Raw genomic sequence first — 72,089 nt, forward strand, 5'->3', positions numbered from 1 at the left:
GTACTCATGGCAGCTAGATACCCTTGTTATCTACACGGCTTCTTGCTTTCTCGGAATGCTCCCCTTGGGGCAGCATGACCCTCAGCATCTTCGAGGGTGTCCCTGAGCCATGATGGCCTCTTTCCTAGAGAAGGGGAAGGATCAATAGGGTCCATTGGCCCTTCAACATCAGGCATAGTCTCATCCTGGGGTTCTTCCAGATTTCTAGGTCTTTCTTCATGGTTTTCTTCAGATCTAGGAAGATCTACTACTTTCTTCAGGGAAGCATCTTCGTCAAAAGTGACATCATGGCTTATCTCTACTTCCCTTTGACCAGGTACATAGACTCTATATGCCTTAGAAGTCTCACTGTAGCCCACAAACATTCCTTTCTTCCCAGTAGCATCCAGCTTACTTCTCTTTTCTTTCCACACATGAAAATAGACAGGACATCCAAAAATTCTAAAATGTGAGACATCAGGTTTCTTACCAGAGAAAACCTCTTCGGGAGTTTTGGAGTCCAAAGCAGAATGAGGGCATCGGTTTTGAATGTACACAGCAGTATTTGCAGCTTCTCCCCACAGAAACTTTGGAAGACCCTGGTCACATAGCATGGCACGGGCAGCTTCCACAATAGTCCTATTCTTGCGTTCAGCAACACCATTCTGCTCAGGAGTATATGCAGTGGTAGTCTCCCTCTTAATGCTAGCTTCCCTGCAAAAGTCTTTGAACTCATTTGACTCATATTCAGTGCCATTGTCAGTCCTCAAAATCTTGATCTTCTTTCCGGTCATATTTTCCACCAAGGCTTTGAAGGTACGGAACCACATGAAAGCCTCATCCTTCTTCTTCAAGAAGTATATCCAGGTTTTGCGAGAGAAGTCATCAGTAAATGTCATATAGTAAGAACATCCCCCCAGGGATGTTAAAGGCAACATACTGGAAAGATCAGAATGGACCAGTTGCAATTTCTCAGATGTCTTTGTGACACTTGAGGGGAAAGGTCCCCTTGTATGTTTTCCTTCAGCACAGCCCTTACATACACCTTTATGATTATTTCCAAAATCAGGCATCCCTATCACCACCTTCCTTGCTTTGGGAAGAGCCTTGTAATGAAGGTGTCCAAATCTTCGGTGCCATAGTTCGGTTTGACGGATAGTATCACAAGTCATAGCTCCCAACGGACTCCCTCCAACCTGGTAGAGTGTACCAACTCTAAAACCAATTGAGATAGCTTCCTTGAAGCTCTTCTTCCACATGAGTACCTTTCCATCAGAGAAAGTTACATTGAATCCTTTGTCTTCCATGGCAGATACAGACACAAGGTTCTTCTTCAATTTGGGTACATAGAGTACATCTTGTAGATGGAGGACTTGTCCTTGAGACAAGTGGAGGGTCACAGTCCCAGTCCCTTTCACAGGATAAGTGGCATTATCCCCAAGGATAATTTCTAGATTAGTATCCCTTACAACCATGTCAGAAAGTGCTTCCTTGAATCCGGTGATGTGTCTTGAGGCACCATTATCGATTAGCCAGACATCCATAGTGTCGGGCAGAGATGCAGCTGAGAGAGCAGATATTAGAATATACTCATTTCTTTTATCAACAACATTAGACTCCTCATACCTGGTATTTCTGGTCCTTTTAGAAGGTGGATGGTTTCCTTCAAGGTGAGCCTTCCTCTTTCCTTTGGATTTGTCATTTCTTTGATTCCCATTCCTTCGGTTGTTGTTGTTGTCGTCACTATCGGGAGAATTCTTCTGGAAGGGGCATTCTCTAGCATAGTGTCCAGTCCTATGGTAGGTGAAACATTTACCCTTCTTCTTTTGAGTCTTAGTCCTTCCTTTGTCCTTGGAACCACCAGAGTTCTTCTTTCGGGAATGAGCAACATAGGCAGCATTTCTTTCATTATCAAATTCCTTCATCCTTGTTTCTTCTTGCATACATCTAGACAGAAGCTCATCAAAGTTAGGGATGGTATTATTGTTGAGAATGGTAGTTGTGAATACTTTCCATTCATATGGAAGTCCTTCAAGTGTGGTGAGAACCATCTCACGATCAACTATTGTCTCCCCAATAGCTAGCAGATTGTTCCTAGTTTCGGTCAACTTCATAAAGAAAGTTTGAATAGACTCGTCTCGGCCCTTCTTCATATTCTTCAACTTGTTCTTGAGGAATAGCACTTGGTTCACATTGTTTACTCGGAACATAAGTATCAGTTTGTCATACATCTCCTTGGATGTGCCTAGTTCAGATATGTAGGCAACCAGACTCTTATTTATGGATTCCCTGATCAGCAGTTTTGCTCTGATTTCTCCCTTCTTATACTTGTGTTTAACAACAGCAGAGGCATTTGATGGAGGTTCTTGAATCTTCCCTGTCACATGATCTAGGAGATCATGATCTTCTAATTTGAGATCTAATAACATCTTCCAGGCATGGAAGTCATCACTTCCAGTAAGCTTGTCATTCTCCCTGAATTCAAGCTTAGAGGAATCCATTTCCTTCGATGATGATTGCTATAGATAGAGTTTGTCTTCACCTCAGCTCTGATCCCATGTAAAGTTTTGTAGATGTTCTATGCTAAGAGCAATTTCACTTTTCTCACAGCAATCATACAAGTAGATAAGCAAAATGCAGATAGAACATATAAGCAGATCTTACAGAAGACAAATCAGAAACAAGAAAAATGTATGTGTTTGTTTCGGCGGTCAACAGGATGCTTCAACCAGCAAAGTCTCCTTTGGTCAGCCAGCCCAGCATGTGTCACAACAACCCTCCAACCAGTAGATGAGTCAACCCAAGTCAGTTCTACAAAAGTCAATACTATCCTGAAAAGTCAACGCAGCAGCAAAACGGTCAACCCTTTGACCTCGATTTTTGTGCCAGGTAATATGGCCTTCAAAAATTGAACCTCCCACAAGTTTTCAGCTTGTTTGGACCAAGCGTTGACCAAAGTCAACGCTGGTCAAACTTCTGCGAAACCCTAACAGCAGAAACCCTAGCAGCAGAAAAATCCTCTTCGTCCTTCCCACGTGTGGCTGAAATTCGTCCTCCAGGTAGCTCGTACTTTTTAGGATGAGAGAGGAAGATGTGAGTTGTGTTGTGATCAAATTCTCTCCAACTTTTCCTGTATATATATATCCATCAATGAGGGTGTGTGACACATCTGTTGGGCATGTGAGCCTACATTACAAAACTGGCTGACCTTTGCACATATAATTTATTAAGAATAATAAATTCAAAATATAAGTTCTGCTCATCGGATTAAGACTATTTTTATATGGATTTTACACCTCCCAAAAAGAGGAATCCAACAAAAATATTAGCCTCTTAATATGAGCATCAGAACATGGAGTTTGGACCTAGTTGTCCAAATTTAACAGTCTTCCATACATATGTGGGTTCTAGTGGAACCTGGTGATAATCACACTTCAAAAAAATATTGTTGAAGTACTTGGCCCCCTTAAGCTGGTCAAGAAGGTCATCAATCCATGGGATTGGATACCTACTCCTGACGGTAATTTTTCTAGTCCCCAATAATTAATGCAGACCCTCCAAGTCCTATCCTTCTTATGTGTGAGTACAATTGGGCTCCCACAAGGTGAGGAACTTTGCTGGATGTGCCCCTTTGGTAGAAACTCCTAGATCTACCTCTTGATTTCTTCACTTTCCAAAAAAGAGAGAAAATATATCAACCCATTAGGTAGAGGTACACTGAGAGCCAGATTGACCGATTTATTTACCTAACAGTGCAAAGGTACCCCTATGGGACAGGAGAAGATGTCATTGTATTCTTCCATGACCTTATCCACCTACTTCTGCTTCATGGATGATCCCTTCCTAGGGGCCATGGGTGTGGCAATGATCTTCCCCTTACCTTGAGAGAAAATCAGAAAAAAAAAAAAAAAAAATCTTGGTCTGGGAGATGATCTTCCTACATTTCTTAGTAGAGATCAAAAAATTGGTGGTAGGAGGAACTACCTCCAATATCCTATATAGCTTACTGCCCAAAGTAATAATGACATTGCGAGGACTGGACTCATAAATACCATGTATCTTCCACAACTATATTTGTCCTAATAACACATCACAAACTTCAAGGGGAGAAACATCACACAGTACCTCATTCGTGAAGAGTTTGATGTTGTAGGGAAGGTGAGATTACTCACTGACGAATATATCTTGCCCTTAGTGGAGCCATCTGATGGTGTAGGGTTGTGGATGCAGTTTCATTGGTAGGCCTGATTGCTTCATGACCCCAATTGAGATGAGATTATTTTAGGTACCCACTATTGACAATAAATTGTAATAGAGAACCCTTCACCCACATCTGTGACTGGAAGAGATGTTCCCCCTCCTATAGATCTTTGGGCCCAATCTTCTAGACCTTGGTGGTGGAAACGGTGGCACTAGGCTCTGCATCTATAATCTACTTACCCTTATCCTTCTCCTTGTTGGGTTTTGAATCAAAGTCAGAACATATATCAGACTCGCAAGCTTTCAGCTTGGCACTTGAGTACTAGATGTTGCTCAGAATTCTTGATACCAAACTTCATGTGAATGGTATGAAAAACATTTGTAAACTCCAACATGTCTTACTCCCTTACCTTTCATAGCATGGTCCATTTTAGGTACTTATCTTCATAGCTTCCGACAAGGTAATATTTTTCCTTGATGGTGTCTCGAAAATAATTCAAGGTGGGTGTAGAAGAAAATAGTGAGGGTTCCTTCTAGTCTCTTTGCTCACAATAGGTTTCCCACCAATTCTTGACATGGAGGGCAACGTTGAGGAGTGAAAAATTAATATTTTCCCTATTGAAAAAGAATTGTACCAAAAAAATACCTTTAGCATATTTAACCATATACCTATGACACTTGCATATGTTTTTCCTTCAAATATAGGAATTTCGAAGTTAACTTGTACCTTAAAGGGGTTGTGCCTCCAAAGTCACTACTAGATATAGATTCTTCATTGGGTGATACCCACAAAAGGATTTGGGAAATGTTATTGTGGTGAAGTAAAACTATAAGCGCGAACACAAACAAATTCCTCTAACCCAATAATGGGTCTAGCCACAACTGATACATTCTATGGAAGATTTCCTTAGGTTAGAACCAATTAAGAGAGCCTACCTCTTAGTACACTTATACCATTTGATGATTTCCTTGCTTGCTCACTCCAGCTATCTCTCACTTCCTTCTTCAAGCACCTGAAACAAGTAAACAACAACAAACAACAACTATGATAATAGACAAATTTTAATTCAAGCTACTTAACAACTCAAGAAACATTAAGCCATGAATATGTAAGATGAAAAAAAGAGTAGGAAAGCAATCGATAGTTGCATACATTTCGAATCAAGAAGAGATTACGACCATTGTCTTGACGTTGTTATTCTCCTCTAACAAGACCAGGTTCCCAAACACTTCTGCTAGTATTCCATGATGGCCTCAATCAAGAATAGTTTAAAGGATCTTCCCTTTAGGCTTCACTCCAAACCAAAATTAGACTTCTCCCTCACACAACTAGATAGCTACAACTATGAATAACTTGTTTACTCAAAACCAAAATAGCACTAGCACACCAACCTTAACACTAGCTTGTGTTTGGGAAGAAGGGAGGTTTATATAGGATGAATGAATGGGAGATGGATCCTCTTCTCATGGGAGAAGGTCTTATCCCTTGAGGTAGTTCCATCATTATAGGGGAAAGGAGCCCAAACTGACTTCCTCGACCCCATCTGGCCAAACCATTTACCAAACTTCTGTTACGAAGCTTCTAGAGATGGAAGCTTTGGCTCTTAATTTAAAAAACTTTCCATAATAAGACCAGCGCGACTTGAACACAACTCAATCGCTCCATTCAACGCTAGGGACATTGCTAATCTCTACATATTGGTGTAGGGAAGACAAGGGCCATTAGCGCCGGTCTTGTAATCTAGGCAAAACAGAAGTTTCATGCGAAATGGTGCCAAAAGGAAATTAATTTTCCCATGAAGAGGGACACAACAAGGGTTTCTTCATTAAGGGAAAGCATGTAGGGTTCGCTATAGAGGTCCTTTAGGATCAAGGAATGAGGAGTACAGGGACAGTGAAAAATATTTGTGTAACAAAGTTCCCCTAAAGCGTGAAGGCCAAACTAGAGTGAGGGATGCAATGCTTTATGAATCAGTGCGGAGAACTGTAGTCTGCCATCGGAAAACCTACAAGCAAGTACAGATACATAAACATAACTGAAAACATTGTCAAATGATAGATGAATCATGGCATGGATGCAGCAATCCAGAGAATGATCATGTAAATGGATCCTGGGATGGGTGCAACCTTCTGTCAGAGAGGATCATAATGAAACCAATGTATGGTCACAACCATCCAATAATAAGAAGGATCACATATGATAACTCATGTATGGTTGTAGCCATCCATATAAAATAGACATGTATATCAACATAACCATGTCATATCACTTCGCAACCTAGACTTTTGTGATATGATCCCAGGGTCTTGTGCTCCAACTTGACCCGATCAAAGTACAAATTCTAACATGTGAATAGATGGATTGATGTTGAACATGCCAGAAAGTCACTTGATTACCAGTAAATGATGTAAACTGTTAACAAGTGTGATAGAAACTACCAATAACGATAATGGATCTCAAGGTACTATCAGCACAATCTGCAGAATGTGAATAGAGGACCTGAAGTTGAACACTAGTGAAATCACTCGATCGAAAGCCAATGATGTGAACTTGTCTTCAAGTGCAGAGAACTTGTCAACTTCTTGGATAATGAGTTGAAGTTGATGGGAAACGACCGTGTCAAAGGAGGGCCATAATGTTTCCCACATCATCGACACGAGACGAAAGGATTCAAAATGATTTTGCGCGATACAAAGTGTTATCACAAAACCAGTACTGAGGGCTGCAACTAAGCATGGTCTCATGTAACTATTTCAACCTATCTTTAGACCAAAGATTAGCCTCTTTGATCAGAGAGGGCTCTCTCAAAACTCTTGATAAAATCCTTCACACACTAGATGGCTAACTCTTTATTTACTTATGAAAACATAACTGGTTGGAAACACACCAAAAGATATCTCATTGGGCTATGGTGTCTATAATATCAAGTAAACAAGAAAAACACAGTGATCTCATAGAAATCAAGGCTCTTAGCATTACAAGTCAAACATATTCCACCACACATAGCTTGCTGTATACACAGGAAGTCAGAGCATATAATTATGAATTCTGAGTGATTGCATACAACAAAACCATAAAATAACATAAGGTATAACACATCATCACTTCATTTGACCATGACAATCCTTCGAGAATCTTGAGAAGAGAATAACTCTGTTTTACTATTACTGTCAAAAAAGGTCTTACAGTGGCCCAAAACAACACACTTTTTCTATTAAGTATCCAACCTTTTTTACATCTAAGTTATTCCTATATATAGCCTATCAAAACACTGCTGTACGAGACTCCTCATCAAGCATGAAGGGAGCTCGGGCTTTTGACATAAATGACCTTAACAATAACATAAACAAACTAATTGATTACAAGAGATATGATGCTACGAAAACAGAGGATTCCATCATATTGGCACTTTAAGTCTTCTTCCTTGCATACCCTGCTGTGTCCTTGGAGCTTGCCACCTGTAGTATTGCAATAATAACCATATCCAAACTTAAAACAGATTCAATGTATATACAGCTCCGGATACTTGATGCATAGATGATTCAACAACCGAAAAGAAAATGAAGCCTATATTCTTGGTTGCTGCCTCCCCTCGGTGTTCATATATTAATGATCCATCTTTAAGCCATTTAAACCTTGGATAGTCCCGTGTGACTGAAGAGAACTCATGACCCAGCCATCCCACAACTGGACAAGTGTATCATTTAACACCTCAGCAGCTCTATCCAAACCCTAAAATTTCGGAGATAAAGTGACTTTTAGGCAAAAGACAAAACTTCGGCTTTTCTTTGAATATTTACACCTGGCCTCCTTTTCAAAATATCTGACTGATCTTCTATAATCTCCATGCTGATATTAAACCATCTCTTTAAATATATGCTGACCTCAGCATTCCAACTCAAGCTTTAAACCTAACCAGTCATCTACAGCAGTTTCGTAGCGCGCTACGAAACTGCTGTAGGTCATCAAAATTAAATATATGAACCTCAAAACAGCAATATTTCAAATCTATGATTCCTTTAGTCATTCCATACAGGTGTGAAGACACAAAAAGGTCTCAAAAACTTTTAAAAAGACAATGGCCCAAAATATATCAAAATTTGAGAAAACACATTCCTCCTTGAATCATTTAGCTAGCTTGTCTAGCTTTTCTTTCAGGCTGATGACTTCCTCCTTCAACTTCTTGTTCTCTGCTCTTAGACTTGCATTCATTTGTTTCATAGTTTTTGCCTGTTTTAGAGCTGGTACTGTCCATACATAGGCGTCAGATACCGAACTAGCTTGACTGATCAAACTTGTTTTACCTTTCATCACAGCTTTCTTATAACTAGTATATCTCACTGCCTTCTCTTTAAAAATATTATGAACCTGAGGTATCTCCTTACTTGCTCCAGCTTGTTTTTTAATGGCGATCACATTTCCACTTTGACTAATAGCCACCTTATTGTCCTTATTCTTGTTTTTAGCTGCTTGGACTATTTCAGAGAAGATTTCAAGTGCCTCTGTCCTAGGCATGTCTGAAGGGACTTTCTCTTTTTTAACCTTTTCTGCTTCCTTCATTTGCCTCCTAGTCATTGGTCTGCGAGGTTTAAAGGCATACTCTTCACCTGGTTCTTCAAACTTTAACCTTTTGGAAGCCTTTGACTTCTTAGAACTCTCAGGTGAAGATTGTGTTAGATCAATATGCATAGGTGATACCAATTGATCTTGTTCTATTTCAAGTGGTTCAACTTGAATTGGATGTTCTTGTTCTAATTCAATGGCTTCCAACAAATCATTTAGACTACCCTTAGAAACAGGACTCTCTTCCACATGAGCTGATTTTCCTTTTTCTTTGTTCAGCTGGCCTCTAGTTCTTACTCTTGAAACTCTTTCAACTTCACTAGACTTAATTTCATCTTTTCTTTTGTGAGTCTTCTGTTTAGATGATTCTGGTGTTTCTTTAAGAGGCAACTTAGAAGCTTCTTTTTCAGATACTTTAGATGATTTTGAAGTTTTGACTACTGATGCTTCAGGTGTTTCTTTGACTGTTACAGACCTCTCTGGCTTCTTTGTTTTAGCTTTGGGCTTCTTATGATCTGTTATTTCTTTCCTAATCTCAGCCAAAGTAGTATCCTCACTCCTATCTTCTCTTTCTCTTACAGGTAATGGAGTGAGGCCCGTTTTACTAGGGAAACTGGCCATGAATACAAACGAATCCCAGTCCTTACCAATTTTATGTAGGCTATCCAACACCAATAATTTAACCAGACCATGATGAAAAAGAGATGTTTCATAAGCTTCCTTCTTCAACTGAATCTTGTCACACATCTTAGTAATACTCCTGAATAAGTAAAAAGGGATGTCTATTGAGCTCTTACCAGTGAAGTGTAGTAGCAGCTTGAAATGATATGAGTAGACTTTGTTGTACCGACCTTCACATGTCAAGTACTTCTGGATGCATGTCAATAATGTAGCATAATTCTCCTTAAGATAGCTCCTTGGGACAGCTTTAGTAAGATCTTCGTCTACATATGGTGCCTTTAAGAACTCCTTACACGGACCCATATCAAACTTGAAATTCTTGAACCATTCTTGGCCACCTCTTGGGATTTCTGTGACTGTAGAAATGACTTCAGGGGAAACCGGAAACTCCAGCATGGCCACTTTTGAATTTAATCCCGTGAAGTTCACTGCAAATGCCTTGGTCACTTCTGCATGTCCACCTTTGAGTTTTTCACAAAACCACCAACAACCAGCACCTCTGAACGCCTTTGCTACTTCCTCATCCCTGAGGGTTACATCTAATCCCTCCGGCTCTGTTCTCACACATCTACCCGAACGGTGCTCCTTTCTTTCCATGTTTCTTTGCACAATTCTACACAAGGAAATGACGGTGGTTTGCAGCACGAAAACACTCTTTGGCTGTAGAAATCAGGCTCGCTTGCAGTAGTCTGTTTAGAATAAAGCTCACGCTTTTCATAGAGCAGAAGACATTCATATGTTATGAAAAACACATTATGGAATGACCACTTCCTATAACGTCCTCCAAACTGACACCTAACTCAATGAAATCAGACCTGATGGCAAAGTAATGGCTAATCATGACACATAAATGGTGTGAGGAAACAATCATAACCGGACTCGTGACTCACTACTTCTCGGATTAGACATTCAAGGAAAAATGCTGCACAATAGCCCGAAACCCCGATTTCGTAGCGCGGGCAGTTCAAATTTAAAGGAATGCGCTACGAAATCGCTGACAAACGGGCCGCTACGAAAACACGCAAACATTATTTAGCAGCAGAACTGACCAATCACACTCGCGCTACGAAACTGCGCAAGTACCTAAGAGATCATACCCGCGCTGCGAAACTGCGCAAGTACCAATGACATGACATGACATAACTAACCATGATGGAAGATGACTAATGCCCTTGCCTTTACACGAATTTCATTCATAACTCTTGAATTTCAAAATTTGAAATTGACATAAGTTAACAAACCTATTTACAAGACTTCAAGACTCTTCAAAAACTTATAGACAATTATCATATACATGGACTATAATTTCTAGTGATAACACAAAGAATCATAGGTAAGTGTAACTACAAAAGGACAACTCTTGAACACATCGATGACATAACTAGAAGTTTGGCAGCTTTTGGATCCATAGGATTGGTGGTCATGATGATGTGGCAGAGATTCAATGGAAGGAAAAAATGAATAGCCCAACCCAGGAAGGTCAATGATACAAAGGAGGATATCCCAATGCAATACGAAGAAGAAAGTGTCATGTTCAAGAGTGAGCTGCCGACACAACTGATTAGACTTCCAAAATTTCCCCCACCATTTTTGGCAGGTATCCCAATTATTTTTTAATCGCAAGCTTGAAGGGGATAGCATATGCTTGCACTATAAGTTCATCCTTCAGATGAATCCGACCTAGTAATTTTCACAAGCCCTAGGAAGGAGAAGCTCATGTTCGTCATGATGATGAATCCCATGTTGTTTAATAGTTTAACGAGTTCGAAAAAGGTGTAACTCGGTATCTTTTTCATGTTTAGAGAGTTTGAAAAAGACATGTAAAAGAAAACTCCACATGGTCCCTTTTCGTACATTTGTGTCTCTTGAGCTAGAAAAGGTAGAAAACAATACCTGAGAGAACCACTTGACCATTTCAGTCAAGGAGTACCTTTTTTGTAAATAGTGCCTCCCAACCCGAAAAGTGGTAAACTTATACTTGGCCCACAATGTTTCACATTCGTTAATGAGTTTGAAACAACAAGGGCTCAACCTTCTTTTTGATTTTAAAGGGTCAGAAAAGAGCTTGAAAGCTGACCCCCCATTTTATTCTCTTTTGTGAGTCAAAAGGGAAAAATACTCGATAATATTTTCATAAGAGCTTAACGAGTCAAGAAAAGTGTTGAAACGTGACTCATCATCATCATCGAACATCCATCACCTGTCACTGCGCAAAAAAAGGTAAAGTGTATTATCTAGTTCTTGAGGCAAAGTAGGTTGAAATATTTGCAAAAACCTGATAGTTTCATGAAAAAATGAATAAAAAGGAGAAAAGTAAATATATTTTTACCATTTACCATTTTAGCTTGCTATGAAAACGTTTTTACTCACTTTTTCCCTAATTGTTTCAGAGCAGATTGCAGGAGATCTGGGAGGTCATTCGCCGAGCCAGTTACAGGTAAGAGCTAAAGCCCTGAGCTCCATTTTCATGTCTTTTATTCTAGTTTTAACCATTTTTTTGGTTTTTTGGAGGGGTTTTTCAATAACTGTTTCACCCTCGGTCGACATGAATTTCGGGCATGGAATCACGCTGGGCGGGGATGATTAACAAAGCCAGTCGCACCATCGGTGCAACTATTTTTAAAATAGGCGCATTGGTGCCGTGAATATGGAAAAACCCTATTTCCCCAAAAAATCACAGTTAAAACTCAAAATTTATAGGCTAAGCATGATTGTTGACTCAAATTAATGGCTTTTGTAGGAAAGAATTGCCGAAAATGGTGGACTGGAAAGAACGAGAACATGAGCATGTGGACACCTAAGCAATGAATGATCCAAATTGCCTGGAAGCTTTGAGGGCTTGCGGGCTCCTCAAATTATTTCTCAAGCCAGGGATGTGGGCTCAAACCTAATTGCTTCGGTACCTGATTAGTCTTTGGGACATTAATCAGGGAATATTTATGTTGGTGACCAAGAGCTGGAGTTGGAAACTTTAGATATATACGTCATCACTGGAGTGTCCCAAAGAGGGGAGCCAGTTAATTTGTATGGGTCAAGATCGATTGGGGCAAGCATATCTTCATTTCTTGCCAAACATTGCACTGAGGCCCTAAAGTCCAAGAGTGGGAAGATTGAGATTTCCAATGTTTTGGAGCAGACACTGAGAGTGCTTCTGTTGACCATCAACAAAGTGGTGGGGTCCCAGATGGAACATGAGACCAACAAGTCGAAGTTCCTATATGTTATTGACTCTACAACACCTATGATCTTCAACTAGGTAGAGGCCATGAAGACCAACATAAAGCGCCAGCTATCCAAAGCTAAGGCGGGGAATATGAAGCAATTTTTCTTCGGATCTGTGCTCGTGACCTTGTTCTTGGAACAGGTGCCACTGTTCTAGTATCAGCTATCGGAGGTAGATCCTCCTATGCCATGTGATCCGTAGATGGCGCATTGGAGTCGTTTGAAGCCCAGGATCACTAGGGGTTAGCACATGTCATATAGACCTGCATTATCTTTATGGCTATGATGAGAGAAGATCGTTATGGAGCACTGCCATATAATGACAATGAATTCTATGTAGATCCGAATATGCCCTTACCAGATGGAGAGGATTTAAATGATGAAGGTAGAAAATCAATATTTTAATTTTGAGAATTTTTTTAAATTTTTGGTATATATGTGCTTATAATATTTCTCTTGTTAATGTAGATGTTGTATTAGAGTGGCCTGCTAGGATGTCCCCAATAGCCAGGCGCGTCCCTTGCCCGATTGATGTTGTCGCTCCTTATCAGGAGGGGAGTGACAACGAGGAGGAGATGGCGAGGAACCTTGAGCAGTTGACTCATGGTATCCCAGAGTATGCTCAGGTAGGAGACATTCCACGTTAGTACCAGAGATACATGGTGGGAGTCTCAGATCAGATCCCCCGATTGCTTACTCGTGTTTCACAAGCTTTATCACACTACCATGATCACCATGCTGATTAGTTCCTAGGTCCAACACTTACATTTTTGAGGCCTCCATGCCATAGATATATGAGTCCTGCGAGCTGCTGATGTTATTTTGGACACACATATTATTTTTTGGGGTTCTGATGTATCAAACATTATCACCATATATATATATATGTGTGTGTGTGTGTGTGTGTGTGTGTGTGTGTGTGTTGTATTTTCTTGCTTACTATGGTACAAATGGTTTTTTTTATCTTTTCACATGTTTCGTAAATGTCTATGCAACACATAATTAGCTAATTCATTTGTCAATGTATTCATGCGTCTAGGAATATGATGATATGTAAGGTAATCAAAATGTCTTTCCAGTAGACGAATACAGATATACATTCTCAATATTTGACGGTTTTTGACGAAATATTTCCCATTGAGTTGAAGGATGACAAGTTGTGAATCCAGGTTGACAACCAACTCTCTAATGTCAAGAGCAATGGCTTCTGATAATAGTTTGATGACCGCACTATATTCAGCAATGTTGTTAGTTGTGCAACCTAGACAGATACCTTGAAGGTCAATCAACTCATTGTTAGGGTCATCAATAGCCCATGCCATGGATGATAGGTTCTGGGTACTACGGCAAGCACCATCAGTGAAACTGTTAAGTTATGGTATGTTCTATGCTTATAACAATTTACTTCTTTTTCTTATTATATTCCACTAATTGGCAATCACATGTACATAAAGTAAAGTGCAGATAGAACATTAAACGATTGACAGAAAACAAGCCAAGACAAGAGACACAAGATGTGGCGGCTAGCCAGGGACAAACCCCACAATGTGTGGGGAAACCCTTTGATCAAATCTTCTTTTATCTTCAATAATTCAGCAGAGAGAAATAGTACAATAAATCTGATTCATATCAGCAATAGCAAACCCTAGATCAGTAGCATCAACATTAGCAGCTTCATTATCAAACTAGGGCAGACCATATCTCACAAACCGACAGTCGGATTGACTTCATTCCACCACCAAAAGTTTCAAATTCCAGAGGAGGTTCTGATGAACCCACAGTGTAGTTCATATGAGGAGATCTTCTAGGCCACGCAAGTCAATCTTTACTTCTGCAGTTGCAGCTTCAGTTTCAGCAGTTTCCGGCTTCAAACTAGGGCAGTCGATATCTTGAAAACCGTTCGTCGGATTGACTTCATTCCACCGCCAAAAGTTGTGGCTTTCAAAGGAGGTTTTGATGAACCTACAGCGTAGTTCCAGAGAGGATATCTTCTAGGCCACGCAAGTCAATCTTTACTTCTGCAGTTGCAGCTTCAGTTTCAGCAGTTTCCGGCTTCAAACTAGGGCAGTCGATATCTTGCAAACCGTTCGTCAGATTGACTTCATTCCACCACCAAAAGTTGCGGCTTTCAAAGGAGGTTTAGATGAACCTACAGCATAGTTCCAAAGAGGAGATCTTCTAGGTCACGCAAGTCAATCTTTACTTCTACAGTTGCAGCTTCAGTTTCATCAGCTTCCGGCTTCACATGTGTGAGAGAGAGAGACCCATTTCAGCGCAGTAGAGAAGAGACTCATATCTACGCAGTAGAGAGAGAGAGATGTGATGAGATGAGTGAGTCCAAATGAGGAAAATTCCTCTTATATTTATACACAATGTTGGTGGGTGAATAGATGCGACTGTTGGGCTTCTGAGCCTACATGAGTTGTAGGTCGGCTTGATAATAATTCCATAATCAAAATAAATTCATATCTCCATGAATACTTATCGAAATCAGATGATCTTTATATCAATCCTACACCTCTCAACGAGAGGAATCTAATAGAAATATTATCAGCCGTGAATAAGATGACCCACATGAAGTTTTGCCCTGGTTGCCAATTTTAACACTCCCTCTCAACCATGGAGAACTTCATGTGCAATATGTCTATCGATCATTACTATTCATCCATCAAATGCACTACCCTGTATAGCCTGACCCTTGCCCTGCTATGCTCTATTCTGCCCGTTCTACTTTGTCTTGTTTTGCCCTGCACTAATCTATACTATTTTGCTTTGTTCTGCTCTGCTCTTGCATTGTTCTATTCTGCTCTGCTTTTGTTCGAATTATGAAGAATAAGAAATGATCGAGGATGTATCATACTGACTCAAAGTCAGTCTCAGAGTATGTACCACTGGTCCCAGACCAGTCTCAACCAACCCAACGTCAGCGTCATAGTGAGTACAACTCCAATGGTCCCAGACCAATATCATCCTCCACTGACTCAAAGTCAGTCTCAGAGTATGTACCACTGATCCTAGACCAGTCTCAACTGACCTTAAGTCAGCGTCATAGTATGGTACAACTCCTACCACTGGTCCCAGACCAGTATCATTGATCCCAGATCAATGGAGGTCATCCTAGCGTAGGGAGTACGGTAGTTACAACGATGCGTCCATCGGTACTACTATGGTCCCTAACTTCATTTCCCTACTCATTGATCAGATGAGAGGTAATTCCCATGAGTCCCAGACTGCATGGGTAGGATGCCTCGACAGGAGAACTAATCAATCCTATCCTCACAGGAGAACACATCAATCCTGCTACAATTGCCATGGAGAACACATCAATCCAGGCCTCACAGGAGAACACATCAATCTTGCTACAATTTCCATGGAGAACACATCAATCCAAGCCTCACAGGAGAACACATTAATCATGCTACAATTTCCATGGATAACACATAAATCCAAGCTGCCATGGAAAACACATCAATCCAGGTCTCACAAGAGAACTAATCATCCTGCTACATAGGAGAGAGAATCATCCTGTTCCACAAGAGAGCGAATCATCTTGTCCCACAAGAGAGCGAATCATCTTGTCCCACAAGAGAGCGAATCATCTTGTCCCACAAGAGAGCGAATCATCTTGTCCCACAAGAGAGCGAATCATCTTGTTCTAGTGTGCACCACTAGGGGAGGGTGAGTCACCCTGTGATCATATGTTGCTCCAGTAGTAACCGCAAGCCCTCAGAGCTCCTAGAGCTCAATGTATGCAACATGCAGGACCCTTGTACAAGGGTTTCTTTCTGACTCCAAGTCGTTTGGGAAAATCACATATTAGATCTTTCCTTGGGGCTTTGACAAGGTGTATCAACCTGTACATCATCTTAATGTGATGGAGCTTCCTTGCTCATCGACTTACCATATCCTAGATGATGTCTATTTGCTGGAGAAATTGACGAATACGAGATTCCTCAATAATCGAATCCCACCTCTGGTTGATACAGAGAATCACAGTGGTATCCAATGTAAATCCAAACAACTCACTGAAGAGCTTTCGCAACCAGACTGCCTCACACGAGGTTATGCTAACAACAATATATCCTGCTTCGGTGGTGCTCAAAGCCACTGACTTCTGCTTCCTGCTCATCCAGGATATCGAAGCAGATCCTAAGGTGAAACAGTACCCGAAAGTGTTCTTACGGTCCACCACACTACCTGCCCAATCAAAATCAGTATATCCAAGTAGTCTCACATCTCCGGAAGTGTATCTTAATCCATGAGAGATTGTGTCCTGAAGACATCTCAGAAGATTCCTGGCATCAATCCAGTGAGTCTCAACCAAATATGAGCTCACAATGCTAACTGCAAAACATATGTTCGGACGGAGGTTCACCAAGAACATCAATGTGAATGAGTTTTTGAAACTCAGAGGCATTTCCCAAGTCTGATCCGACATCACTACCATATAACTTCTAAAAGTTAAGATCCTCGAGGTAGTCACAGGCTTGCAGTCCATCATACCGAATCTTTCCAATATATTTACCACATATTTTCCTTGAGATAGGAAAATTTCCCTTGGCTTCTGCCACACTTCAAGAGCTTGGTCCTTCATTTCAAATTCAGAAGCCATCTCCATCTTCAATTTGTGAATGAGAGGGTTTGCACCTGTTAGAAATAGGTCATCCACATACAACACCAGTATGAGAGGCTTGTCATCTTCAACCTTAAAGTAAGGTTAGGATTAGCTTCACTCCTAATGAATCCCAGCTTCATCAAGTAGCTATCGATCCTCTCATACCATGCTCGGGGTGCTTGCTTCAGCCCATAAAGAGCCTTCTTCAACCTGCATACATGAGATTTTCAATCATAAATCTCAAATCCTTTAGGTTGCTCCACATAGACCTCTTCTTTGATAGAACCATGCAAGAACACAGTCTTGACATCCATCTGATGTAGGTTCCATCCTTGTGAAGCGACAAGGGCTATGATCGAGCGGATGGTCGTATATCTGGCAACAGGTGCAAATATTATTGTCTATACCTCCCTTCTGGGATAAACCACGAGCAACAAAACGAGCCTTATACTTTTCCGTGCTTCCATCTGCTGCATGCTTTATCTTGTAAAGCCATTTGGAAGTAACAACAATCTTGTCCTGGGGTCTGGGAACTACTTCCCAAACATCATTCTTTATGATAGACTCATATTCTTTGGTCATAGCATCCTTCCATACTTGATGCTTGATGGCATCTGAGAATGACGAAGGCTCATTTTGTATGATCGTGCTCATGATGGTCAGGTATCCTTGATACCTATTAGGTTTCTTACTTTCACGAAAGGTTACTCGGGGTGCAGCATGTCCTTCAGCATCATCAAGTAACCCCTTAAGCCATGAAGGCCTCTTCCTAGAAGAGGAAGGCTCATATGGAGGAGGATCAATTGGATCCATGGGTTCTTCTACATCAGGCATTGATTCATCATCCTTTTCTTTCGGTTCCCTGGTGTCGGCTTCTTGAGAGCTCCTCAAAGTTGGAAGATTGATCACCTCGTTGAGAGCCATATCTTCGTCAAAGGTGACATCATGACTAATTATGACTTCCCTTTGACTGGGTACATAGATTCTATAGCCTTTAGTATTTTCACCATAGCCCACGAAAATTCCCTTCTTTCCAGATGCTCCCAATTTATTTCTTTTCTCTTTTGGCACATGAAAGTATACAGGGCTTCCAAAAATTTTAAAATGAGAAACATCAGGTTTCTTACCAGTGAAATTTTCTTCAGGAGTCTTGGAACCCAATGCTTGATGAGGGCATCGATTTTGTACATATACGGTAGTGTTTGCAGTTTCAGCCCATAGAAACTTTGGAAGTCTTTGATCATGTAGCATGGCCTGGAAAGCTTCCATCATCGTATGGTTCTTCCTTCCCACCACACCATTCAGCTCAGGAGTATGTGGTGTAGTAGTCTCCCTCTTAATGCCAACCTCAGGTATGCTTGAGTGAACCAATTGTAATATCGGAGGTCTTGCTTTGGCTTGAGGGGAATGGTCCCCTTTTGAGCTTTCCTTCGACACATCCTGGACATACACCTTCTTTCTATACTCAGAATTCGGGCATCCCTATCACCATTTGTCTTACACCGAGTATAGCTTTATAATGAATGGGGGCAAACCTCTAATGCCAAAGTTTGGACTGAAGAGATGTGTCATAAGACATGACACCTAGCAAACTTCCATTGACCTGATATAATGAATCAACACTAAACCAAAGAGTAAAGGCATCTTTAACATTATTTTTCCATATACATACCTTGCCATTGCCGAAGGTTACCTTGTAGCCTCTGTCTTCCATTGCCAAGATGGACACTAGGTTCCTTTTGAGGTCAGGTGCATTTAATACATCCTAGAATTTCTAGCCTTCTTGAATGCTTGTCCCCTTCCTTGATTCCCAACTCTCCTCTTACCTTTGCTGTTGAATTTTTCATTCCTTTGATTGCCATCAGAGGGATTTCGAATTGCACCACTGCATATTGTACCATGCTTCTCTAATCATGATTATCATCATGCTGCCCATGTCCATGATTTTATCCATCATAATGCTGCTCAAACTAGTGTGCATCATCATCATGCTATCCTATATGTCCATGATCTCATGTTGCCCTTTATGTCCATGATCTCATTCATCATGACGCTCATGATAGTGACTTGCTTTATCGCAAATGTAACATTGTCATTTTCTTCTAGCCTTAGGTCCAGCCTTTCCTTTTGATTTAGTCCCGGAATTATTTCTTTTCTTTGCATGAGAAGAAAGGCAGCAGGAGGACCTTTAGGCATGGGCATTTCTTGCACTTCTTCCCTTGTTTCTTCTTGAATGCATCTAGCCATTAATTCCTCGAAACCATGAATTACATTATGATTATAGTTCAAAAGAGTAGTCCTGAACACATACCATTCAAATGGCAATCCTCCAAGAGTTGTGAGTGCCATTTCTCTGTCAGTAATAGTTTCCCCAATAGATAGGAGATCGTTCTTAATCTCAGTGATTCTTAAGAAGTATGCTTGCATACTTTCATCTTTACCCTTCTTGATTTCCCTCAGCTTATTTCTAAGAAACAAAACTTGATTTACATCATTAACTTTAAATAAACTCACCAATCTATCATAGATTTCCTTGGAGGTGTCCAGTTCAGAGATGTAGGCCACCAAGTGCTTGTCGATAGAGTCCCGGATGATCTTCTATTGTTTGTACTTCTCCATTTTTTAATTTGTTCCAAGCAGCAGCGGATGCATTTGATGGAGGCTCAACAATATTGCCACTCACATGATCCAACACTCCTTGATTCTCAAGGGTTAGATCGATAGAAATCTTCCATCCGTGATAGTCAGCTTTCTCACGGAGCTTGTCTTCAGCAAGAAAGAGTGTTCAGGACCACATAGTTCTTTTAGGATAACCTTTCCAATCTTCTCTTTGGTGATTGCTCTTGCTCTTGCTCGGACTTTGTCTTCACCTCAGCTCTGATACCATGTTAAGTTATGGTATGTTCTATGCTTATAATAGTTTACTTCTTTTTCTTACTATATTCCACCGATTAGCAATCACATGTACATAAAGTAAAGTGCAGATAGAACATTAAACGATCTATAGAAAACAAGCCAAGACAAGAGACACAAGATGTGGCGGCTTGCCAGCGACAAACCCGACAATGTGTGGGGAAACCCTTTGATCAAATCTTCTTTTATCTTCAATAATTCAGAAGAGAGAAATAGTACAATAAATCTGATTCATATCAGCAGTAGCAAACCCTAGATCAGTAGCATCAGCATTAGCGGCTTCATTATCAAACTAGGGCAGACCATATCTCGCAAACCGATAGTCGGATTGACTTCATTCCACCACCAAAAGTTTCAGCTTCCAGAGGAGGTTCAGATGAACCTAAAACACAGTTCAGATGAGGAGATCCTCTAGGCCACGCAAGTCAATCTTTACTTCTGCAGTTACAGCTTCAGTTTCAGCAGTTTCCGGCTTCAAACTAGGGCAGTCGATATCTTGCGGACCGTTTGTCGGATTGACTTCATTCCACCACCAAAATTTGTGGCTTTTAAAGGAGGTTTAGATGAACCTACAACACAGTTCCAAAGAGGAGATCTTCTAGGCCACGCAAGTCAATCTTTACTTCTGCAGTTGCAGCTTCAGTTTCAGCAGTTTCCGGCTTCAAACTAGGGCAGTCAATATCTTGCAAACCGTTCGTCGGATTGACTTCATTCCACCACCAAAAGTTGCGGCTTTCAAAGGAGGTTCAGATGAACCTACAACGCAGTTCAAAAGAGGAGATCTGCTAGGCCACACAAATCAATCTTTACTTCTGCAGTTGCAGCTTCAATTTCATCAGCTTCCGGCTTCACATGTGTGAGAGAGAGAGAGACCCATTTCAGCGCAGTAGAGAAGAGACTCATATCTGCGCAGTAGAGAGAGAGAGATGTGATGAGATGAGTGAGTCCAAATGAGGAAAAGTTGTTTGAAAACTAACACATCAAAACATACTGCACAAAAATGAATGACACACTAATGTACATAAGTAACCATGCAAGATTACCTATGCATAGTACGTCTTGAGGTAAAGGCCGTTTCAGGGCTTATCTAGATGATTTCCTTCATAATCAATAAGCCTATAGCCTCCTTTATGCAAAACAAGTTTCACAATGTAGGTCCCATGTCACATGGGTTCAAACTTGCCTGCCCCCAGCTTATCATTAGCTTGGTCATATAATAAGACCAAATCACCCTCATAGAATGCGTGAGGGGAGACCAACTGATTGAAATGGGATTTGACCTATTTCTTTTGTGCTTCGATGACCAATGTTTTGGGAGGAGTTCAACAACTAATTTGAGTGAAGGAATCTCGCATTTGATCGGCAATGTTGCTTCCAGACCATAGACCAATTAGAATGGTGTGAAACCAGTTGCATCTTTGGCTGAGGTTTGGTAAGCCCACAAAGTTGAAAAGAGCATGACATGTCATTTTGACTTGTGCATCCCAATAATACGCTAAAGAATTGTAACCAAAACCTTTTTCATGGCTTCAACTTGGCCGTTGGCCTCAATGTAATATGGGGTCGAGCCATCGTGATGCAAGCCCAATGCGGATGTCAGCTCAGCCATCATGTAATCTCTGAAGTGGGATCCATGGTCTGTAGCAATGGCTTGACGTACACTGAACCTAGAAATAACATGGTTGAAAAGGAACTGAGTTGTCATCTTACCATTTGCAGAGTATGTAGGCATCACGTTGGCCCATTTGGTGAAATAATCCACAACGATAATAATATAGCCATGCTCGCCAACCAAATGAGGGTTACATGTCACATAATTAATTCCCCTTTTGGGAAAAGGACCAATGGTAGTGACGGGGTGTAGGTGAGTGGGTGGGGCACGCATCTTGCATTGGTAAATTTGGCATTCATGGCACATGCGAGCAGCAAGAATGAAGTCCTTGAAAATAGATGGCCAGAAATAACCACTGCGAAGGATTTTTTGAGCTGTAGCATAACTAGACATATGACCACCACATGCCTCGGAGTGGTAATCATTGGGAACTCTTTCAGCTTCCTTGATCGTAAGGCATCGACAAAGAACTGAATCAACACTGACACAGTATAAAATATCACCAATAATACGGTAGGGTTGGGAGTGATGGCAAATCCTTCGGTGATCATCCTTAGTCAACGCAGACCAAAACATGGACGTCTGGAGATACATGATGATATCACCATACCATGGATCAAGGGTGTGAATTAGGAAGAGAGTCTCATCCAGAAGTTATTCATCTGCACTAGCAATAAGAGACTTAGAGGGAAGGGAACAAATCAATTTGGCGAAAACAAGTGAGTTCTTAGATTTGGCAGTAGTAAATACGAAATCAAACTCTTGCAGGATCATGATCCATTTAAAATATTTACCCCCCAACAACTAATGAGTTAGGATATAGCTCATGGGGTTGCATTCAGAAATCACTATAGTCATGTGCAGAAGGATGTAGTGCCGAAAGCATTGAGCAATCTGGACGGCAGCCAAATCTAACTTCTCGACATGTGCATAATGCATTTTAGTGTCGAGGAGATTACGACTAAGGTAGTAGATCACATGTTCGTTGCCTTCGTTGTCGTCTTGGACCAAGGCCATAGTAATGGTGCTAGGGGCCGTGGCTAGGTAAAGGAAGTAATCTCGATAATAATCGGGTGGGTGCAACAGAGGAGCATTTACGAGGACGGCCTTGAGATCATCAAAAGAGTTTTGGGCCACCTCCTCCCATACAAAGGGCGTTCCTTGTTTTAGCAACTGGGTAAATCATGTAGCTAGCCCAACATAATTAGGTATAAAACGATAAAGAAAAATTTCCTTTCCTTGCAGGCTCTAGAGTTGGTGTAGTGAAGGCGGAGGGTTAAATTTACAATGGCCTCAACTTTTAGTGTATCAAGGTAAATATCATCCTTGGAAATGATGAAGCTAAGGATTCATCTAGATTCTACATACAAAACACATTTGTTCCAGTTTAACCGAATGTTATAGTGTCTACAGCATATAAAAATCTACCGAAGATGGTCAGGGTGATGTTGGCACTTAGGAGAATGAGTGGGAAGGTCATTCAAGTAAGGCTGGACAATGTTGCGAATACCATGAAATGCATAGGAAATTTCCTGCTGAAACGTAGCCCTGACATTTTTTAGGCTGAAAGGGATTTTTTTGTATGTGAATATACCCCATGGACAGATAAAATTGTCTTTTCTTGATCGACCAGTGCAATGTTGATCTGGTTGTAACCAGAAAAACTGTCCATAAAGGAAAAGATCTCACTCCTGGCACATTCATCAATGATTTGATCAATGAAGGGAGTAGGATAGTTATCTTTAGGACAAGCATGATTGAGATCTCGATAATCAATGCAAATGCGGATTGTGCCCTGTTTTTTAGTCACCGGGACAATATTGGACACCCAGTCTATAAGAGGGATATGGTAGATGAACCCAGCTTTGAGAAGTTTTTCAATTTCACCCTTAATAGCGGCGGCCTTGCTAGGGTGCACTGGGCAGAGCCATTGGAAAACGGGATTCGCATGCGGATAAGTTGGTATTTCATGCACTACAATTCTAGGATCAATGCCAGGAATTTCTTCGTAGGACCACACAAACACATCAGGGAATTCCTAAAATAGACGAGTATAAGTCTTTATCTCATTTCGAGAACAAGATACCCCAATATGCACATGTTCAACGATACCAGGCTTGATATAAACATCAATCGACATCATTTAGGAAATATTACCCAAATTTCCTTCCATCCTTAGTTAATGAGTCGTAATCGGTGGCGGAAACGGAGAAGAGGACTCTTCGAAAGCAATAGACATGACCGCCGGACAAGGCAAGAACGAGGAGAAATGATGAGTATTGATCCAAGGTGGTCCCTCAAGAGACATGACTTCCATGATGCCTTCATGAACAAGTAAAGTCTCGGCTAAGGGATCAGGTGATTCCTAAGTGCCAATCCATGGGGATTGAGAGTACATATCAAGATAGGTCTTCGAAATAATAGAATTAGAGGATGCAGAACTTGAAGCCGTGTTAAAACTGGCAACCAGGGAAAAAATTCATGTGGGTCATCTTATTCATGGCTAATAATATTTTTATTAGATTCCTCTCGTCGAGAGGTGTAGGATTGATATAAAGATCATCCAATTCCGATAAGTATTCATGGAGATATGAATTTATTTTGATTATGGAATTATTATCAAGCCGACCTACAACTCATGTAGGCTCAGAAGCCCAATAGTCGCATCTATTCACCCACCAACATTGTGTATAAATATAAGAGGAATTTTCCTCATTTAGACTCACTCATCTCATCACATCTCTCTCTCTCTACTGCGCAGATATGAGTCTCTTCTCTACTGCACTGAAATGGGTCTCTCTCTCTCACACATTTGAAGGCTGAAACTGAAGCTGCAACTGCAGAAGTAAAGATTAACTTGCGTGGCCTAGAAGATCTCCTCATCTGAACTGTGTTGTAGGTTCATCTGAACCTCCTCTAAAAGCTGTAACTTTTGGTGGTGGAATGAAGTCAATCTGACGAACGGTTTGCAAGATATCGATTGCCCTAGTTTGAAGCCGTAAACTGCTGAAACTGAAGCTGCAACTGCAGAAGTAAAGATTGACTTGCCTGGCCTAGAAGATCTCCTCATCTGAACTGTGCTGTAGGTTCATCTGAACCTCCTCTAAAAGCCACAACTTTTGGTGGTGGAACGAAGTCAATCCGACGAACGGTTTGCAAGATATCGACTGCCCTAGTTTGAAGCCGGAATCTGCTGAAACTGAAGCTGCAACTGTAGAAGTAAATATTGACTTGCGTGGCCTAGAAGATCTCCTCATCTGAACTGCGCTGTAGGTTCATCTGAACCTCCTCTAGAAGCCGAAACTTTTGGTGGTGGAATGAAGTCAATCCGACGGTCGGTTTGTGAGATATGGTCTACCCTAGTTTGATAATGAAGCCGCTAATGCTGATGCTATTGATCTAGGGTTTGCTACTGCTGATATGAATCAGATTTATTGTACTATTTATCTCTACTGAATTATTGAAGATAAAAGAATATTTGATCAAAGGGTTTCCCCACACATTGTGGGGTTTGTCCCTAGCTAGCCGCCACATCTTGTGTCTCTTGTCTTGGCTTGTTTTCTATCGATTGTTTAATGTTCTATCTGCACTTTACTTTATGTAAATGTGATTGCTAATCAGTGGAATATAATAAGAAAAAGAATTAAACTGTTATAAGCATAGAACATACCATAACTTAACATGGTATCAAAGCTGAGGTGAAGACAAAGCCCAAGCAAGAGCAAGAGCAATCATTGAAGAGAAGATTGCCAAAGCTATCCTAAAAGAACTATGGGGTCCTCAACACTCTTTCCTGCCAAAGACAAGCTCCGTGAGAAAGCTGACTATCACGGATGGAAGATGTCTATCGATCTAACCCTTGAAGATCAAGGAGTGCTGGACCATGTAAGAGGCAATATTGTTGAGTCTTCATCAAATGCATATGCTGCTGGCTGGAACAAATGGAAAAATGGAGAAGTCAAAACAAAGAAGATCATCCGGGACTCTATCGACAAGCGCTTGGTGGCCTACATCTCTGATCTAGACACCTCCAAGGAAATCTATGACAGACTAGTGAGTTTATTTAAAGTTAATGATGCAAATCAAGTTTTGTTTCTTAGAAATAAGCTGAGGGAAATCAAGAATGGTAAAGATGAAAGTATGCAAGCATACTTCTTAAGAATTCTCTTGCTGCCTTTTCTTCTCATGCTAGGAAAAGAAATAATTCTGGGACTAAATCAAAAGGAAAGGCTAGTCCTAAGGGTGGAAGAAAAGGATGATGTTACATCTGCGATAAAGCAGGTCACTATGCTAGGGAGTGCCCTGATAGAAAGGACTCACACAGGGACGATGATCAAAATCCCTCTGATGGCAAATCAAAGGAATGAAAATTCAACAGCAAATGTAAGAGGAGAGCTGGGGATTGAGGAAGAGGACAACCATTCAAGAAGGCTAGAAAGTCTAGGATGTATTAAATGCACCTGACCTTAAAAAGAACCTAGCGTCCATCTCAGCAGTGGAAGACAAAAGCTACAAGGTAACCATCAGCGATGGCAAGGTATGTATATGGAAAAATAATGTTAAAGATGCCTTTACTCTTGGGTTTAGTGTTGATTCATTATATCAAGTCGATGGAAGTCCGCTAGGTGTCATGTCTTGTGACACAACTCTTTAGTCTAAACTTTGGCATCGGAGGTTTGCCCACCTTCATTACAAAGCTCTACCCGATGTAAGACATATGGTAAAAGGGATGCCCGAATTCCAAGTAGAGAAACAAGGTGTATGTCTGGGATGTGCCAAAGGAAAGCTCAAAAGGGGACCATTCCCCTCAAGCCAAAGAAAGACCTCCGATATATTACAATTGGTTTACTAAGGCATACCTGAGGTTGGCATTTAGAGGGAGACTATGACACCACATACTCCTGAGCAGAATGGTGTGGCAGGAAGGAAGAACCGCACGATTGTGGAAGCTGTCTGGGTCATGCTACATGATCGAAGACTTCCGAAGTTTCTATGGGCTAAAACTACAAACACCACCATATATGTACAAAATCAATGCCCTCATCAAGCATTGGGTTCCAAGACTCTTGAAGAAAAGTTAACCGGGAATTTTCGTGGGCTATGGTGAAAATACTAAAGGCTATAGAATCTATGTAGCCGGTCAAAGGGAAGTCGTAATTAGTCATGATTTCACCTTTAATGAAGATATGGGTCTCAGCAAGGTGGACAATCTGCTGACTTTGAGTAGCTCTCAAGAAGCCGACACCAGGGAACCGAAAGAAAAGGATGATGAATCAATGCCTAATGTAGAAGAACCCATGGATCCAATTGATCCTCATCCACATGAGACTTCCTCTTCTAGGAAGAAGCCTTCATGGCTTAGGGGGCTACTTGATGATGCTGAAGGACATGCTGCACCCTGAGGAACCTTTTGTGAAAGTAAGAAACCTAATAGGTATCAAGGATACCTGACCATCATGAGCACGATCATTCAAAATGAACCTTCATCATTCTCAGATGTCATCAAGCATTAACTATGGAAGGATGCTATGACCATAGAATATGAGTCTATTATGGAGAATGATGTCTGGGAAGTAGTTCCCAGACCCTGGAAAAGACAATTGTTACTTCAAAATGGCTTTACAAGATAGAGCATGCAGTAAATGGAAGTATGGAAAAGTATAAGGTTCATTTTGTTGCTCATGGTTTATCCCAGAAGGAAGGTATAGACTATGATGAGATATTTTCACCTGTTGCCATATATACGACCATCCACTCGATCATAGCCCTTGCCGCTTCACAAGGATGGAACCTACATCAGATGGATGTTAAGACCGCGTTATTGCATGAAAAGAGGTATATGTGGAGCAACCTGAAGGATTTGAGATTTATGATTGAGAAATCTCATGTATGCAGGTTGAAGAAGGCTCTCTATGGGCTGAAGGAAGCACCCCGAGCATGGTATGAGAGGATCGATAGCTACTTGATGAAGCTGGGATTCACTAGGAGTGAAGCTGATGCTAACCTTTACTTTAACGTTGAAGATGACAAGCCTCTCATACTGGTGTTGTATGTGGATGACCTATTTCTAACAGGTGCAAACCCTCTCATTCACAAATGTAAGAGGGAGATGGCTTCTGAATTTGAAATCTAGGACCAATGGTACATACTCTGAGACTGACTTTGAGTCAGTGGAGGATGATATTGGTCTGGGACCATTGGAGTTGTACTCACTATGACGTTGACTTTGGGTTGGTTGAGACTGGTCTGGGACCAGTGGTACATACTCTGAGACTGACTTTGAGTCAGTATGATACATCCTCGATCATTTCTTCTTCTTCATAATTCAGGCAAAAGCAGAGTAGAACAGAACAATGCAAGAGCAGAGCAAATCAGAACAAAACAGTACAAATCAGTGCAGGGCCGAACAAGACAAAGCAGAACAAGAAAAATAGAGCAGAGCAGGGCAAGGGTCAGGCTGTACAAGGGAGTGCATTTGATGGATGAACACTAACGACCGATAGACAGATTGCAGATGAAGTTCTCCATGGTTGAGAGGGAGTGTTAAAATTGGAAACAAGAGAAAAACTTCATGTGGGTCGTCTTATTCATGGCTAATAATATTTTTATTAGATTCCTCTCATCGAGAGGTGTAGGATTGATATAAAGATCATCCAATTCCGATAAGTATTCATGGAGATATGAATTTATTTTGATTATGGAATTATTATCAAGCCGACCTACAACTCATGTAGGTTCAGAAGCCCAATAGTCGCATCTATTCACCCACCGACGTTGTGTATAAATATAAGAGGACTTTTCCTCATTTAGACTCACTCATCTCATCACATCTCTCTCTCTCTACTGCGCAGATATGAGTCTCTTCTCTACTACACTGAAATGGGTCTCTCTCTCTCACACCTTTGAAGCCGGAAACTGCTGAAACTGAAGCTGCAACTGCAGAAGTAAAGATTGACTTACGTGGCCTAGAAGATCTTCTCATCTGAACTATGTTGTAGGGTCATCTAAACCTCCTCTAAAATCCGTAACTTTTGGTGGTGGAATGAAGTCAATCCGACGAACGGTTTGCAAGATATCGACTGCCCTAGTTTGAAGCCGGAAACTGCTGAAACTGAAGCTGCAACTGCAGAAGTAAAGATTGACTTTCGTGGCCTAGAAGATCTCATCATCTGAACTGTGTTGTAGGTTCATCTGAACCTCCTCTAAAAGCCACAACTTTTGGTGGTGGAATGAAGTCAATCCAACGAACGGTTTGCAAGATATCGACTGCCCTAGTTTGAAGCCGGAATCTACTAAAACTGAAGCTGCAACTGCAGAAGTAAAGATTGACTTGCGTGGCCTAGAATATATCCTCATCTGAACTGTGCTATAGGTTCATCTGAACCTCCTCTGGAAGCCGAAACTTTTGGTGGTGGAATGAAGTCAATCTGACGGTCGGTTTGTGAGATATGGTCTGCCCTAGTTTGATAATGAAGCCGCTAATGCTGATGCTACTGATCTAGGGTTTGCTACTGCTGATATGAATCAGATTTATTGTACTATTTCTCTCTGCTGAATTATTGAACATAAAAGAAGATTTGATCAAAGGGTTTCCCCACACATTGTGGGGTTTGTCCCTGGCTAGCTGCCACATCTTTTGTCTCTTGTCTTGGCTTGTTTTCTCTCGATCGTTTAATGTTCTATCTGCACTTTACTTTATGTAAATGTGATTGCTAATCGGTGGAATATAATAAGAAAAAGAAGTAAACTGTTATAAGCATAGAACATACCATAACTTAACAAGCCGAGACAATTTCCATGTAATTGACTTTGGCGGGACTAAGCGGCAAACCATGTATCAACAAGATCTGGTGAAGGTATGACCCAAGGATCAGATTTGACTGAGATCATGTTGACAAAGGCAACATGAGGAGGTGCGAGCGGAAAATTTCCATTAAGGCAGAATCTTTAAAAAGACCTATCCCCACACCCTCATAGGGAGCACCAGTGTGCTTGACGTACGAAACATTGCCATTCGAGGAGGAAGAGGCAAAGAAAGATAGTTGGTCGATAGTGACAATCTTCCCTTGGTGGGGAAAATGAATCACGTGAAATAAAGAGGAGGCCACTGCATGCATAGCATGGGTCTAACATCGGCCAAGTATATGATTATAATTGAGATTGGCGTTAACAATTTCTACCTCAACTTGCACTATCTTGCCTTCCAGAGTGATGGAAAGGTTACGTAAGACACTGAAGGGTCATGGATCATGACCATCAAAGGCTTCCAAAATTTTGGAGATTGGTTCAAAGTGAGAGAACCAATAGCTTTCCAACATCCGGTTGACATGATGCAGGTGGAAGCACCTTCATCGATGACAGTCTGGTGGATGGTCTTCTCATTGATGATTACCTGAATGAGAAAGGAAATCTGATGAGGGAGGCACAGAACATGGTTCTCTAGATCAAAACATATCAAATTAGAATCGGCAGGATCGATGCCCCCAATAGCTGACAACAAATATTTCCGTAGTGATGGGCAGCTTTGGAGCACCTTGAGAGCTGACATAGCTGATGGTGCCTAAGCCAAATACTCAATATTATAGTGCTGAGCGGATCAGGCATTAGGATTGTACGAGGATTTTTGTAGCACACCTAGAGAGGGTGGCTATATAAAAGAATCAGGGTTAGGGCACTCAATATGAAGAGGGCCAAAACTCAGGGTAGAAGAAGAAGGTACGGCTTCTTTCTCTTTCCAAACTGCTGAAGCAGGAGTTTGATAATCTTTCGATCTAGTAGGCACATTAATAGGCATACTCATCATGAACACTTGAGATCCTCAGGAATCAAATGATTGGGGTTGGTCTACCATTTGGGTCTACTAAGATGGAAATGGATCTTTGAAGATAGAGGGGGTCCCTTTGAGAAAGCGACTAACTTCGGACTGTCGGGGACAATCCTTCATGTAGTGATCTTCCTCGTAGATGAGGTAGGGATACTTAGGTTTCCGTTGCGAAGATTCGCTAGCAGATGATTTGGGAGGACCCTGTTTTGGGGCATCAGCTTTACCCTTGCCTTTTCTTTTCTTCTTATCTTTTGAGTATTTGTCCGTTGTGGTATACTGGATAGCGTGGACCTCTGAGGTTTTACCAGGGCCAGGTGGATTTTGGGAAGAACTATGGGAAACAACATTTGAGACCGACTTTTGTTTGGAAGAAGATTTAGTAGGGGTCTGGGATACTGAACCTATAACTCCACTGACAGGAGGTACAGCTTGTGACTTGGATGCTGTGGCATTGGATGATGGTCGTGACACATCGAGTAACAGCTCATACAAAGTGCCAGACTAAGAGTAAACTATATCCATGTACTGGGCACGAGTGATGGCTTGCTCTTTAGTGACGCATCCACCCATAGCTATATCGTAAGCAATTGGGGCTACGAATGATTTAGTGAACCATTTAGTGAGCAACTAATCAACAATCTCAAATTTGATCAGGTGACGTCTACGTCTCCATTCATGGATGTGATAGGAGATGTGTGTCGCAGTATCTTTCTTAAGCAATGTGAGAAAATAGGTGCTAGTTTCAAAGCGAACCCGCAGTTCAAAATGCGTGATGAAAGCCATGGCTAAAGAGTTAAAGTCATGGTAAGCACTTCAAGGTAGCTCGATGTACTACTTGGATACAACACCTGTGAGGGTTCGCTGGAAAATACTATGATGAATGGAATTGTCAATGTATGAGTTCGACGAGCACCAGAGGTGATATGTCATCACATGGACCTCAGTATATTCTTTTGCTTTCCCATCGAACTTGGGACAATTTCTTGGTATCTTGGACGAGACTAGAGGCTACTATGGAAAATGAAGGATTGGATCATTCATAAGGCGAGATACATATAGCAACTCAAGTGTGGCCAAGAATGGAAGTTGGGTGTTAAAAGGCATAGGAGGTCGATAAGCAGGTCCAAACAGAGGAGTCCATCCCTACCAATAAGGATTTTGGCCCTACAGTGGGGGATTTTGGCCATATGGCATCTGATGCTGCCCCCATTGCACATTACCTTGACCATAGGGAGGATTTTGACCTTGAATACTTTAGAACTATCCAACCATAGGTTGATAATAAGAAACGTATAGGTTAAAAGGTTGTTGAGCCTATTGACCTTGGACATATGGGTATTGGACCTATTTTCCTTAAACATACCAGTCATGAACCTATTGTCCCTAAACAAGAGGATTTTGGACCTAATATCCTTGGACATAAGGTTGATACACTTGTTGCCCTTGGAAATAGGGATTTTGTACCTGCTGCCCTTGACCAAAAGGATTTTGGACCTCTTGACCTAGGGCATTAGGGTTCTATACCTAATGCCCTTAACCAGAAGGATTCTAGACCTGTTGACCTACGACATTAGGATTTTTGGCTTGCTACTGCAAGACTTGAGCTTGGCCTTGTCCTTGCAAGGGTTGACCCTGCTGATATGTATACAAGGGATGCTGCTGCCTGGGTTGGTTTTGCTATTGTAGGGGTTGACCTTGCGGTTGCAAAATTTGTTCCTATGGTTGCAGAGGTTAGCCTCATGAGGACATGAGTTGGGAGGTGTGCAGAGAATATTGCATCTGTTGTTGCATCATTGTACACATAGTTCCACTCGATAGAATAAAGTAGAAGTACTTGGATAGATAGCATCAATTTAAATCAGGCTTTCCTCTAATCCAAACATTTCGTAGATAATTGATATTCTAGTGGCTAATATCCCTAAATTTTATGGTTTAATTCTAAGTAGGGATTGGTCTAAAAAGTTGCACAGATACTTTGCAACTGATTGGTCTCACATGTGGTTGCCACACAATGGTAAACCAAACCAAATCAGAATAGACAATGAAAAATTCATGAAGTACAAAGTCACTGATCTCGACGGAAGTAATGAACCTGTAGCCTTCAATAATAACATTATTGGAAACTACTTGGCTAAGCCATTCTTGGGATCCTTTAATGCTCAAAGATCTTTGTTTCCAGATAATATTGTAATATCTGAGATAGAAATTTTTTCACAAACAGATTCTTCCAAGTGTGTAGATATAGTTGATATAGCTATAAAACTATTTTGGACCCTTTATTTTGATGGCTCCAAGTCTGAAGATGGTGTAGGTGCAAGATGCATCTTAATCAACCCACAAGGAGTGAAAACCATGTTAGCCTGCAGGCTTGAATTTCAATGCACTAACAATACCGCTGAATATGAAGCTTTGATTCAAGGGCTATATAAAGCCATTGGCCTTAATGTCAAGTATTTGCAAGTATATGGAGACTCGGAAATAGTTATTAAATAGGTAAGAAACACAATCCATTTCATGTATGGGCATCTCAAACATTATCAATATTTAGCCCAAAATATTACTTCTTATTTCACTACTTTTAACATTTCTTCAGTCCCCAGATTACAGAATGCAAGTGCTAACTTACTTGCCAATGTAGCATCCAAACTTATACCTTCAGAAGAATTTAATCCAGATAGATTTTCAATAGAGTTAGTTTTTAGACCATCCACTCCTGATAATGTAACAAATTGGAGAGTGTTTAATAATGATGCTGATATAATCTATTTCCTTACATCAGAAGGCTCTTATGAGGAACAAATCATAGATGAACACGACCACGACTTGAAAATCAACCATAAACATGATCAAAACCCAATTTCGAAATCTGTAGTCAAAATGGAAGATCTCTATGATTTGAAAGACAGATTTAAGAATATTATCAACTCCAAGACTCAAAGTTCTACTCTAATATTTGAAGTGGTAAACATAGGTACAACTAAAAAAACTCAAAGTGTCAACCTAGGTCTTGGTTTATCACCTGAAGAAAGGACATCATTCATCAAGTTCTTGAAAACATATAAGAGTGTCTTTATATGAGATTATTTAGATCTCAAGACCTATGATTCCTCTGTAATTCAACATACTATACCAATGACTTCTAATGAGAAACCAATTCAACAAAAGCTAAGAAAGATTCATCCAAACCTTGAAAGTCAAATCAAATCTGAATTGAACAAACTTCTTAAAGAAAAGATAATATTTCCTGTTAGACGCTCAGAATGGGTATCAAATATGGTTCTAGTCAGGAAAAATAATGGCGATATTAGGATTTGTATTGATTTTAGAAACCTGAATAGAGCTTGTCAAATGGATAACTTTCCTTTGCCTACCATGGAATAAATATTGAAATCGGTTGTAGGTTCTGAGTTAATGTCTTTTCTAGATGGATTTTCGGGATACAATCAGATCCTTGTACATCCAGATGATAGTTTAAAGACGACATTTAGGACCAAGTGGGGAACATATGCTTATCATAAGATGCCTTTTGGACTTATCATTGTGGGTGCTACATCCAACGTGCCATGGACATTGCTTTTAAAGGTATAACTAACAAATCAATTGTTATTTACCTAGATGACATTACAGTCTACTCTAGGAATAGAAACAATCATTTGAATGACCTAAAGAATATCTTTGAAAGATGCAAGAAACATGGAATTTGTTTGAATCCAAAGAAGTCATACTTTGCTTTAGCAGAAGGAAAGCTTGTTGGGTTCATAGTGTCCAGGAAAGGGATTTATATTGATCGTGATGGAATCCAATAAATTGAAAATATTCCTCTCCCACATAAAAAAAAAGACCATGCAATCATAAATAGGCTAGATCAATTTTGTAAAAATATTTGTTCCAGATTTCTCACAGATTGTTTTAACCATCCAATCAATGATAAGAAAAAATGCAGTCTTCAAATGCGGTAAAAATGAAAGAGAGTCGTTTGAGTTAATAAAAGAGGCCATCATTAATGCTCCTTCTTTAACCACTCCAAACTTTCTCAAACCTTTTGCGTTGTACACTTTTTCATCTGGTACATCATATGTGGCAGTTTTAAAATGGCTAAACGATCAAAACATAGAAGAACCTATCTCTTTTTTCAGTTCAAATTTATAAGGTGCCGAGTTGAACTACTCAACTATTGAAAAAAAAGCTTTTACTATCTTTAAAACCTTGAAACATTTCATACCTTTTCTCCTCAAAACTCATACAAAAATAATAGTACCTCACCCTGCAGTAAGGCAACTTTTGATTCAAAGAGAAGTGGGGGATAAAAGAGCAAATTAGGTCACTGCACTTCAAGAATACGATGTAGAAATCCAGCCCGCTAAAATTGTTAGGGGGCAAGGTTTCTGTAGGATGTTAACTAGAGCTTCCCACTTATCAATAGAAGAAGACCAAGGTAATGAAGTGAAAATATCAGAGGTAAGCCTTGGTGATGCATAATCATAGTATGTTGATTTGAAGTTTTATTTGAAGAATGGATATGCTCCTATGCATCTCAATTACAAAACAAAATGTGCTTTAAGGTTAAGATCAAATTAGTATCAATTGGTTGATGATGTATTATTTAGGAAAAATTATGATTCAGTCTTATTAAGATGCCTTGAGAAACCTGAAGCTGAAAAGGTTATGCAGGAATTACATGATGGACCAGTTGGAGGTCATTTCGGAGGAAACACCACAGCTCATAAAATCCTACATGCAGGTTATTATTGGCCAACACTGTTCAAGGATGCACATGACTATGCAAGAAAATGCAAAATTTGTCAGACTACAGCTAGAAGAGAAAAGAAACCAACATTCCCTTTGCAGCCAGTCAATATCCAACAACCATTTGAACAATGGGTATTAGATATAATTGGTGAGATTGTTCCTAACTCTTCCAAGCAGCACAAATACATCCTTACAACTACTGATTATTTCACGAAATGGGTAGAGGCTATCCCACTAAAGGTAGCTAATATAGAAAGTATTACATATTTTATTGATCAGTACATAATTACCAGGTTTGGCCTCCCCACAACTTTAATGTTTGAGAATGCATCTTATTTTTATGGAAATACTATGGTAGATTTTTCATTGAAAAGAGGTTTCAAATTGAATTATTCAGCCAACTATTATCCACAAGGTAATGGATTAGCCGAATCAACAAACAAGAACCTTATAAGAATCATCAAGAGGATTATTGACCAAAATCATAGGAATTGGCACAAAGCATTGAAATTTTCTCTTTGGGCGGATAGAATAACATAGAAAGCCTCAATCAGTTCTTCTCCTTTTCCTTTAGTTTATGGGAAAGAAGCAGTTCTCCCCACAACATAGCAATCCCATCTCTCACCCTAGTGCAGTTTATCAATGAAAATCCTTCCCCTTCTCTTCAAGCAAGACAATTTCATATCCTTAAACTCGAAGAAGAAAGAGAAAAGGCTAAAGCTACCCATTCCCATCATCAGCAGTTAATCAAGGCCTCTTTTGATACAACCTCTGCCAATCATAAAACTTTTGAAGTAGATGATATGTTTTTGAAATGGGACAAAGCACATGACAAAAAAGGTAAGCATACCAAGTTCCAAAGACTATGGCTTGGACCATACCAAATCATTTAGAAAATTGGTCAATCAACATTTTTGTTGCAAGACTTGTTAGGTAGAATGGATTCCTTGCCTATTAATGGGCAAATTCTGAAGAAAATATTTTTCCTAGAAAGAAAACCTCTTCTATTTTTGTATCATATTGTCTTTAAGATTCTTAGGAAAATAAACATTAATGTAGTATTTACTTTTGGCTTCTCAAAATAAAATCTCTGATAATATTTTTATTTTTCGCTTCTATAAGTAGGAAAATTTAAAGAAATAATTAGAGCATTTGAATATCAAAATGAACCTTATTTCTTTGAAAAAACTTGACCTTGCTAGAAACATTTGTTCAATGAACAAGATCTCATCTTTATAAAGTATAGATGTCTTGTTATTAGTCAAAGAAAATAATCTTTAAACCTAATAAGGATTTTCTACATATGAGTATCTCAAAACTCTATCATTATCATCCAAAACTATTTAAAAGGGCTAGTGATTCACCCCATCAGATAAAATTTTCTTTTTTCACAGTGTAATTCTAAAATATACAGAACTTAAAAGATAATAAGTCTCATCACGAGCTTGTTTACCATGATCATAGGGGAATAACTAAACTGATATTACCAAAACTACATATCAAAACAAGGTAATAACCAATGATCTAATCAATCAAAGGACAAGGGGTCTCATCAAGAGTGGAATCCGAGAAAAGCGGGAAATATCCTTCACTTGAAATCAAGGAGGAATCATAGTCTACACAAGGAAGTGGAGGCGATGAAGGGAAGAGTACCCCATTTTGACTAAGGAAGCATAGAGAACAACAGCAAGAGGGTTCCCGCAAGAAGAAGAAGTTGGTTAAAACACAGGTGGATCCCATCACCCCGACAGAGGGTGATCTCAACAAGATCAATGACAAAGAGCAGGATGATACATCTGAGCTATTGTAGAAATTTGAACAACAGTAAATGCAATCACTGGGAAATGTCCAAAAGGATCCACACGAATTGCAGATCCAAACTAGCAGGATATAGGTGGGCGCAGGTCAAGCGAGTGCTGCACAAGCGAGCCTGGCACTAGGGACAAGTCAGGCTGTAGAACTGATAAGGATAGTGGACCTTAGAACAATTGCTTTAGCAGAGGGGTCCTTGAGCACAAAATCGGCCAATGACAAGATCATCATAGGTACCCTTAAGAACATTGGCCTAAATATTGCAACGCTCCCCAATGAATTTCTTCATGCACTGCAGACAAGAGTGAAAGTGCAATTGAGAGCTCAGGAGTAGCACACACTGGTGGGCTCCAGTATTGCAGGAAAAATGTTGCAACTCCTGGGACTCCCTTCTTTACTCTTATCAACCCGGTAGTTCGTAACAAACTTGGAAGCGACGGTGCTGTATGCAAAATTACTAGCTCTTGCCGCAGCTGTCACTTGGTCAGCTGGCACAAGTCCGCTAGGGGCTTAAGCCAACTTCTATGAGCTCTTAGAAGAATCTTTTTAACTGATGGATGAAGGCTAACTCCAAGGAATCTAATCTACTTGCGGAAAGAAACTGAGAGCCAAAAAGTAACGCAAACCCTAGCAAACCCTAATTCTATTAGCTAGTCCTACTGATGCAAAGGAGAGAATGCAAACTACTGGAAGGGATTCCATTACTTCTATGAAGGTAAAATACATGTGTCTAGACTACCTCTACCTGAAGAAAACATCTTTTTGTATTTTTGAATAAGTTATTAGAATTATCATGCATGTGCTTTTAACTAGCTTTTTACTGTGCAAGGGTGGATCAAGGAGGAGAAATGCTTGGAAACGGTTGGGATGGTTCAGAGAGGGTCTAAGGAGTCCCTAACACCATTCTGGAGAGTTTCACAAAGTTTGGCTATCAAGAAACCTCATTTGTGAGCTTCTACAGGAAGTCTGCAGGGGTTCTATAGGATGTTCAAATATTTCTACAGGATGGTTAAAATTTGGATTTTAGAGGATGGGTGAGTGAGGGAAGATGCATGAATGGATAGGGAGGTAGGATAGGGGCTTGCAGTGACCCAGGGACTGGTGGATGGAGTTGTGAGAGGGTGTAGAAGGATGACTTGGCTTAAAGAAGGCTAAGACAATGGAGCAAGAAGCTAGGGTTACGTGGGCGAAAGGATAGGTGTGAGACGAGGAACCTAGCTAGGAGATGGAACAGCTAGCTTTGATGAAGCTTAGGCAGATGAGAGAGTGGTAGAGATTCTCTGCACGGTGTACATTTAACCGAATCAACAAAGTCTTACAAATAATCAAAGTCATAGCTAATCTAATCTAACTGTCAATAAAACGAATGAACAACAACTTTATTTGGAAAGAAGACCATGTAAATCAATCATGCAAAGAACATTTCAGAGATCTGAACCCATAACTAACTTCTCCAAATGAAAACAGTACACTAAGGATTGCATGGTCAAGCAAACTAGTGTTTTTTGTTGGGGTAGCATTGTTTCTTCAATTCCAGCCCCTGATCCAATAAGGATGAGGTGAAACTGAGAGTGTTGTTGACCCTTTTCTTGGAGCTTTTTTCCTGTTATTATCCTACCAGTGTATTTTAAACATCTTAAGAAATTCTATTCATAAACAGTGACCTATTTAACCAACACAACTAAATCTGCCCAACAGAAATACTTTTCAAATGTATAAAAGGAAAACAAAGATGCATAAGGGAAAGGTAACAATACAGAAAGGAAGCCCTAGGCTCTCAGGTTAGGCCCAACCCTGAGAGCTATGGCTCCTATAGAAAACTCAGAATTGATATAAAATCATACTGCTTCTCATTATCAAAAAATAGTCATACGTCAAGAGCTATGCCAAAATGGCTACAAGAGAACAAAGTAAAGCTAACAACACTGTAGTGAAAAATATGCAATGGTTTCAAAAGTCCCTTACGAAGGCTGAGGCCTTAACATTTATACACCACGAAGCCCCTAGCTGGCCTTCTAGATCTATGGGACTTGGCTGTCCAAACTGCGAGTAGACAGCCCCTTCCAAAATATGCTTGGCTGCCTTCTAGATCCGGTTTTGGTTGCCTTTGGAGCTCAGAGTTGGGGGTGAAGATCATGAGGATGGGCTATTTAATGCCATAGAAAACCCCCCTACGAATCCTCACCTCAAGCTTGGCTGTCTTCTAGCCCATGATTGCTCGGTTTTGCTCCAACATGTGTCAAGAAACCTGAAATTTTCACGTGTTAGCCACCTAGGAAGAGTGACTACCCTTATTTGTACAAATGACATAAACATACTGAAAAATAATGCATAAGCTATGAAAAATGAAGGATTGAACAACGACTGAACAAGGATAATTAGGCCAAATGAGCCCAACAAGTTACCAAATTTGGGGCTCATCATCACCCCCCTGCTAAAAGGGTTGCTCATCCTCTGAACAACTAGTCTAGCTCCTCGTCTTTCATTGCTTTAATCACCACCCTCACATCCCAGGCTTCTGAAGTAGTATCCTCCTCACTGTCATGGAATCCGCCCTTCCTTTCCACCTCTTCCCACTGCTTATGCTCTTCTTCTTCTGTGCCTCCTTCTAACAATCCCAAGAGCAAAGGTGGACTTAGCTTGAGGCCTATCCAGCTGGCCTGGAGGTTCTGTATAGAATTCTTGTAGAGAGGCACTCGTGCCAAGGCCTCCCTCATTCTAGTTGGAGTGTGATATTCCCTGATTTTGAGGCTATGGGACAATGTGTTCCACCTACGGGTGCAAGCAGGAACACAATTCTCCCCTAATAATCGCTCCATATCCTCGAAGTGTGCTATGGCCTAAGCCTGCCGATCCATGTACTCTAATAAAGCCTGAGAGTTGGTTGCTAGGCGCTGGTGAGTGGATATCAATGTTGTAGGGTCCCTTGGCTCTGCTCTAATCAGCAATGGTTCATGTAGTTCTCGGTTCATGACATTTCTGACCTCTGCCGCTCTCTTTTCTTCATGGTTTAACCATGAGGTCACTGCCATCAGCTGCATGTCCCCTACTATTGTGTTGGGGTCCCACGAGGTTATGTTTGGAATGGCCAAATTATGAAGGTAAAACTCTGGAAGCTTAGCCTTATCTTCTGATGAACTGTTGTTACATAAATCCATGAACTGTTGGGGGTTTTGGATTTGGGAGATACTCCTTTGTGCCAATGTGTTTATTTGTAATTTCAGCCACTAATCCCTTAGGTATAGGCCATAGGATTTGGCCGGCTACCTACATCATAGAGCTTCCCTTGCCCAACTGGCCATGCAAGCCAGTTGTGCCTCCTTTTCTTGCATCTGCTATTTTAGAGATTGTATCTCTATGCCTGCCTGCAATTCCCTTTCCTATAGTTTCCGGTTTAGTTCCTCAAGATCAGCTTGCATTCCTTCTTTTTCTTGAGGTTCTACTGTGGTGTCCTTGGCTGTTGTGCCCTCTTCTTTCCTCTGTCCCTATAGTTTTAGCTGCTGCCTAAGTAGCTCATTCTCTTCTATTAACTTGGCCTATTGGGAGCTTTCCACATGCCATACTCTTGCCAACTCCCTTTTTGTTTCCTTGAGCCTTTCCTCTAGATGCCCTATATCTACTACCCCCTTGGATTTAGCGATCCTCATCCAAGTGTGGGTTCGTACTCTTTCTTCCTCTAGTGCTAGAAACAGTGGAACTGTGAATTTTTGAGGAATAATTTTTCCAGCCTCCAAAAAGTTATAATAAGAGCCCAGGCTGGGCTAGGGGCTTGGTTCCATGATGACATCAGTCTTCTCCTCCTCCTGTGGTGACTTGGCTGCTCTTTCCTCCATCTGCTCAGTTTCCTTCAGCCTAGCCAAAGTTTCTTGTAGAACCGCCCCAGCATCTTGTAGAGAGGCTTCCGAGTTCAATTTCTCTATCCTTTCCCTCCATGAGGATGTTTTCGGGCTCCCCTTCTCATAAGTAATGGATGCCTTGGAGGGGGACCTATCCCTTGGTGTGGTAGGGGTATCCACAATTATGATTGGCTCTTTTGATGGAGGCTGGGTTCTGCCAGTCTTAATTCTCACACTCCTTGTTTTAAAATACATAGGAGTCTCCCTCTTTCATTTTTCCTTTGGCTTTGGAGAGCTACCTAGGGTGGCCAGCACAACTGCTACCTCCCTAGCTAGAATTTCGACCGATTTCTCCTTCTGCTGTCCTTTTTTCCAGACTTACTATAGAAAGTCTTGTAGTGGCTGGTTTCTGGCTTCCTGTACAAATAGCCTTCTAGTTTCCTGTAGAAGTAGATGGCACCGTTTTAACCTACTTGGCTGAGGGTGACTTTTCCTTTAGCTTGGCTGACGCTGCCTTAGGGGTGCCCTCACTGGCTTGGACTTTCTCAGTCCTTTCTACCCTGCTCTGTAGTCTTTTCTCCCTGGGTGTTGGTGTAATTTTACCACCCCCTATTATGACAGCTTGACCTTTTTCTTGTGTTCCTTTCTGTTCTTTCTTTGATGTTTTGCCTGGGGTTTCTTGTCCTTTAGCTTTCTTCTCTGCATGAGTGTGCTCCTTCTCCTCACTGCTGGAGGAAGTGAACTCCTCGGCTAAAATTCGGATGTCATCATCCTTAGACATATTCCGAAAAATTTCCCAGGAGAGAGGGACAGTGTAAGTGTGGAGTGCATCTTCCACGAGGAGCTTGATAAGCCCATGATGGGCTAGCTGGTCTGGTGTCCCCTCTCTCAGTTTGTTGGCACACTCATTCATGGATTGCAGGAGGAAGTAAGGAATGCTCAATTTTTGTTCTGAGGGTAGGTCCATTTGGTGCCTGAGTTCTGTGAGCAACCGAAAATGATAGCCATACATGATGCTAAATCGCCCCTCACATGTAATATACTTCATAATTTGGAGGCTGGCTTCACTCCAGAACGATTGTAGGCTAGTTCTTTGAACTCCATTCTCGTCCTCTGAAAATTGTTCCTCTGGAAAGAAGAACTTTTTTTTAGCTTTCTGACCCAATTTTCTCTCCTCCTTATCCCAGGGTACCCCCATCGGTAGATCAGTTACTCTGCTAATGAGCTGTGGGGTGAGTCTGAGGGTCAATCCTCTGAAGTTGACAACAGCCAATGTCTTTGACTTTGGCTTCAAGGACCTTAGGAATTCTTCTGTAATTTCTTCAACGTGACCTTGAAGCTTGTCACAGAACGACATCCAGTGTGCACAGGAAAACAAGTCCACCACCTCAGGGGTTTCCCGTAATTTCTTGGAGTCCGAAGGTTCTTTTCTAATGAACCCTCCCGACATGGTAAAAGACTCTGTTTTTGTTGTTCTAAACTTGCCTGCTCGTTTATAGAAGGAGGACTTCGGGATTTCTCTACATAGAGCGCAGAGCTACGTCTCCGTTATGCACACAGTCATATAAAATTCACAATTTTTCACCGATGAGCCTTAACAGTGTCTTAATTTTTCTACAGGAGGGATTTTAATTCAAGACCCTGGAGAAAATCTCGCATGTAGACTACGAAGACAATTTCATGCAGCGATAAGAAAACGGCTTTTGAATTCATAGACAGACTTGCATTCACATTTTCCCTACCCCCTCAACACGTCGAATTCACCACCTTTTGAATTATTTGCATGGGAAAGTTATGTTCAGGCCTACCTCACTAAGAATTGCCACCCTCAATGTGAACAGTCCAAGCTTCTTCCTAATGCCGGGCTCCCTGTAGCACAGCTTCCTGTAGAAATTGTGCACGGCTTCTGGAGGACGTTACAATGGTTCTGGACGAGTCTGAGTAGTAGCAGGACGTTGGAATAGACCGAGAGCTCGGGCTAACAACTTGCAGAGGAGGAGGACACACACTCGGCTGCAAAACGGTTGTGAGTGTAAATGACTGCAGTGTATCATAAGTTATTCAACTGGCCGATTTTGAATTGCTATGGAATTCATGGCACGGGGGTGAGCTGTCCCGATCGATCCATTGGCCGATGTCACAGCCATCATTCCTCAGCATGTCCCTGACCGCCGAATTCTTCCCTCTGCATTCACCACCGCCATTCCTGTCATACTGCCGCTTCTCCCCGACTGGACACTTCCCCCATGTCAATTGCCCGTCTTTTTGACATAACCAAGCCCATTCAGATCCCACGAGGCCGTCTGACTGGTTGTGGTGGCCAGTTGAATGGCTACCAGACTTGTTCAATCCGTCCATTCTCACAGTCATGCACATTTAGAGTATAACTTATGTAATTTGACAAAATAAGGTTAGGCACTTACCTGTGCGGCCGTGGACGTGGTTTTTTCAGGTTTCGGGACGAGGAATGCTAGATCTGCTTGCTGTTGCTTCGTGCACGAGTGCTGGAGCTCCTCCTCATTGGCTGCTACTGGCTACGAGACCTTGAGACCCGATTTCCTGGTGGTGAATGCTGCATGCACCAGCTTCTTGAGATGCTGGTGTCTCCATGGTATGTGCTCCAGCCAGATTAGCTGCTACAGGATTCCTGTAGGACATCCTATAGTCGTTTCTCCTCCTGGGGTGCATGCTAAAATAAATGGGTCGCGTTCACAGGTGCAGGGTCCTAAGGCCGCCTTCACAGGTAAAGTGTGCGAGCCTCTGCATGCTTTATTTCCCACTTAAAAAAAATTATCTAAGAAAACAGGGTTCTGGTATGACTGTGCAGGTATATTCGTCCAGATGGCAGCAATGGTGGTGAAAGGAGGTGAAACAAGTGGAGGATGGAAGAAAAGAGTGGTTGCATGTCTCCCCAACGGACTTCAAGCTTCAAATCCTTCTCCAAAATCAATCCTAGCCCGCCCGAAGGCTCTACAGGATGTTTCCTGTAGAAATACAGAACTTCCTGTAGAAAGTCCTGTAACTTCCTGTAGAAGGCTAAACCATGACCAGATTGTGTCCAAACCTTGGAAAAAATGAGTGTTCATGGAGGGAGTGTATGTGAGGTTGTCTGGTAGCTTGGTAGGGATGCTTATCCTTGAGTTGAGAGGCCTCCTTTCTGCATTGTGTTCATGCAACCTGCAACAATTTCCAGAGATTAAACTTGTTTTTTTTTTCTGTTTCCTCCTTCTTCTTTTTACTTTTTCTTTGTTTTTGTTTTTGTTTTTTTTTTTTTTTAAGAGACAGCAGGGGTGCCTCAATGAGGTTTTCACCCCTACTATCTGCCTTGGGTGCCTCAAAGAGGTTTTCACCCAAGGATATTTTTATTCCAATTCTTTTTTCAGAGAGACAGCAGGGGTGCCTCAAAGAGGTTTTCACCCCTACCATCTGCCTTGGGCGCCTCAGAAAGGTTTTCACCCAAGGATCTTTTTTTATTGCATTATATCTATATATATATATATATATATATATATATATATATATATATATATAATGATGCTCAGGGTGTGCCCAAAGCAGAGGCAGAACCCTTCTCTATGACCAGCACTGATTTTTCCACAGTTTTGATGAACTCTTGCCTCGAAAGAGGTTTCCTGTAGATCTTTAGTTGATGCCCATTGATGAGCATGGGGATGGCTTCTTTATCAATGGTCCAGATAAGGACAGAACCATTGTCATTACACTTATCCACTGCATATGGTCCTAGCCATCTTGTCCTCAGCTTCCCCTTGAAATCCTTATGTCTGGAATCATACAGCAGAGCCCAATCTCCTAGCTGGAATTGTTTGTCATTGAGGTGCCAGTCATGCCATATCTTCCTCTGAAGTTGAACAACTACTGAGTGGGGGAGGGCTTGCATTCGATGTTCATCTAACCCATTCAGCTGCAATAACCTTTCTTGTTGAGCATGGCTGAGATCTAGGTCTAGCTGAGATGCCATCCTCAATGAGTTTTACTCAAACTTGATTGACAGAAAAGCTCTCTTCCGATAGACCAGCTCATAAGGTGTGAAACTGGTTGTGGTCTTCCAAGTGGTGTTGTAGGCCCAAGTGGCCTCAACCAGGCGATCTGCCCAATCCTTTCTACTGCTGCTGACCACCTTAGTCAAAATCCCTTATAATGCTCTATTGGTGACTTCCACCTGCCCATTTGCTTAAGGATGATATGGGGTGGAAGTCTTATGCTTGATCTTGTGATGAACGAGCAAGTCTTTAATTAAGTTGGAGGTAAACTGGCTTCCTTGATCGGTGACTAACTCTCTTGGGTAGCCAAATTTGTAGAAGATGTTTTCTCTTAAAAACTCAGCCACCTTTTCTTCTGTTGCTACTTTGATTGCCTTGGTTTCTGCCCACTTTGTCAGATAGTCTATGCACACAATGATATAAGACCTTTGCCTTAAAGGAGGGTTGATAGGACCCACAAAATCCATACCCCACTTCTCAAATGGCTCAAGAGTCACTTGAGTTTGGAGAGGCATTTCGTCCCTTGGAGTCAGTTTCCCCATCCTTTGGCATCGGTTACATTGGCTGATATATCTTCTCACATCTTGATGAAGAGTGGGCCAATAGTAGCCTGCCTGTAGAATTTTGAAGGCAGTCCTCTTGGCTGCAAAATGTCCTCCATAAGGCCCATCGTGACAGGTTAGGAGGATTTCAAAGACTTCCTCCTCCCTTACACAATGCCTTAATATCTGATCAGGGCCAAGTTTGAACAGGTTGCCCTCGATCCAAGTGAATGAGGCACTCTTCCTCATGATTCTGCTCTTCTCCTTTGAGGATAGATGTGGAGGGAACTGTGTTGAGACCAGATAGTTTGCTATATCAGCAAACCATGGAGAGAGTACTGAGATAGGAAACAGATGTTCATCTGGCATCTAGTCATCCACTGTTCCTTCTTCACCTGTAGGCAAATCCAATCTAGAAAAGGAGTCAGCAACAACATTTTCTTTATCTGGTTTGTCAACAATAGTCAAATCAAACTGCTGCAACAAAAGTAACCATCTAATAATACGAGCATTCACATCAGGCTTATTCATTAAATATCTAATTGCAGCATGGTTAGTATGTACAAATATTTGATAGCCAGTGATGTAGTGTCGAAACTTGTTCAGGGAATGGACCACGGCCATGAACTCTTTCTCAGTTACAGTATAATTCATTTCTTCCTTGGATAAGTTTTTGCTGACAAAGTATATGGCATATGGAAGTTTTTCTTCAACTTGTCCTAAGGCTGCCCCTATGGCTTTGTTCGAGGCATCAGTGTGGATGTGGAAAGGTAGGGCCCAGTTTGGGCCTCTCAAAATTGGGGCGGACACCAACTTATCCTTTAATTCATTCAGAGCCCTCTGACAGTTGTTAGTCCATTTAAAGTCAACATCTTTTGCTAAGAGGCCAAACAATGGCGAGGCTAGTTTACCGAAGTCTTTAATGAATCTTCTATAATATCCCGCTAAGCCTAATAAACTTCGAACATCTCTTACCTTCTAAGGAGGTGGAACCTTTTTTATGATAGAAATTTTATTAGGATCAACCTGTAATCCTTGGCGAGAAATGGTATGACCTAACACAGTCCCTTCAGTCATCAGGAATTCACATTTTTTAGGGCTGAGGGACAGGTTCATCTCAATGCACTTGCTTAAAACTTTTCCCAGGTTGGACAAGGCTTCTTGGAAGCTAGACCCGAAGGAGTAAAGTCATCCATATATATTTCCACCGAATCATGAACCAACTCGGCAAAGGTGCTCAATACAGCTCTCTGGAAAGTGGCAGGGGCATTGCATAGCCCAAAGGGAAGGACTCGGTAGGCAAAGGTACCCCATGGACAAGTGAAGGTGGTCTTATCTTAGTCCTTTGGGTTGATTTGGATCTGATTATACCCGTTGAACCCATCTAGGAAAGAGAAAAACTTCTTTCCCGCCAGTCCATCCAACACTTGATCTATGAAAGGCAGAGGGAAGTGGTCTTTCTTGGTGGCTTTGTTGAATTCTCTGTAGTCTACATAGATTCTCCACTTCCCATTTTTCTTGGGTACCAACACCAGAGGGGAAACCCATTCACTGTCTGATATGGGGTAGATGAATCCTGCATCCAACAATTTTTGCACTTCTTTAACAATGTCCTTAAGGGCTGGATTCATTCTCCTTTGCCTGACTGGTTTGCAGTCCTCCTTAATGTAAATATGATGGGTACAAACCGAGGGATGGATTCCTTTCATTTCCTTGTAGCTCCAGGAAAAAGCCTCCAAATGGTGGGTCAAGAGGCTACATAGCTCCTTTTCCTGAGAGGGAGAGAGAGACGAGCTGATATTTAAAGTTCTTTCAGGGCCAAACTCCACATTCTGAACCTTGGAAGTGGTCGGATTAGTCACACATAGGTCCACTAAAGCATTGGCTTGGGTATCTTCCACCAACTCTTCCAAGGATAGTGCACCAGGGGGAGGATTTTGGATTAAGTTCTCAATCAAATCATCCTTGGTTTGAGGACCTCCCCTGGTGGCCTCTACTGTGCATAATGGTGCAGAGTAGACCTCATCCTCTTCTCCTTTTTCCAACCATAGGGGTAAGTCATGTTCTAGCAGAGGTTGGGCAGGAGGGTATAGGACCAACTGTTTGGACATAGGCCCATTTTTTATGGTCATGCTTCCTGCTCGACAGCTGATGTAAGCATCCGCAGTAGCCAGCCAAGGCCTTCCCAAAATGAGGGGATACCCCGTGAGTTTTTCCTTTGGCTGAAGGACTAAAAAGTCCGCAGGGTACTCCCAGGAGTCAACAGAGACCAAGACATCTTCCACAATCCCTTCGGAGTCACGGTGGAGCGGTCTGCCAATTGCAGCACTGTCTAGGTCTTCCTTAAGGAACTCTGAAGGTTGAGCTTAGGCATTGTGTCACTGGTCATCACATTAATGGCGGCCCCTGGATCAATCAAGGTGTGGGGTATGATGTGGACATCAACTACAAGACTCCCAAGGTCCAAATACTTTGGAAAAATTACTTGCCCCAACATGAGATCGGACAGTTGTCCTATGACATTGATGGTTGAGGCATCTCTCTTTCGCCTACCTGGGTGCCTAAAACACTTCTCCTTAATCAATTTGTTGTATATCGATACATATTTTATGGCCTGGAGAAGTGGTATTTTCACACACAACTGCTTGAGTTCTCCCAGAAGCTCATTCTCTTCTGGGTTGGGTTGTGTGGTTACTGTGAGTCGCTCAGGAAAGGGTGGAATGGCTTGGGGTTGACTTTCCTGTTTCTCTTCCTCCTCCTCTAGGGGAGGAGGTTGGCGCTCTGAAAGGACCTTCCTAGATCGCAGGTTGATCTCTTGGATCTCCATAGCATAGGTAAGGCATGTTGTCTCCCCAGTATATACCTATTGGGCCTGTCTGTTAATGGGGTTCAGGTTCAGTTGAGCAGGCATCTAGGGTTGTCTTGGAGGAGCTGGAGGTAATGGTTGTGGTTGAGCCGGTGGTGGAGGAAAAATGGCGGGATGAGTGTTGTACTGGGGCCTCCACCCCGGTTGAGGTGCATTCCACTGAGGTTGTGGCTAGGCATGTGAGTGAAATGAATGAGAAGGAGGTTGAGTATGGTATGGAGATGGATAAGACCACGGAGGAGGTGTGGACCAGGAAGGATGAGCAGGGGGGCCCCAAGAAGGTATATGAGCGGATTAGTTTGGGTTATAATAAACTTGGGATGTCCCTTGCATCCCCTGATGGTAAGGTCTGGGTCCATGTGGCCTCCTCTGGTTGAGGAAGTAGAGAGGTTCAGTAGCCACCTCAGCCCCTAGATACATGGCTTTAAATCTAGGCAAGGTAGGGCATTGGTTGGTGGGGTGGTCTTCCTCACAAACGAAACATACCTCTAGTGAGTGCAATGGGCACTCATTCTTGGGATGCTTCCTTGTGCATCTATGACAAAAAATGGCCAAAGCCCTCTCAGCTTCCTCTTTCTTTTGCTGAATTCGGAAGGTATCAAGTTGCAATTGCTGGCTTGGGGACTTCTTGATGAATGAAGTCTTTCAAACCATTGTCCTTTAATATTGCTTCCATGTGATCCTTCCAGGCTATATAATTTGAGCTGCCATCAAGGGCATACTATAGTCTTAAAACATTGAATGCCATTGGCGAAATTTGAGATGTGATAAGAATTCGAATTCTATAATCAGGAACTTGAAACTTGAAACTTCTACCTTCTTTGTATATTTTTCTTTACTTTGATCACCTTTGCTCCAATACCATGTAGAAATTCTCACTATAGATTAAACTGACTATGAAATGTACTAAAGAAAAATACTTAATCTACTTCTACAATCAAACTTGCGGAAGCTTAATCGATTTTGAGCAAGATCAAATGGAACACATATAATAGAGAATAAGATTCAATCACACATGAAACATAGAGGAATACTCTAGGGAAAGCCTTATCTAAAAACCCCGCTATCTGTATTATCATACAAGTGGAAATATGTCTGGATTACACAAAGCTTTATCTCACAAGCTATCCAGCTCTCAGTACAATCCCTCAATACCGCTCACAGACTGAATAGACACAAGATATTCCTTCCTCCACTCCTCCAAGCCTCCTATTTCCTTGTGTAGCTTCTCCTAGGGTCCAACGTTGCCACCTGTGTGAGTTGGCCTCTCACACAACTCATCAAACTCAAAAGTAACTACAAATCTCCAAGGAATGAATTCCTTCTGCATGTAAGAGATATCCTCAATGGAATATTCCTACAACTGATAGTACATTGTCCCATCATCTGATCTCAACTGGGTCTCTGACTGAACTAACATGCATGAGTTATTTACGAGAGAATATTCAGTTATCTGGAGAACACTAGTCGCATGCATGCATGCATTAACTGACTGAACTCACAATCAGTTCCACAAACTGTTTGGAACTAATCTAACTAGACATAACTCAGTTAACCGAGCTAATTAATTACAACTCAAATATAGCTCATCCTTATCTCCTTAATTAAAGGATAAATTCCTCAATCAAAGGGATAACTATTACATGTCTTCACATAGACTTCATGTTTGATTTTCTCCAACTAATTAACTCAAGATGAATTAATTAATTATTTTACAAACAACTGCTAAGATCAAATTCGAATTTTAGTTCTCCATTTTAGTTTAGGGACTAACTAAAATTGGATGTATCCCGAAATGATATTTATAGCGATGTTATTTTTAGCATTTCTATTTTATCATTCCTTGTTGCTATATCCAACACTGGTACCTGAAATTCTATTTATAACATTGCTATTTATAGCATTTCTACTTTTAGCATTTCTTGTTGCCATTTTCAACAACAACATCAAGACCTTCACGGATGAGGTATTATGTGACGTTTCTCCCTTTGATGTTTCTGACGTATTATTAGGCCAACCATACTTGTGGAATCGACATGCTATGTATAATTTAAGGCCTCATGCTGTTATTATTACTTTGGGAAATACGTTGTACAGGATACCAGAGGTAGCACCGCCTACCACCATCTCTTTGGTTACTACAAAACAATGCAATAAGCTCATTTCCAAAACCAGGAAATTTGTTTTCCTGATGATATACCCTCAGGGAAAGAAGAAGACAGTGGCCATGATCTCTAGACAAGGCCCGTTCACACGACAACAATAGATGGATAAGGTCATGGAGGAGTACAAGGACATCTTCACCTCCCCCGCAGGGGTGCCTCTACACTATCAGGTCAAGCACTCCATCGATCTGACACCAGGTGGACCGTGGCCCAATGGACCAATTTGTTGGAATTTTGTTCTAGATAACAATGAAATCAAGAGGCAGATTCAGGATCTATTGTAGAAAGGTCACATCCAGCTTCATCACCCTGTGGGAGCCAATCGTGTTGGTACATAAGAAGGATGGGACTTGGAGACTCTGTATTGACTATCGAGCACTGAACAAGATCACTGTCTGGAATAGGTACCTGATCCCATGGGTTGATGACCTTATGTACCAACTGAAGGGGGGAAAATATTTCAGCAAGATTGACTTGAAGTCAGAATATCACCAGGTACCAATCGAACCCTCCGATGTGTGGAAGACTGCCTTCAAAGCCAACGAGGACCTTTTCGAATGGTTGGTTGTGCCTTTTCGGTTGACGAGTGGCCCTGCAACCTTCATGAGGTTGATGGATGACATCCTGCAACCATTCACCAAATCATTTGTAGTGGTATACTTGGATGACATCTTGATCTTCAACTAGAGTTGGGAAGAGCACCTCCACCACATCTGACAGGTTTCCCAAACACTACGAAAATAGAAGCTATGTGCTAATTTGGAGAAATTAACTTTTGAAATGACCCAGGTTCAGTATTTTGGATACATTATTAATGAATGGGGGGTGCATGTGGATCCAACCAAGATCCAAGTCATTCGGGATTGGCTAGCTCCAACCACTCTGACAGAGCTTCGCAGCTTTCTGGGTCTTGCCAATTTCTACCGTAGGTTCGTGTTGGGATTATCTCATATCACTTGGCCCTTGAGTCAAGTCACCAAGGGAAGAGCGAAAGAAATATTATTTTGGTCTGAATCTCAATAAAAGGCATTTACAAAGTTGAAAAATCACCTCTGCTCTGCACCAGTGCTCACATTTTTTTTTTCTAAGCAACACTACCTACTTTTGTATTAATATTTACAGCTGAAACTTTACATTCGAGATTTCTTGCTGCCCATGTCCGTGTGTGGCTCCATGGGCAGCTGTGACATAGTCAAAAAACCCATTACATCTCTGTAAAACCCACCAACAAAAGGTACCTAAACATCTCTGTAAAAACCACCAACAAAAAGTCTCTAAACATCTCTGTGAAACCCACGCAGGGGCAGAGTTTGCCAATTGGATACAGGGCATGTGGTTATGGCCCAAACCAAAAAAACTACTATCCGTAACGGAAGAGAAAACAAGTGACAACGGTAGACACATAAAACCTGGAAACATCATTGAACAGAAAACACTAGAAAGACACAAGACAACAGGAGAGATAACAGAACCGACCACGATCCCACACGCGTCCAGGCAGAATGCGGGAGAGCCACCTGGGCCTAGTCCTCGGTCGCGTCTTCCTCCGGCTCGTCCTCTGGCTCAGCCTCACGAATCCAAGCCCAACCATGTCCTTCTGGTAAGCCGTCCATGAAGGCTAGCAATTCAGGTTCGCACAAATGGCTGGATGGGTGGTCGTGCTCCCGCGGTGCAGCACCCCTTGAGCTTGAAGCCTCACCCATTGGCCTCTTACCTTTGTCAACAACCCGAAAATTTTCCTCCAGAGCCTAAGGAAATCTTCCTTCTTGCTCCAGGGGAATTCCCCCTTCGTTATCCAAGGGATTTTCCATTGCAGGTGGCCGAGGCAAGCCATCCTCATTCTCCTCCGGGATCCTGGTGAATAACACAGATATGTGGGCATTGATACCCAAATTTTCTCTGGAATTGCCTAGTGTGAAGATGACAGAGCGAAACGCAGGTAGCCTTGGCTCGCCATTGTTGGATCCTCCAGCTTCCACAAATTGGCTAGCCTGTACCTGAGGAGCTCCCACACGTCGATGGCAGTAAACACAGCAGCAGTGGTGATGTAAGTCAGCTGCAGGCCCGCGAGAGGATCTGGATCGCCCTGAGCCTCTGCCTCTACGACATGGCATTCTCTCCTGCACCATTCTTCCAGTAACCTCTTCCTCAGACGGAGTTCCCTTCCAATTCGGCTCAGGGTAGCAAACAAATGAATGCAGGCATGAACCAGGGAGGACCAGCAGTCGGCCAGCCTCCCCCAATTCCACAATAACCCCGGAATTCGCAGAATACAGAACATGAACACCATAGCTTTGGGTATCAACTGCCCCCAAATCGCATTTCTTATCGTCCCCTTCATTCCTTCGAATTTCTCCCGCATTGAATGCGGCCATCAACCTCAGCTATGGTCCCTGCGCCTTCATAAAGGCTGGTGTGCTGCATTGCTTGGCGATGGGAGGTGGCGGCGAGGAGCCTTAAAGAACTCCGTCCGTCGCGTGTCCTATCGGCCGTGGCAAGTGGCCCTTCCTGGCTATGCGAGGTGGCACCCGCATCCGGGGCAGCAGCCTCCTCTTGGATTAAGCTTTCACATTCCTGGAGCTGCTGCCTATTAGATATGGTGTTTGTGTTGCCCGAGATTAGGGGAGTGCTGGTCTCAACCCCAATATTGGCCAGAAGATCTGCAACTTTGTTTCCTTCCCGTCGAGTGTGTTTGAAGGAGATGGCCCTTGCATTATCAATCCTGTGCGCGATTTCATTTAATCTTGCCTCAAGTCTCCAGCTGGGAGCTATCTTCCTTGCTTGTGAACCATTATGTATACGAGTTACCATGTTAATGAGAATTTGAGAGTCCCCTTCTACAATTAAGGGTTGGAGGTTAAGGTTCCAGGCAATTTGAAGGCCCTGCCAGAGCCCCTCCATCTCTGCTGAGTTGTTGGTGTCCCATCCAATACTTCCAAAGTAGATTTGTAGAGGAATGCCTTCATGATTCCTGATAATGCCTCCAAACCCTGCAGCCCCTGGGTTGCCTTTGGAGGCCCCATCAAAGTTTAGCTTGTAAGAGTTTTCAGGGGGAGCAATCCAGTGACAATCTTTTCTAATGCTGCTATTGGGAAGGTTGCTTCTTTGGGGATCTTGAGGTATCTGCAGCTGCCAATTTCTTAGAATGTTCTGCTCACTGTCCTCAGACGGCCAATCTTCTTTGGTCCAACTTTGGAGCGCCATTGTTTCTTGAATGTTTCCTTGAATCTTGTTCCATATTACCTCTAGCGGCGATCTTTTGTTCTTGAAGATACGCTGATTTCTTTCCTTCCAAATATTCCAGAGGACAATCCCTGGGATAATGCACCATAGATAATTGAGAAGTGAACTTTTGTAAGGTTGCCTGGGCCATAGCCTTATGGAATTGATTATGTCGTCCTCCTCTATGCCTTGTCTTTGACATCTGAATCTGACCCTGTTCCAGAGAAGCTTGGCTAAGGGGCAGGAATTCAGTAGATGCTGGAGGGTTTCCTCATCCTGAAGACAATTGTGACAGATCGAGGGGCCATGGAAGTTTCTCTTTCTGAGCTTATCCCAGGTGAGAATCTTTTTGTGCCCGGTCAGCCAGAGAAAGTAGGAGATCTTTGGCCAAGGACCAAGCTCCCAAATTTTTTTCCATAGAGGGTCGGGGTTAGCTGCGAAGTTACATAGAATTTTATAGGCTTCTGCTGTGGTATAGGTTCCTTTAGGCAGGTGTCCCCATCGGAGAATGTCCTCGCCATTGTCCTGTCTTATTCTTCTTTTCCGTAACTCGATATCCAGCTCCATGTTCATCCTGTCATCTTCTCTGCTAAGGATTTGGCCGCTTGATTTCCATTTTCTGAAGCCCACTTCTAGTTCTGGTTGCCAGTAATGTTGGACCTTTTCCTGTTGCTGTTCCTGCCTCTCCGGAATCATTGAAGGGTGGAGAATGTTCGTAAGTCTGGGCATTTGATTCCAGGCGTCCATCCAAAATCTTGCGCTACAACCATTTCTGATTTCCCAGAAGCTGTGCTGTTGGATAATGTGATGGTGTTGCTTTGCAGCGTTCCATATCAAAGAGCCTTTTTCAGTGGGAGTGAATCTGATGAGTTCCTCGTGGGGTCTGTTGTCTGCATACTTCGCTGTCCATATCGTTCCCCATGGTTTGTCTGGGTTGGTGAGCCACTGCCACCAGATCTTGGCATTCATGATGGCGTTACTGTGTTCAGGGTCTCTTAGCCCAATTCCTCCTTTGTCCTTGGGCATGCAGACTTTTGTCCATCTAACCAAGGCCCATTTTCGATTGGTGGCCGAGCTGCTCCATAAGAAATTTCGCTGCATGTTCCTGAGGCTTTTTAAAACCCATTTTGGTGCAGCTAAAGAAGAAAACAAGTAAAGAGGCATTGCTTGCAGAATCGATTTGATGAGTACAATTCGGCTGGCCAGATTTAGCGACCTGTGAGTCCAGAGGTTGAGGCGACTTTCTATTTTGTCCAGTAGGGTGCGCCAGGCAGAGTGCTTGATTGCTGAAGCAGTGAGGGGGGCACCTAAGTACTTGGAGGGAAGAGACGCAGAGGAAAAGCCTAAAATGCGAGAGACAGCAGACTTGACAGACGGGGGAGTGTGAAAAAAGAAAATTTGCGATTTGGAGCAGTTGATAGTCATGCCAGACGCCAGAGAGAAGTCCTGGAGGAGGCCTTTGAGTCTACGGGCTTCTTGAGCCGAGGGATAACCAAACAGCATTGTATCATCAACGAATTGCTGATGGGAGAGGGCAGGGGAGTTGTGCACAGAGATACCCTTGATTTGCTGCAAGCGAAGAGCTTGCTTGATGTGCCTCCCCAGCCCTTCGGCCATCAAAACGAAAAGAAAGGGGGAGAGGGGGTCTCCTTGCCGGATGCCCCTGGAGGGATTGAAAGAACGGGAGGGAATGCCATTAACCAGGATGGAGAAATGAGTAGAGTTAATCATGTTCAGGATCCATCGAATCCAAGGAGGACAAAAACCAAAGGCTTTAAGCATATGATGGATATAGTTCCAGTTCAGTTTGTCAAATGCTTTTGAAAGATCTAGCTTGAGTAGCATACCTGCTTGCTTAGAGTTCTTGAGAGAGTGGATGATTTCGTGAGAGAGGAGGATACCATCCATTATGTGTCGCCCCTCCACATAGCCTGACTGCTCCTTGGATATAAGTGCTGGCAGAAGCGGTTTGAGCCGATTAGCTATGACCTTTGAAATTACTTTGTAAATGACATTGCATAATGCAATGGGACGGAATTTATCTGGAGTGATGGATTCTTCCTCCTTGGGAATGAGAGCGATGAAGGTAGCGTTGAGAGAGGGAAGAAGCCAACGTGTTGCTCTGGATTCTTCAACTATCTGCCAGACTTCCTCTTTTAACATATCCCAGAAGGCATGGAAGAAAGTAGTTGTGAACCCATCGGGACCAGGAGCTTTACCCTCTTTGAGTTGTTTCATGGCATCATCCACTTCCTCTATGCTGATGGGGCGCATTAAGAGTTCATTTTGTTCCTCTGTAATAATTTTTGGAATATTGCTGGTAATTTTGTTTATGGCTTGTTGCCTGTCTTCTCCCTGCTCTTGATGGACTTGTTGGAAATGATTGAGGAGCTCAGCTTCAATCCCTTCATGTGTTTCTACCTTGTCACCTGCTTGGTTTTGGATGAAGGGGATATTATTGTACATTCTCCTTTGTACTGTTGTTCTATGAAAGAATTTAGTGTTGCGCTCCCCCTCCTTCAACCATCGAACTCTTGACTTTTGCTTCCAATAGATTTCTTCCTGCTTCCCTCTTTCGTCCAATAAGTTGTGAATGTGGCGTTCCTTCTCCAGCGTTGCTTCCGTGTGCCCCTCCGTGATGATCTGCTGATGAAGGTTTTCCAGGTCCTGCATGAGCTTTTTCTTCTCCTCGAAAATGTTGCCAAAGGTTTCTTTATTCCATTGTTTCAGATGGCTTTTGAGAAATATTAGTTTCTTCTGAAATTGGTACATTTTCGCTCCTTCTGGAGGGATGTATGAGGCCCAGATGGTCTTAACAAACTCCTTGAAGTTAGGATGAGTGAGCCAGAAACCTTCGAACCTGAAAGGTCTTTTGGTTATGTTGCCGGGTCTTTGCCATTGAAGAGCTATTGGCCAATGGTCTGATCCTGAATGAGCCAGTATGGTTGCTGAGAAATCCCCTCCTAAGTGGACCGCATTGTCCGAGAGGAGGAAGCGATCCAACTTGGAGGCGATTTGATGCTTGCCTGCCCTGCGATTGCTCCAAGTATAGGTTCCATTGCAGAACGGCATATCAATAAGGGAAGCCGAGTTTATGAACTCTTTGAATCGATCAACCTCAGGCTCCAATCTGCTTCTTCCTCCAAGCTTTTCTTCCGATTTGGTAATCATGTTGAAATCCCCAGCAGCGATCCAGAGCGGGAATTTCCTGCTATTACTGAGGACTTCGATAGTGTCCAAAAGCTCTACCTTGTTGCTAGTTTCTTGCGGGAAGTAGACATTTGACAGATTGCCATGAATGTTAGTTCCCAGAATATGGAAGGTGGCCTGTATCAGATGATGCGCCGCATGAAAATCGGTTAGGAAGACCGCTTGAGTGTTCCAAGCTATAGCCAAACCTCCCGAGGCGCCACAAGCATCGACCGCCACTGTACGACATCCTGGCCAGGCTTTTGAAAGGAAGCTGTCTAACATAGAGCTATTGCATTTAGTCTCCTGGAGAAAGCAAATTTGGGGCTTTTCCTTTTTTATCATGTTTCTCAACATCCTGAGTTTTCCGGGGCTGTTAAGCCCTCTTATATTCCAGGATACAAGCTTCATGTTTAACTACTGACAGAGGGCTTGAAATACTTAGTCAATTTGGCGTATCTGCCTGAGTCGACTAAGATTTTCCCAATCTCTATCGTTCTTTGCAAATCTGTCTTTCGGCCCCTTTTCTTCGAGTCCTTATGGCGCTGGGTGCCGTCCCATTGGCTGCCTGGCTGAATTCCTAGTTGGTTTTGGTAGTAGGCGCGTGAAATGACCAGTTCGAGTTTGTCAAGTTGAAACTCTGGGATGGCATCATATGCTTTCCTTCTACATGCAGCCTCCATTTCTAGGAGATCTAGGCCATGCAGGTCTATGCTTTCCGGTTCCTCGTCCATTATATGCACTTGATTGCTGTCTTCGTTGCCAGAATCAAGATTCTGGGGAATGTCATTTTTGTCATCCACCTCCATATCTTTGAGTTTATCGGCTGAGTTGGTCTGATCCTTTTGCAGAATGATGGGGCTAGAGATGGGGGCAGAGGATTTGGGAGGGGAGAAGGAGGAAAGGGGAGGGGAGGAGGAGGAGGGATGATCAGGAGCGGCTTCCTTGTTTAAGGGGGGATCTTCCGAGGATTGACCAAGAATGTCGAAGCTGTTCTTGGTTACTGGGCCATGCGGCTTGCGGGGCTGGGGTTTGTGACCATTGGAGGGCTTTTTATGCGCACGCTTCCTGCTTGAGACTTTAGTAAATCCATCCTGAGCAGGGGAACCTGAGGAATCTGGAGGACTAGATTGAATATTCAGAGGGCAATCCCTGAAAAGATGACCTAGGGCATGACATTTTCTGCATCGGAAGGGAACATGCTCGTAGTCGAGAGGCTGAATCCACTCTTCATCACGATGGGCAAGCTCAACTGACTCGGGGAGAGGCTCATTAAGGCGAATGAAGACACAAATCCGGGCATAGGAGGTGTACTTACGAGATAGGGTTTCTTCTGCTACTTTGATGAAATCGCCGACTCCATTGCCAATCTTTTTGAGGAGCTCCTCCCCCCAGTATTCGTCCGGGAGCGAATACAGCCTGATCCAAACAGGAGCCCATGATAGGTCTTCTTTGTCCGGGTTAAATTTGGGGATCCAGTCGCGTAAATATAGCCCAGCCGAGTTGAAAAAATAGGGCCCTCCTACTAGGATCCTGTGTTTATCCTCCGGACAGTAGAATATAGCAGTGAAGAATCCTTTCGGCCCTAGCTGTAGCGTGACATCCCCTTTAGGTTTCCATTTTGCAGCTATCCAGCCATATAGGGCCCTTTCAGTTGGCCAGAAACCGATGAACTTGCCAATGAGGGCATGGTCCTTCATGAACTGTATTCTCTCATCGATCTTGTCTCCAGGCAGCTCGATCCTTGGTCTGACCTTGGCTGCTGGTCGGCATGTGCTAGAGGTGATTTGCGGCCTTTCTCCAGGCATTCCGGTTTCTTCTTGCGATGCGCCATCGCCTTCTTTGCGGTTACCATCATTGTTGAAGTCTTTTTGAGGTATTTTTCCCCTGTTCAAGATTTCTTCGTTCACGGATCCAAAGATCACTTGATGCTCAGAATCTGACTGCGGTGGGGAGGGCTCCGACGCCCCCCCCTGGGGATGAGCCATCCCTGGCCCGAATGCGCTGCAGGACGGGGTGCTACAGCAGCTTACGCAGTATCTGAGAAGGTATTTTCTTCACTGTTTGTCGGCGCCGTGTGCAGGGATTCGCAGAACCCTAGCAGAGCTCTCTTCGCACCAGTGCTCACATTACCATACTTTCAACAACCATTTGAAATCGAGACATATGCCTCTGGATATGCTATTGGGGCAATCCTTACTCAACAAGGACATCCAGTGGCATATCATAGTGAGAGACTTTCAGATACAATCCAAAAGTGTCCCACTTATGACAAAGAGATGTATTCCATTGTGCAGGCTGGCTAACAATGGAAGCATTACCTTTTGGGGAAGGAAACGGTCATCCACATAGACCATCGGCCCTTGCAGTTCATACAGATGCAAGGGAAGTTGTAGAATGAGCGCCATCAGAAGTGGTCCACATACCTGCAAAAGTTCCATTTGAATATCAAGTATAGGAAGGAAAACACCAATAGTGTTGTATTTTGCCTCAGCCGACCACCGATCATGGCGTTAACCACCGTGCTCAACTCTTGTGGTCAAGAGACTTATGGTTGGACACTTCTCTACAAAAGTGACCTTAGTAGAATTTAATCACACATACCATATGCTCTCGGAGCATCAACAAGTTCTAGATCTTCACCTCCAGGATGCCTTGTTATGCCACCTGAGACACATTTGTGTTCTTTCAAGCGAGCGTGCCAAGATGATTTGGAAGTGCACTACAGTCGATTCATTGAGCATTTTGGGGTTGAGAAAATGGTGGCAGTACTGTAGAAGTATTTCTGTTGGCCAAATCTTCATAGCGGGAAGTACATCAGATCCTGCACTTCCTGCCCCATTGCCAAACCAAACATCAAGAAGCAATGCCTCCTTACTCCACTCCCTACCCGTATTCGACCTTGGGAATCCATCTCCATGGATTACATGTCGGGCCTTCCTTCTACTAAGGATGGTAGTGACTGTATTTTTGTGGTCGTCGACAGTTTCTCGAAGATGGCCATTATGGCAGCCTATAAGAGGAACATCACAGAAGAAGCCATTGCTAAACTCTTCTTTGAATGAGTGTGGGTACAATTTGGGATCCCATGGTCTATGATCTTAGATTGGGACAACATGTTCCTTAGTACATTTCGGTCTAGTCTATGGATGATGCTAGACACCAAGCTCACTAAGTCCACAACTTTCCATCCCCAAACTCATGGCTAGAAAGAGGTCGTCAAAAAGATGATCGTACACATTCTGTGCATGTACAACTCAAAGCATCCACGCACATGGGATGAGAGCCTCCCCTATGTCCAACACAGCTATAATCGTGTTTTCCATAGCTTGACTTGCCACAACCCTTTTCTGGTGGGCTTGGGTTTCCAACCACTATGTCACATTAATGTGGCCATGCCATTTATATCTACTTAGATAGATTCGGCTCATGTCAAGTCCAAAACTGATACGGCCAACAAATTCATTGAGTGCATCCAACATATCTGCCAATAGGTCCATGACATTCTGGAGAAATCAAATGCCATGTACAAGCAGTGACATGACCAACATTGGGTGCCACATAAGTTTCAGGTGGGTGACAAAGTATGGTTGCATTTGCAAAAGCAGCACCTTACTGGAGCCTATCAGAAACTTAGACCACTCCGATATGGTCCTTACACCATTACCAAAGCTATGGGAGACAACATATTTGAGCTTAGAATTCCCCCATTCCTTGGCTTGCACCCAATGTTCAATGTGGACTGCCTTCGACCATACTTCCCATCATTGCTAGACACACCAAACATTGCAGAACATCTCACACCTACAGAATTAAATCCAGATTGCATGGAACAAGCCACAACTAATCAAATCATAGACACATAGATCAAGAACACCTGACAACAAAGGATCCAAGTATATCGAGTTGTCAAAGCAGGCCAACTCCTTCACCAGGGCAAGTGACTCACCAGGGACCAAGTTCTGCAAAAGTGTCCTCATGTCATGGAGGAACTCAACGCAATGGGGACCACTGCTTCCTAAGGGGACGGAATGATCCAGGTGGATATTGGTGGCCACACGCCTATTCCACTTGGACCCCCACTATTGTTTCTTTTAGTTTTTTAGTTTCCTTATCTGTAGCACAATTTACTTTTTTTGGTAGTTTTTCAGATCCTGAATTTCTGGAGCCATTTTGAGGCTCTAAATGACGTTTTTAGGGAAGACCAGGAGCAACATTGTCTACAACTAATGTTCCTCACTTAAATTTTCTATTCCTTGGATAGATCTTTCCAACGAGGTATTTTTCGTGTCAAACGAAGATCGTATGCCAAAGTTACGACCCTGGGAAGTTCATGTACCAATTTACCCTAACAGGGCCCATAGTTTGGTGCTTCATCTCATAGGGTTAAGTTTTTGGATGTTTAGGGTTTTCCATTGCTTTTCAACAATAAATAGGCCTTTGAGCCTCATTGTAACATAGTTTAGAGGGATGTAGCCTCCACATCTCTCCTCAGAGATAAGCTACCGTCGCCCGAGCTAGTTTATTTCCATTTCTGTTTGTAAGCATATTTAAGTATTTTACATTAATGAAATGAAGTTTTATTTCTACTACTTCTTTGTATTTTTGGTTATATCTATAATTTTTTTCATTCTTGTTTAAATTTGGATCAAGTTGTATATGTGTAGTATGTGTACAATCATCCTATTCAAGACCTTTCTCCAGCCATTAGTCTAGTGGTGGAATGTAGTTAACTTGGTGAATTTGGTGTCCAACAATGACCAGAGGATAAAACAAAATTCACTTAGGAACCTGCTATCCCAATATGATATAATGGTATAAGTGACCCCGAAATGTACCCATACTCATTCAAATAAGAGTTTGGAAATGGCTTCAAATGTGATACTCTTCTTCCACGTAGCCAATATGGCCATCTTATAAATTTTGTCAATGACCACAAATATAGTCATTACCATGCTTGGTAGAAGGAAGGCTAGACATATAATCCATGGAGATGGATTCCTAGGGGCAGCTAAGAGTAGGAAAAGGATTTTATAGGCCTTGCTTCTTAATGGTTGGCTTGGTGATGGTATAAGAAGTGCATGATCTAATATATTTTCTGACACCCTGTTGATGAGCCTCGTCATTGGGTGACTGTATATGGACCTTAATCCATGTCCTAGCTTATTCAAATCAACTCTTCTCGTAATTTATTACATATTTTGATTGTATTTTTCTTAATGAGATGAGTCAAAGTGAGGTATTATGCCTAGTGGACTAATATGCATTAACGCAGGTTTTTGAGAGAAAATCATGGAAATTTTGGCTAATTAAGGGCTAAAAATCAAATGAGACAGGGAGGAGAGATTGTAGGAGGTAGATCCTCCTCATTTACTCCTCACTCATTTGAATATTCCTCCATCAATCACACTAGCTCGAAGTACAAGTAGCCAAGTCATGGAGATCAAAAGGCAGTCGAGCAAGTGACAATCAAAGAGCCAGTTTATCTCAAGTTTGGGAGTCAAGCATCCCTAGATTAAGGAAGTAATTGCAGACTTCAATTTTATAAATAAGAAGGCCTAGAGCCTCATTAAGATTTGAATTTTTGCTGTAAAACACTAGTCATTTCTGAGTTCAAGACTTGTGGAAGACATTGTTATGTAATTTTCTATTTTGATAATGAGAATGAGAATTTGCTTGATCTGGCACTGAGTTGACTCATAGGGCTGAAGCTCTTCGGTTAGGGCCCAACCCTAGCAGCAAAGGCTCCTCTTCTTGTATTTGTATGTTTAGTTGATTTCATAGTTGAATTGTCTTTAGCATTATTTCATTGCAAATAGTTATGGATTTGATTAGTTTGCATCCATTTGTGCTTTACTTCAAAAGTAGGTTAGAAGAGATAAATGAACATCAAAAAGCTATCATTAAGTCGATTTGGCCTCACTCCTTCCTTCAGGGATCATGGTTTTAGGAAACAACCCCTCTGCAACCCCAAAAAGATAGAATTCTAGTTTCTCATGGAATTTAGGGTTTTCTGTACTTAGGCCAGCATTTGATTAGCTTGCAAGAATATGATTTAGTTATCAGTTTTTCTATCTTCAGTTTTACTTCATATCTCATCAAGGTTTCATCTTATTCTGCAAGTTTTCCCTCATGCATGAAGTGGGAATCTAGCTCATGAAATTTTGTTTTCCTTAGTTAATTGAAATCCTTCTTGTTTGCATGATTTATGGACAAATGTCAATGTTTGATGCACTACACAAGTTTCAACAATACATCTAGAGACTTCATGATCAGAAAACTCATCTCAACTTCATCCATCCATCATCATTCCTTTCGTTCACTAAAAACCTCACCCATTTCATCATTTCACAAGAATAATTCTCCAATCTATTTGAGAAAATTGAGCCATCTCCCAACTCTGGTTTTGAGTTATGAAGTGGTCCTAGGCACTCCCTGGCCTCATTCCATTTGCCAACCACCTTGCCTAAGCCTTCCATCCCCTTCAACATCCCTCTTTTTGCTCTCGATTGTGTCCTGTAGGAATATATGGGATCTTGTAGGAATTCAGGACATCCTGTAGAACGCATTAGGACATCTTGTAGGTTAACCTGTAGTGGCCTGTTTTGAGGCCGAATTGTGGAAAGAGCCCTTAGGAAGCTAGAAAAGAACCCCTACTTGTCTCCCAAGCCTTCTAACCATTCACCATCATCCCTAAGCCACCTGCCACATCGCCAAAAGAAGTTAGCTTTCACACTTTCACACAAAAAGGGACAAAAAGAAAAACAAAGTTATTTTGGTCATTTATATGCACAACATTAGAATGATTGATGTTTCAATTTTCATGCTTAGGATAGTATGATTTCATACATGTTAACTTAGCATTCTTTTGAAGCAAAGCCTCTTAGCAGTTAGTTAGAAAAATGGTGTGTTTTAGCATTTGATTTCAATGTGTTTCTTCACTATAGTAGACAAGCTTTCCCTTAGCATAGATTTCTCTTTTCCTCATTGGTAATCAATCTTCTTCGGAATCCATAGAAGTCTGGTTTGAAAACCCTTAGTGTTTTATCGCCAGCTTAGCAGTGACAAAGAAAAGAGCCATCACATTTACTTGTGTATACAACACTATCACCTCCATGTTTGTACGAACCCTAGGTTGATAAAGTAAAGTTGGTAGCCCCAGGAGTTGCATTATTCTTGTTGCAATATTGGTGCTCATCACTTGCAAGAGACTTGGCTAGTAAAAATATTTCTGTAGTCCTCCCACTATCTTCTCTACACCAAAATGTCATGTGACCTAACTATAGTGTACCTCCCAAATCATCTTCGAATGCTCAATTGAAGGAACACAAAGGTTTCCTAGGTGGCATCACAGTGTGTCCTACATATGGAATTCTAGAGTTTTCTTTCCATCCATCAACATTTGGTATGTGATGGTGAATTTTGGATATTTTTTTTAAACTTGAGACCATCCATAGATTCCCTTGTGCCTATATAAACTTGAGAGGTTGGTGATTTGTGTGGATGATTGTATCCTTCCCTAGCATGTAACATTTCCATTTCCAACAAGTCTCCATAATGGAGTACATCTCCTTATCATAGGTAGGGTATTTCTGAAATGTATCGAAGAGTGCCCTACTTTGATAGACCATCGAATGCCCTTGTTTGGTAGGGACTACACCAATAGCATAGTTGGAGGCATCCATCTCAATTTAAAATGGTGTTTGCAGGTCTAGAAATGTGAGCTCTATTGCAAACAGAATATGTTTCTTCAACTCAATGAATGCCTTCCCTTGGGACTCGGACTAGATAAATTTTTATTTCATTATGCCCTTAGTAACTCGACTCAAAGGAAAAGTGATATGAGAGAATCCCAACACAAAAATCTATAGAAATTGGCAAGGTCTAAGACGCTGTGAAGCTCTGTTAGAGTTGTTGGTGCCGGCCAATCCCGAATGACTTACATCTTAGCTATATCCACATGCACACCTTATTAATTAATGAGGTAATCTAGATATTGGAGCTAGTTCATGCCAAATTTCATTTCTCCAAGTTGGCACATAGATTATCTTTCTATAGGATTTAAAGGATCTGTCGAATATGTTGCAAGTGTTCTTCCCAATTCTTTCCGAAGATGAGGATGTCGTTTAGATATACAACAACAAACAAGTTGGTGCAGGGCCATATGATGTAATCCATCAAATTCATAAAATTTGTAGGATCATTTTTCTATGCAAAGGGAATAACCAACCATTCAAAGAGGCCCTCCTTATATTTGAAGGCGGTATTCAATACATCTATGGGTTCTAATGAAACCTAGTGATAGAAGGAATTCAAATCAATCTTGTTGAAGTACTTGGCCCTCTTGAGTTGTTCAAGAAGGTCATCAATCCATGGGATTGGATACTTGTTCCTAATAATGATTTTATTTAGTGCTTGATAATCAATGTAGAGTCTCCAAGTCCCATGCTTCTTCTGTAAAAGTACAAATAGGCTCCCACAAGGTGAGGAACTTAGTTGGATGTTCCATTTTTCTAGAAACTCCTGGATTTTCCACTTGAGTTCTTCATTTTAGAGAAGAGAATGGTGGTATGTCATCCCATTGGGTAGAGGTGACCCAAGAGTCTAATCAATGGAATTCTTGACCTGACTGTTACTGGAGGGGATCTTACACTACCACCCTATATCTGTCATGCTACTACCTGAAATCTCTCCCACCATGCCACTAACCATAATATCATCATCAATCATCATCAGAGATCATATCATCAAGGAGAACACCTCAATATAACCACACCGGGGAGCGCATCTCGATCCAAAAACTCATGGGGGAGATGTACATCTACAACCCCATAATGAGCAATAGGATATCCAAACACACAAGGGAGAACATCACTACCCTAGGGTCATGTCGTGGAGCTCAATCTCAACCTGGAACTATATAGGGTAATCTCAACCCATCCTTTTGCCTATATATCTCCCCATTGATGACCCTGAATAGTCATGTGGTAGAACATCTGCATCATAATCGACTTGAGATGTACACCCCAAGTACACTCTCATCTCGTTGGCTAAATAAGGAGCGGTATTCCAAAATAGCCCTAACTGTGGGTATGTTGCCAACTAGGTATACTTTGGAAAGACCAGAGGGGGAGAAACATTCTCTGACCCTATGAATATAGGGGAGAAACATCTCTAACCCTATGGGTAATAGATAGGGGTCATACTTTATTTTCTAGAGTTACCTCCACCCCAGGAGTCCTCTATTTCAATTCCTCACCCTAGGAGATTAGACAGGGAGGAAGAGTGAGCTTAGTGTCCTTGATCAACGTTTCTCTCATCATACTCAAATCTGGTACCTACTTGTGTCAATAGAAATTGTTTCCTATTCATTCAGGACATCAAATCAAATATCATGTTAGATCATAAATAATAATATAAATCACAAAAGGATACCATAGTCATCCTCCCTCTTAAGGAGGTGTCAATCACAAGCCTAAGATTTTCTCAAACAACTGCACTATATCAATATATGGAAGTATCTCAGTCCCAACTATATATATGGGATTCTATGTCATCACTATGTATCCATGTCATATCTAGATCCTGATCAGATGGAATTTTAAGGAGCTTCTACATCCTGCCTCACAGCTAGCCATGCTAGCAACATCATACTCAATCTAAGTCAAGTGTAAATCTAAGGACCTTTAATCAATAATATTAACACATATATCATATTAAGGAAACACTCATATCTGATCATCAACAATAATGTCTATTAATAACAATACAATAATTCAATCATATCTCATAAGAGAAATATATTAGCATAAAAAATATACCCTCTCACACAAACATTTCAAAGGATGTTCGATGGAAACTCTATGTGAATGAAGCGGCTCAATCATGAATTTATTCAAGTTCTATGCATATCACATATATGGATGGATGTTCAAAAATGGAACATCAATTCTTTAATCAAATGACGATTATGAAGTCAATTTTAACATCTTGTAATTCAATCATAGTATCCAAGGATTTTCATTTCCATTATTCAAAAACATTTTTCAATAGCTTGACAATATAGAATTTCTTTTCCAAATTCCAAAAATTGATTCAACATGCCATGATACATCATTTGGAGCTTTAGAGTCCATCTCCCTCTTACTCAATTCATCAAAGGTTCATCACCTGTCAAGAGTAGACAATCAGTATGTGAAACCAAAACCATAATCAAAATTATAGGCATACCTTGGAACTCATCATCCTAACTTCATCAGATAACTATCAAATATGGACATATCTGGATTAGGGAGCTTGCTTCTTGTAATGCTCTCCACAAGCATACTGACTTACTAAGAAAACATAATCAGCCTTACATAAATCAATGTTGTATCAACAAAGTTAACTCATAAGAGTTTAGAAGTCAGATCAAAATTATTACAGTATCCTTTCAACCAGGTGACAGGTAGAGCTCATATCAAGTCTTCACTTCATTTATTATCATTCCAACAATTTTTTCATCTATCATGGAAGTCTATCATCAAGGCATTCTCATAATTGTAATACAAGTTATTTATGTCACTAGATGCATATGCATACACCAAGTATAAGTCATGTAGGTTCCATCTTCATACTGAACCACAACTATCAATACTTCAACCATTGTGCTAGGAATAAGGAGGCCAATCCAAAACCATTTTTCTGAATACTCATATAAGTTATTGAAGGTTACTATGCCCACATAGCATTGATATCAGGGAAAATCAACAATTGTCAAATCAACTCATTAGTCATCTGGTCAAGTCCAAATTTGTTATCATAGAGAGATCTATAGTCCAAAACATATCTCAACCATCAATTCAAAGTTATAAGTTATTGTCAAGCATCATGTCAAAGCTCCAAACACATCTCATCTATATCGATCAGTCAAATCATCCCAAACCCTTGTAGCACAAACCTCAAACATAACGACATATGTATATGTATACTCCGATCACCTGAGGACAAAAGTTTAGTCTTCACGTTCATATTATGGAAAAAATTCAAGCTTCCTTTCTTTCATCTCTTATTGATATCTGCAACACAACTGCAGTATTGACATCTTCCACGAGAGCATCCATAATAATTCAATTTTCTGTGATCAACAATTTAAACCAACAACATTAGAAATCATCTTACAGTGGTAGAATATGTCAGACACCTAGATTCAAAGTTCAAACAACTTGAAAAAACTTCAGATGATGGTCAGCTATAGTCAAACCCCTAGATGCTCCCATCAGGTTATCATGGGAGCGTCTTTAGCATCTTGGATGTTATCTTAACCTTAGCATGCGTGCATCCAGGGACAAAATCTCTCATTTGTGTGCTTGCATCTCGAACAGAAACCCTAATTTTTGTACGAGATTTAGATTTGAGACTTTTCTCTATATCAATAATGTCATATGCACATAGATCATACTTCAACAATAGAGAATGAAAATAGTAATGTGAGTAAGAATCTTGAGAAGAGATTCTCCCTCTGACTGAGAATCTACTTCATTCATCTTTATTCATGTCATCAAAATCTCTCTATTAGAGTCATGAAACAATATATCTATTAGATCATAAACATATATCTATCATGGTCATCAACATCATGTCATCAATATTTCATCAAGGGTTAGACTAGAAAGATTAGGGAAATAGACATATGTGACATCATATGAACAAAATAACACTTTCTATCAAGACAATACATCAAATTAGGGAATTCAGTTAAACCATATGCCATCAAGCCATGACCATACGTAGTAAGAGATCTAGAATATCAATCGTATAGTTACACCTCTAACATCAAGGTTTCCATACTTATCATGATCAATAGGATCAAGGTCATTCAATAAAATTTTATCGAAACAACAAGAGTGTCAATCATTAGCTTTCATCATGCTTATCACAAGAACTATCAACAATAACATGTAATGAGATAACCTTCTATGTGAAATCCGTAATGTTTTATGCACAAAAGGTATGAACAATATCATCTACTAGAGTCCAGGTGTTAGCCTTATTTATAGGATCAAGATATCCACTAGATAGATGTTGCCAAACATCAAGTATATCAATTTATCAACATTAGATAGCCTCATAGGATTCAAGAAGATCAAAATATTTAACACTAAGTGCATCATTTCATCATAGGAAACATAGATCCAAGTTGCTTTCATATGCATGTATGAGCCATTAAGAAAAGAGATATTTTCATCATACCTTGGGGCTTACCTAGCCATCAATGTTATTACTGAAATACAACATACCATGCATACCTTATGGTATTACCTATGTTGGACAGCTGCCTTTGTCTGGATGGCCAATGGCCTAGTGAAGGCATCTACAAGTGTGTTTGCATTTATGTCAATATTCATGTTGGGGAGATGTGTTGGGTAGTTGGAATTGTCAAACCAGGAGGTAACGCCTCAAATCTAATCATATTATTCATTTGGGTTGTTCATTACTATATACAAGAGGGAGTGACTGTTCAGTTCATCTCCCGATGACTCTCCGTTTTCTCTATTATTTATTTACACTAATTACAGTTGTTCACCCAATCCCTATGATTAGGTGTCAACATTCCCCCCTTTAATCTTAAGGGATGTTGGTGAGTCCAAGCATCATTCTGAATCTTTCAAGCTTTTCTCTTCCAAGCGCTTTGGTGAAGATGTCTGCGATCTGCTCATTAGTGGAACAATGGCAAAGATGGATTGTTTTGGCCTCAACATGATGTTGAATGAGATGATATTTTGTATTTATATGCTTCGTTTGATCATGGAACTTTGGGTTCTTGGCCAAATTTATTTTTGAGGTATTATCAATCATGAGTGGAGTCGATTGTACTTGTTTTACCTGCAAACCTTCCAAAATTTTCATGAGCCACACAATTTCTTTTGTTGCCTCAGCTGCTACCACATATTTCGCCTCTGTTGTGGAATCTACTTGAACTGATTGTTTGCGCGATCTCCAGGAGACAGCTCCTGATCCAAGACTCATAGCATAACCCGAAGTAGATACCCTAGTTTCTTTGTCTGCATTGAAGTCTAAATCAGAGTATATAATCAAGCTGAAGTTGCCCACCTATGTATACTTGATTCCAAAGTCTTGAGTTCCCTTCAAGTACTTTAGAACTCTTTTTGCAGTAGACCATTGTCCCTCACAAGGCTTTTGCATAAACTCGGAGAGGATTCCAACAGCAAACAAAATGTCTGGTCTGGTAGTAGTTAGGTAGTTGAGACTTCCTACAAGTTATCTATACTTTGTTGCATCCTCAAATTCTTTTGCTTCAATGGATGTGAGCTTTAAGTTTTGCTCCATTGGAGTAGTCAGAGGATTTCATTCAGTCATGCCAAATCTATTCAACAAATCTCCAATGTACTTCTTTTGAGAAAGGAATATGGACTTCATATGTTGAGTTACTTCAATACCAAGATAGTAATGAACATAGCCCAAATCAGTCATTACAAAACCTTTCCTCAATTCCTTCTTTATGGATGCAATGGAGCTCTCATTGTTCCCTTTCATCAACAGATCGTCTACATATACCACAATATATACAACTGTTTTTCCAACCTTCTTGACAAACAAATTTGCAGCATCAAGATCATAATGTTTGAAATTGAGTTTCAAAAGATGCTTAGTTAGATTTTCATACGAGGCTCGCGGTGCTTGTTTGAGGCCATACAAGGATTTTACAAGTTTGCATACTTTATGTTCATGTCCTTTTACAGCAAATCCTTCACGTTGGGACATAAAAACATTCTCTTTTAGATCTCCATTCAAGAAAGTAGTTTTTACATCCATTTTATGGACTTTCCAACCATTCTGAGCTGCTAGGGCAAAGAGTGTCCGGATGGTAGCCCATTTTGCTATGGGGGAAAAGTATCCTCATAATCGAGCCCTTCCTTCTGTATGAAACATTTTTCCACAAGCCTAGATTTGTGCTTGTCAAGTGAGCCATCAACTTTATACTTGTTCTTGTAGACCCACTTGCAGCCAATTGGTTTGGTTCCCAATGGAGGATGAACCAGCTTCCAAGTGCCATTCTTTATCAAGGAATCATACTCCTTTTACATTGCTTCTTTCCATTCATCATGAGAAGCATCTTCTTTGAAGGAATTTGGTTCAAAATATTTAGACAAATTCAATTCACAATCATAAGAAACATCCATATCAACAGGTGAATCAGAGTCATCTACATCACCTCCATTTTTCTAGGTTGAATTTATAGTTCTTGTCTTTCCAACCTCATTAAGATGAACACTTTCAAGTGTCTTTGTCAACCACTTTGGGGGACCTTTCTGAGATGGTCCAGGCTGCTCCATTGATTGGGTTGGGACTGAATCAATATTGAGTCTCCTAAATTTGTCAATAACATCACTCAAAGTATCATCCGTTGTTGGAGTTTCATGTTGGGGAGAGAGTGCTTCAGAAGAATATTCCACAGGTTGATCTAGTATAGGAATCCCCCCTTCAAGATGTGGAATTTGATTATCAAATTCTTGAAATGATTTTGAAATTGTGAATCTATCGAAGCAATCAAGTTGCCGCTCAACAACATTGTCAGTTTTGGATGATTCAAGAAAGATCACATCTCTAGATACAACAAATGTTTTATTGAATTCATCATAGAGATGGTGTGCTTTGGAGGTGTTTGAATACCCTGGGAAGATACACTTACGACTTCTTGAACCAAGTTTGTTTCTATGTACCTTTGGTATCAAGGCATAACATGTGGAATCAAAGACCCTGAGATGCTTTACTGAAGGAATGTGCCCATACCACATTTCATAAGGAGTCTTGTTTCTAATAGCATTATATGGACATCTATTCTTTACATAGACAGCACATAGAACTACATCAGCCCAAAACATCATCTTTACATTTTTGAAAAACGTCATGGAGTGCACCATATTTAAGATTGTCCTATTCATTCTTTCAACTACTTCATTCTGTTGGGGATTATAAGGCACATTTGTTTGATGTTTGATCCCATGTTGGCAAAGATAGTTTTCAAATTCATTTGAAGTGTATTCCTTTCCATTATGAGTGTGAATAGAGCCAATATGAGATTGTGCATCATTTT

The sequence above is a fragment of the Pinus tabuliformis genome, chromosome 9 (genome assembly GCF_031772625.1).
Source record: "Pinus tabuliformis cultivar Carrire ecotype Pingquan chromosome 9, CPIR1, whole genome shotgun sequence".
NCBI classification, from domain to species: Eukaryota; Viridiplantae; Streptophyta; class Pinopsida; order Pinales; family Pinaceae; genus Pinus; species Pinus tabuliformis.